Source organism: Euphorbia lathyris, chromosome 4 (assembly GCF_963576675.1).
Source record: "Euphorbia lathyris chromosome 4, ddEupLath1.1, whole genome shotgun sequence".
In the NCBI taxonomy this organism is placed as follows: Eukaryota; Viridiplantae; Streptophyta; class Magnoliopsida; order Malpighiales; family Euphorbiaceae; genus Euphorbia; species Euphorbia lathyris.
The window spans coordinates 78,898,911-78,970,999 of NC_088913.1; the positions used below are offsets into that span (position 1 = coordinate 78,898,911).

Here is a 72,089-nt window from a genome sequence, read left to right on the forward strand (position 1 = left end):
TGGAATGTATGCATGTATGTATGATTTATGTTTTTGGCCTATGCTGCTTTTTATCTGTTCTTTTTTTTCTTTTTCTGTAGAGTGATCTGCATGCCCACGAGCGGAGGCAGAGCGAGTTGGTGAGGGAGGCCGACGCCCGGGTTGGTCAGGTGTATCAGGAGAGAAATGATCACTGGTCAGGGATGATGCGACGGGAGACTGAGGGTCACCTTACCGTCGAGGAGAGGGCGCGTGATGAGTCGATCAGGCGCCTTGCTGCAGAGGAGAGAGAACGAGCTGCTGATGAGAGAGCACGCGCCTCTGATGAGAGAGCGCGAGTTTCTGATGAGAGAGCGCGTGCTGCCGAGGAGGCACTATCTGCGGAGCGGGCATCACACCTGAGAGATTTTGAGGACTATTGGGACTTCCCTCCGTATTAGGCTCGTTATGTATTGCTTTGTAGCTTTCATTATTGCTTTGTAGCTTTTATTAGAGTTTCCCAGATGTATAGCTGATGTATAGGGAGTGGGGTGGATAGTAGGTAGGCTTTCTGTGAAAAGTAGGATAGGAAATGTATAACTCGTGATTCATATTACCATGCATTCAGTAGATTATGATGATTCCAATCATTCTCGTCAAATATATTCATGCCTTTATTTATTTACAAACAACAGAAATACTTAGTCTCTTATACATTGTTTTTGTAATTGCTCAAGTCATAACTATTGTTACCAGGACCCGCCTTTCGGTTTTCGGATCCCGATGATTTTTCTCCTCTCCTTTTACTATCCCGGAATTTTTAAATGAGTGCCCTTTCGGGTTTTCACCCATTGGGATTTCCCTTATTGTTGCATAAGTCGCCCTTTGCGGGTTTTCAACCTATCAGGAATTTTTCTTTATTTTTCTTTTTTTTTTTTACGAAAAGTATTTCTTAAGCCTATCCAGGTTGGTAGGTTCGGAGAATTCCATGCCATCCATTGTGGTTAACTTCACCGCTCCTTTGCTTAGTATCTTCTTCACGACGAATGGTCCTTCCCAGTTAGGCCTGAACTTCCCCCTCGGGTCGGTGTGCGTCACACGGATCTGTTTCAGCACCAAATCTCCTTCTTTGATAGGGCTGGTCTTGACCTTTTTATTGAAAGCTCGAGCCATCCTTCTTTGATATAACTGTACATGGTAAAGTGCTTCCATCCTTTTTTCGTCAACTAGAGCCAACTGCTCACATCGCTTCTTCGCCCATTCCGCCTCGGGAATTTCTGCCTCCACTGCGATTCTTAACGATCGCTTTTCGATCTCAATCGGCAAGACTGCTTCTGTTCCATACACCAAAGAGAATGGCGTTGCCCCAGTTGAGGTTCTAATTGTCGTGCGATAAGCCCATAATACGAGTGGGAGCTGCTCATGCCAATTCCGATGTGATTCCACCGTTTTTACGAGAATCCTCTTAAGGTTCTTATTAGCTGCTTCTACTGCTCCATTAGCCTGTGGACGGTATGGAGAAGACCTGTGATGTTCAATGCCATATTCTCGGAAAAGATTTCTTATTTCCCCCTGAAACTGGACCCCATTATCCGTAATCATGTGATGAGGCACTCCGAACCTGGTGATCAAGTGTTTTTCAATGAACTTTCTCATCTGCTTGGATCCCAGTTTGCTAAACGACTCTGCTTCTACCCACTTGGTGAAATAATCAATGGCGACAGCAATAAACTTATGTCCATTTGAAGCGTTAGGCCTTACTTCGCCGATGATGTCAATGCCCCAAGCAGCGAATGGCCAAATAGGTGCTAGCACATATAGTTCCATGGCCGGAAGATGACTGCAATCGCCGTGGATTTGACAATCATGGCATTTCTTTGCATACTCGTTACAATCTCTTTCCATGGTGAGCCAGTAGAAGCCTTGCCTTATGATTTTCTTTGCTAACACCGCTCCTCCTATATGGGCCCCGCAAATTCCTGAATGCACCGATTCCATCGCCTCGCGGGCTTCTCCCGCATCTAAGCACCTTAGCTGTAACCCATCGATGTGCCTTTTGTAAAGTAAGTCGTCGTGGATGACGAACTGCCGAGCTAACCTTCTAATCACTGCTTGATCCCTCGGTTCTGACTCTGCCGGATATGTTCCATTTTTCATGAAGTTCACGATATCGAAATACCACGATTTTTCATCTGCCCCTAACAGCATTACGTCCTCGTAGCATGGTTTGTGAGATCTCCTTAATACCAACGGTTTCGAGGCAAGGTTCCGGGGGTTGTCCCAAACTGACACCAAAGTGGCCAAAGCATCTGCCGCCTGGTTCTGCGCTCGAGGAATGTGAAAGAAACGACACTCCTTGAATCTTTGTGCCAACCCTTCTAGCTGATCTAGATGTGGACGTAGCCTTTCTTCCCTCACTTCCCAGTTTCCTTGTGCCTGTTCGATGATCAACTTGGAGTCACCCCAAAATTTCGACATATGATGCTCCCAGTGCCGCTAATGACTCTAAACCATAAATGCACGCTTCATATTCGGCCATATTATTAGTGAGAGGGAAGGATAACTTCTTGGCCATCGGGATCCTTTCTCCTTCCGGTGAGGTAAGTAGTACTCCTACTCCGGCTCCATTCGAATTAACTGCTCCATCGAAGAACATTTTCCACGGTATAACTTCGATTGCGTTCAAGTGCTCATCGGGGAAATCATAGCTTACTTCTTCCTCTTCTGCATTCAGGGGTTGGTTAGCCAGAAACTCTGCCACGGCCCTTCCTTTGATAACCTTCTTCGTCACATATTCAATGTCAAACTCGGACAGAAGCAACAACCATCGGGCTAACTTCCCCGTCAAGGATGGAGTTCGGTACAAATACTTCACGGGGTCCATCCGAGAAATAATGATCACTTTATACGATTGAAAATAATGTCGTAGTTTCTTTGTCAACCATACTACTGCCACACATGTCTTTTCGATCATGTTGTACTTGAGCTCGTACTCCAGGAACTTCTTACTCAAATAATACACCGCGTGCTCCACACCGGTGTCTCCCTCTTGAGCCAACATTGCCCCAATAGATCGCTCCTCGATCGCTACATAGAGGAGAAGTGGCTTCCCTAGTTTAGGCGGTCTCAGCACTGGCGGATTAGATAAATAGTTCCGGATGCTCTCCAAAGCTTGTTGACACTTATCATTCCAAATGGTGGGTTGGTCTTTCCTTAACAACTTAAAGATTGGCTCGCAGATTGCGGTGAGTCTCGCTATGAACCGACTGATATATTGAACCTGCCCCAGAAACCCTCTCACTTCTTTCTCATTTTTCGGCGCCGGCATCTCCTGTATAGCCTTCACTTTATCAGGATCCACCTCGATTCCCTTATTTCCGATTACATAGCCTAAGATTTTCCCCGAAGAAACGCCGAAAAAGCACTTCTTCGGGTTTAACCTTAGCTTGAATTCTGCAATTCGGGCCAAAAACTTCTCGAGCGTGGCAAAATGCCCTTCTCTTGTCTCTGATTTGACCATCATATCGTCCACATAGACTTCTACCTCCTTGTGTATCATATCATGGAACAGTGCTGTGGCCATTCTCTGATAAGTTGCCCCGACATTTTTCAACCCAAACGGCATTACTCTGTAACAGTATGTCCCCCACTCAGTTGTGAACGAGGTTTTTGCTTTGTGCTTTTCGGCCATCTGAACTTGCATGTAGCCCATGAAACCATCCACATTCGTGTGTAATACACTTGACGGTGCACTGTCGATCAATACGTCGATATGAGGCAATGCGAACTCATCCTTGGGGCATGCCTTGTTAAGATCTCTGTAATCAACGCACATCCTCACTTTGCCGTCCTTTTTTGCGATTGGCACCACATTTGCGACCCAAGGGGGATAGTCGATCACTTCGATGAATCCTGCTTCTAACTGCTTCTTCACCTCCTCCCTGATCTTATATGCCCATTCGGGTCTCATACGTCGGAGCTTCTGCTTTACGGGCTTTGCTTCGGGATAAGTTGGAATGCGGTGAGTTACGATAGATTGATCAATTCCAGGCATGTCTTTGTATGTCCAAGCGAATACAATTTCGTATTTTTTAATTATTCTCTCAAATTCTTTTCTCTCTTCAATAGTTAATGCTTGAGCAATTTGTATAAGTTTAGGATTTTCATCCGTACCAAGATTGAAAGTTGACATTTCTATTGCATTGATTTCAAATGTAGGCATGTTATATGAATGAGAATGCATGGAATGATCATGATCAACATCAAGCAAGTAAGCAAAATCAGAATTCATTTCATTGATAGCATGGGTGATTACATCATCTGATTCAAACAAAGCAGTAATACAATTTTCATCATCAGGGTTCTCGGGCTCCTCATGAACCTTGGAGGTACTGGGCTCGTCCACCGCTCCCGCAGTTGCTTCAATGGTGATGACTTGCTCCTCGGCATTCAAGTCTAGCACCATAATCTCCTCGACAAAGCAGCTCGCCTTTCCTTTGCCCCAGTCGGCAACATCATTGAAGATTTCGAACCCCGGTAGAATCTTCCCTTCTGTGCTAGTCCATGCCTCGGGGGTTCCTGAATACGCCTTTCCATGCCCCTCATTCATGAAGTACTTCCTTAGGCCCACTTTTCCTTCACCACTTACATTGGGCAGACCTCCCTGCTCATATCCCAAACCCCTCCGGGTTTTCTGACTCTTAAAGTCCGGAAATTCTGGCAACCCCTGATGGTGTGCTCCTAAACCCATTCCTGGGATGAAACCTCCCTTCATCATCTTCACCACATCGGTGGTCATGCTGGACTCATAAATCCCGGAGACTTGGAATCCGGAGAAAAGCTGTGGCTCAATTCCCAATGCTACCACCGAGCTTAATTTCTCAGCTCTGATCGTCACTATCTCCTCCCCGAAGGGGAATTTAATCATTTGATGGAGCGTGGAGGGCACACCTCCCAACTTATGAAACCACGGGCGTCCCAACAGTACAGCAAAGGTTACCGGGATATCCAGCACCGTGAACTCAGTTTCTTCTTCATGTGGCCCTACTTTCAACTTGGCCTTGAAGACTCCCTCAATGTGCCTACGGCTGTCATCATACGCTCTAATCACAGTTTCAGAGGCTGTCAGGTCTCCTCTCTCCACTCCCAACTTCGACAAGAGTTTCAAAGGACAAACATTAATGGCCGATCCATCATCGACCATCACGCAACTAGTCTTCTTTCCGTTAATTTCCGCTCGGATATACAAAGGCTTATTGTGAGCCTTCCCCTCTTCTGGGAGATCCTCGTCAGTAAATGTGATCTCAGTCTTCTTTCGGGCCATAATTGCCCCTACTAGCGCTGCCGGCTCAGTATCGGTGGAAATAACCAGATTCTGCAATTCTTTCATCAAGTTCTCACGATGGTACTTAGAATGGCATAGAACTTCCCAAACTGTAGACTTAGCTTGTGTCTTCTTCAACTGCTCCAGAACTTGGTCATCGGGCTTAGGAGTCGACCCCTCCCCTATCTCAGTCTCAACCATAGGTGCCTTTCCCTCGGCCACTCGTCCTGACCTTGTCATGACGGCGATTTCTGGCTCATCATCCGATTCATCCCAAATATTGATAGGAATCCTCCGATTAGCATCTTCCTCGTCCGAGGAACTTTCCCAAATATCCACAATCATTAAATCCATAACGTGAGGAACGTTCGGATTCAAATAAAAAGGATCCGCTGATCCATACAAAGCCCAACCTATCAGATCATTGTAATCTCGGAGGGACACTCTGCTCATCCTTCTAGCTGCCAACGGAATAGCTCCTCTCTGTATGCACATAAGCTGCACCTTATCACTCATTGTTTCGTGACACTGTTCATACCGGTGCCTCCACCTCCTAGCATAATCCACGAATGGTTCCTCAGGGAATTGCCTGATCCTATCCAGATCTTCCAAGGATCCCATCCATGGAACATACATCTCATATCTCGCCACAAAAGCACACCTAAGCGGTATCCAATGACCCATTTCCTCCTCTGATAGGCCTTGGTGCCACAACAAGGCTTCTCCCATTAAAGTTTCCGAGAAATGTTCATGTAATTCACATTGCGGGAATCCCGCGTCGTACATATGGTTGCGGAATAACCTCGCATGCTCAACAGGATCCTGGTATCCACCATACCTAGGCATTGCCAACACTGCCTCGGGCGTTTCATAAGACGGGGAATCCGGGGTTTGTTCTGCCAGCATCCATACTGTATACTCCTTGATAAATCTTTTCGTCATTGCCGCCCAATCAGTCTTAACATACATCGGCAACGACATGTACCACATTAACGGTTCACCCATCAATGAATTGCAAAACAAGCTAGTGATCTCTTCCTCTTTAAAACCCAAGGGCGCCATAGCCGACAAGTAGAAGTGAAGGTGCTCCATTGGGTCCTTATTACCGTTATACTTGCTAACCCTCGGCAATGGACGCTTGATAGGTCCAATCTGCATCGCAAAGCGCTCCGTAGTTCTGTCTTCAGCTCTTTGGTACTTTTCTAAAAACAAATCCGACAACCGATCCCAATCGTGCTTGCAAGAATCGGGTAATGAGTGGAACCATTCCAAAGGTTCGCCTACCAGCGAGTGGTGGAACCATTGAGCAATTTCATCTACTCCGAAGGATTCAATAAACATGTCGTGCATATATTCACGCAAGTGCACCTCGGGATCTCTTCCTCCACTAAACAAACCCAAATCTGGCACAATAGTCCGAGACGACCCTTCTCCGGTCTCTTCAGCACTATCCTCATCATACGGTGCTCCACCATCCGAGCCTTCCCCCATCGGTTCATCCTCTTGTTCTTCACCAAGGAAGGACACATATAGACCATTTCCTACATTGCTCTTTTCATCGGAGTCCAACAACTCCTCTACATTTTCCTCGAAGGATTCCATCACTACAGTTTCTGTCAAACCAACTCCGATCATACTCACCCTATGATTAGGCAATGGATTACGCCTAATGGAAGGGTTCGCTGATGAAGGATCAGCTATCTTCTTCTCTTCGATTAAATCTTGGATTTCGTGTTTCAACCTCTCGCAATTCTCAATTGTATGCCCATAACTGCTATGGAATTCACAATACCCTCTAGCCTGTATCTGCGGAGTAGGTTGAGCTTTGTTATACGGGGTAAGGGCTTTCAACAATCCCTTTTTTTGCAGACGCTCGAAAACTTTCGCGTAGGTCTGATCGAACTTGGCGAACCGCCTCTTTTCAATAGCATTAAGATCAACCACTTTCACTGCTGCGGATTCCGTACTCGCACTAGGCCCTCCGGCACTATATCCCGACTTCGTCCACTTAGTATAAGCTTTCTTTGGCTCCCCATCCCCTTCAACAGTCAAGGCACAACTATACATCTGATTGAAATCAGTAAATGGCATATACGGCAACTCATTCTTGATATACGGCAACGTGTTGCCAACCACCATTCGGATCTGATCCTGCTCGAGCGGATTTTGTTTCATCACTGCGGCCTTAGCCCTCCATCTTTTCACAAGATCGGAAAAGGATTCACCAGCCTGTTGCTTGGTGCTCTCTAACTCTTTCAAAGTGACCTCAAGCATGGCGTTAAAGCTATACTGAGCGATGAATGACTTCGCTAACTCCTTCCAATCCCTCTTTGTCACCATTGGCAATGCATGGAACCATGTGAGGGCAGCCCCCTCAAGATAAGTGTTAAACAGCCCTAGGACTTGATCCTCAGTCAGGATCGTGTGCTTCATCACAGCAACATACTGATTCATGTGAGCGGTGGGATCTCCCGTTCCATCGAACTTTTTCATGTCAGGGAGGCGGAATTTCAAAGGCAAAGCTGTTACCGACAAACAATTCTTCAAGTTATAGAAGTCCTGACTTCCGAAACTTCCTCCACGCAAGTCCTGCACTTCCTGTGTGATGTGTTGCTTCCACTCCTCTTCCTTAGCTTTCTCTTTCTCTAACTGTTTTCGGATATAGTCCTGATAATCCTCCTCATTCCCAAAGTGAGGACCATCGTTCACCTCATTCTCAGCATGCTTACTACCACCCTTATTGTCCTTCAGTGCTAACTCTACTAGCTGGGCCAAGATCGCGGCCAGCTGATCATTGATATTGTTCACAGAATTCTCCAATTCAGCCACTTTCTCGTCGGTCGCAGACATACTGATGGAAGACTGAGTATACCCAGACGAAGATGATTCAGAAGCCACAACTACTGATTCTGAACTGTCTACTCGTAGCTGATCAAACTGTCTGACAATCCGATTACTCTCGCGAAACCACAACCGCTTAATGATGACGTCTGCGCGAACGGTATCCATTAGTATGTATGCATGATTTTATATGCATGATTCGTGGTGTGTGCGTTTATTTATTTACGATTATAAGATAAGAAAAACAAACGTTAGTTCTATTTACACGTATCACAACATCTCTCTTCCACCCTTATTCCTCCACACACTCGTTGGTCCAGGTCTCTTTCCTAGGATTTTGGTTTTTGGCTCACATTGCGGTCCAGGGGACGTGTGATGCCATCGATTATTGCGGAAAAGTAAATCACCCATCAGACAATATAATTCGTTTTTGACGTATCCACGTTCAGTGACTAAGAAATCGACCAAGTTGGATTGTCCTTTCAGAATAACTCGTCTTTCGTCCTTTCGTGAGACGCATTAGTTCGGGTTTTGACTCCCTTTGAGCGTATCTCAGTTTTTAGACGTGGTACGAGTTATTCTTCTAGTCCAATCGTTCGTTATTGTCAATGACTCGTTCCCTTTTTATTCACGTGGATTCGTGTCTCGATTTTTGGATTATAACGGGATCTTTTTTTGGATCTATCGAGAGACGTAACCATGCGTTTATTTAGTGATGGAATCACTTTTGGATTTTATTTTAGGGAACGGACTCATCGCGTAACGTGTTTGTTCTTAGCGTCGAGGATTCGTTTGCTCATTTTGCTACACGAAAAGACGGCGAGTCTTATTTGAGCGCACGGTAATCTTTCGGCTAACAACAATCTCTTATTCTTTCCGATCTACGGGATATATCACCTTAGTGTGGTTATAGAAAATCAACGTTTCGTTGAATCGCATGCTTATTCGAAGCGAGGATATCACCGTTCTCTTTCCTTTAGGCACGAATTAAGCAAACACGTACATCGGGCCATATTTCTTGCAGTTTTGGTAACGGTCGAAATGATCGAGTCGTTAGTCAAAACCCGCAGTCTCGTCCATATGGCGCAATTATATGGTTTGGCTTAATTCGGCTTCGTGATTTTAAACGGGGTATACACTCGTTCGAGGCACGTATTCAACGGCATTGGTTTATTTTCTTTAACTACTCTCGGTATTGACATATATCGTAGATTTAGAATGATTTTGGTCGTTTAGTTCATTTTTTTACTTTTCTTTTCTTAGTCACTTCTGCGGACACGTCCATTTCTCTTAAGAACGACACGGGGCATAACGTAAAAGCTCGTCTTTTATTCGGAAGGGACGGGCTACTTGTGCGAAACTTTTCACGTTATATCAGGGTCATCTGAAACAGAAATGTTCTTCGTTTTTGTTTCGTTATGATCTCGTCTTATCCCCATTTATTTAAAGAATGTGAGTAACGGCTACTATTAATATAGTCTTTTGAATCGAGATATAACTATCCTTAACACCAAACCAATTTATACTAATACGTGCTTACATCATAACGCATTTTCTGAACATGTGCCTTCGTCGGGACACCGAAAGGGACAAGGCGGGCCGCACATGTTCATTCATATGAGATGACTAAGTCGTCTTTAGTTCAAATCGTTTCGGCGTTTAGGGTAATTAGTACGTCGATTTACAAGTATATATTAACGCATCGTCTCATTTTCTTTACATAATTTAGGATTAGACACGTATCATGGCGATTTGAAAACACGAACCGATTCATTTATCACATCAAAAATAGTAACGGGTAATCCTATGGAAACTTCTAAGGCTACTATATGCTGACACGGCTGACCGCGGGACCTCACAGGACCGCACAGATTCGCCCCTAACGAATGGATGGGGACCCTCTGGCGCCTTACTGTAAGGGGGAACTTACGCTAGCCTCTTTCGAGCGACGAATGGACTCTCGCTAGAGGTTTCGCGGAAATTACCCAAAAGGTTTGCAATAATGCACATAAATGCATACGAAAAGAAGTAATACGATCCGTCCCCGTTAAGGGCTTAATACACGCCTATCGGAATCAAATTTCTCGCTTCCCCAGCAGAGTCGCCACTTGTTAGACGAGGTGCCGCGGCCTAATCTCCCGGGCGGACCGGGGGGTGGATAACCTCATGGCGACGTAAGCGGTGATTGGCGCCGAAAGCAACCAATCGTGGAATAAAGCTGCTCGGCAGGACCGGAGCTCGGAGATATGGAAGAGTCGCCACCCACGAATGGGAAAATGAACACCGATCCCTTGCGGGAGACCGGTGTGGGTTCGGAAAACTTAGGTACGAGCCGAGAAGGCTAGCTCCTTTCCGGAGAAAGGCTACTAGGCACCCCGACATCGTCCGGTTATGAACCACCGGCCTCCTACTCAGCATGTTAGGCGATAACGGACTAATCGTATACTTCTTTAAGTTTAAAATTCATTTGAAACCTTTTCTTTCTCTTTTTAGAAACCGTTTTGAGCATATATTATTGGAAAGCCACATTAGTAAAGAATCACCCATTTATATTATACATACACAGAGAAGGGGGAAGAAAGAAGTGGTTTACGACTTTGTTTAAATGTCATGTTGTGTGTTTACTCTATGCTAACTCATTTCCCCAAAACGAGTTCATTTACATGGTTCGCACCTTAATCGCCGTTGGAACGATTTAGGAGCGTTTTAAAACCCCGCTTGATGAAGTTCACCCGAATCGCCGTTGGAACGAGTCGAGTGTTTGAAAACGTTAGGATAAAAACCTTTTAATAGGAAAACATGATTAAACATACAAGTCAATTTTATTTTGTACAAACCCTTTTAGAAAATAATTCAAAAACTCTATTATTCACAAAGAAAACGATTTTAATTACAATGTTCGCTTAATCCGCCGTTGGAACGGACTAAGGTTTTAAGACGTGGAGTTTTGAGAAATGATTTGAAATGTTAACAAAAACAACTCTATTTGCTTACATTAGGAAACTCTAAAAATTCATTAGTTTAAATAATTATATTGAAAGCTCTCTTTTTGTGATTTATTTTCCTCTCTTATTTAATGGACTCTCTACCTATTATACTTGTAATAATAAACCCATTTAAACCAAGACTCATACTCAAATAAAGCCCATTTGAAACATGGACCCATGAATGGTCCAAAGGAATAAAGAAAGTAATTCTAGCATATATATATACATTTAAATCAAAAAAATAGAATAAGAAAATAAAAGTTTATACAAAAGAAACTATATGTATATAAAAATAGTAGGTGCAATATATCTATGCTTTAAAAATGTGAAAATAGTAAGTAAATCCTATAACTAAGAAAATAATATTCATCCAAAAATAATTTCCTTCAATAACCGCTAAAATAATCCAAATATCCCAAAACTACATATATACATATCTATTATAGTTTTAAATATCAAAAATAACATATACTAATATATATTAATTATTTTCCAAAATACCCAAGTAAATAATCTTCAAAATAGAATCTAATAGAACTCAAATGAATAAAAAGAAAGACATATATATACATATACTTATATTGTAAAATAGAATAATAATAAAAAAAGCATACAAATATTCTAAAATAATTACATATACTAAAGGTCTAAAATAATTTGAAAAGCATATATTACATAACTATACATATATATATTAAGGATTAAAAGCTTAAAAGTTAAGAAAAATGGACTGAAATGGCATCTTTTACGTTTTGGCAGATTTACCGACGGAAAATCCGTCGGTAAACAGCATTTAGTGACAGAAATGACAAATTACAGCAGCACTCCAATATTCTCCAGATTTATTCGAAAGCTTTAAATTAAATCTAATTCAATCGTTTTGGATTTCCGAACTACCAAAAATGGATCATAGTCGAAAACGGAAGTTCCTAAACGACGTTTTTTTATTTCAAATCATTATTTGAAAATTTCTTTTAAATTAAAAACTTGTAATTACAACGTTTTCGATACCCGAACTACCTTTTTATCGGATCACGGTTCGTATTGGGATATCAAAACGAGGTTTTTTACTTTAAAACAAAACCGAATTTTATTCAACATGAAATGGAAATTAAATAAATACGCTAATTAAATAAAATGTGACAACATAAATAAATAACTAAATAAATAAAAACTATAACATAAAAATAAATAGGAGAAGAAGATAAATAAAATAAAATAAAAGAGAGTCTAGTCCTCGGATAATACCTTAAATTCGGTATCTGACAGTCGAAGCCGATTGATTCCACGAACCACGATCTTCCGTTTTTAATGAAAATTTAGTAAAAATTGAACTTTAGGAAATTTGGAATTTTTGAGAAAAAAAAAATATTTTTCTCAAAAAAAATCACTCTCCCTCTCTAAAAATGTTTAGAGTGAGAAAGCTCTCTCCAAAAATCCCCCTCCTCTTGCATTGGGATCCGTGTCCTTATATAGGGAAACGGATCCCGGAACTTTGGGCGACGCCCAAGTAAAATTGGGCGTCGCCCAAAGTCGTTGGGCGGCCGCCCAACACTAAGTTGGGCTACCGCCCAACATTGTTGGGCGGCCGCCCAACAATAGTTGGGCGGCCGCCCAACGTTTGTTGGGCGATCGCCCGACGTGGTTGGGCGCCCGCCCGACGACCCCCGAAGCGTGCCTCACGCTGTCGGGCGCGCGCGCTCCGCGGCCGCCGAGCGCGCGTTCCGCGCCGTCGGACGCTCACACGTTACGGCCGCCGAATGCGCGCTCCGCGCTGCCGGGCGCGCACGCTCAGTGGCCAACGAGAGCGTGTCCCGCGCTATCAGACTCGGACGTTGCTCGGATGTCGAGAACGTGCCACTCGTGGTTGGGCGCGTGCGTCCGACGGACGCCGAGCGCACGTCCTGTGCCGTCGAGCGGGAGTTCGACCATTGTCGACCGCGCGCCGGATGCCGCTAAGCACCCGCGCCATGCCGCTAAGCATACGTGAGCCACCTTACCGGCAACAGCGACCCGCCGTAATTTTCTTTCCTTATTATACGCTTATTATTCTTTATATTATTTTTTTTTTGTTTTTCAAAACTTCCGGAATCAATCGCTTCAACCGTCTTGTTTTCAGGTTTTCGTCACAGGTCCTCCGACTCAGTGTCTACAACGGCGGAAGAGCTATCACTCAGATGCCAAAAGAGGACTTGAATTGGAAGGAAAACTCACGCTTAATGTAGTGCACCTTACCATCTTTGATTAGGTTGTGGTTAAATATTTTATTATGTCATATGGCGTGGAAACATGTAATTAGATATTATATAATTAACCCCGGTGGAAAAAATGATTGGAAAACGTCAAAAGTGATTTTATTAGGATAAAAACAAACCTAAATTATTTTATAGAAACAAATTAAATTTTTGTGACCTTTTAGAAACATTATCCAAACTTTTATGAACATTGATATCATTATTACTCTATCTCCAATCAACCTCGTGAAAAAATTCGAAGTAAATAGATTCGAATTCACTTCTGATATGGTGATCCCCTTCTGATATCCATAAACTCGTCATACAATTGTTCATATCAACAAAATTGATGGAGCGTGACAAAGAGACCTACCATCACGATATCATTGTTTGAAGCATTGTTAACTAAGATCAAAGTTTAAAATTGAGAAATTTACTGCCCACATCATAAATTAAAGAAATGCAAATTTAGCACTAACATATAAAATGATATAAATCAAAAACTAACGTTTCTAAACAAGAATAATTTTACCTTTATTATATCGAAATTTTGATAAAGTTGGTTTGACTGTTATTTAAGTGTCAGACTTTACCAATAAGTTTGCTGATAAACTGAAGTAATTGCGTATAGTTTTGATTGATGATTTGTAACTATATTAGTAACATAATAAATTAAACACTGACAAAAAAAAAAGATTGTGATTGATATGGCAGACTTAGTTGTTAGCTGTTAGCGATATTTTATGAATAACGCTAATTTTCAACCTTGTCACATGTTGTTAGGATGCGGACGTGCCAGAAAAATTATTTCTCAATTAAAATAGTTAAGTTTATGGAATTTGCGTACCAAAACTTAAAATCTAAACAAGATGATTGGCGAGGGACGCGGGGATTGAAAAAGTCCATCTTGGGTCTCTAGTTCCGTTATAAAGACTTTGCCAGATAAATTAATTTTATTTAAGCTAATGCGAGTAAATTAAAAACGGGTAAAATAAAGGAAATAAAAGTGCGAAATTGATACGAGATTTGAAAAAAAATGGATATTGATATAAAGATTGGGTTGAGTATATGTCTTCAAAGTAAAAAATGAAATTGATTACAATTGAAGTATTTCTATATTAAACATATAGATAAATCAATTGAATTGGGGAAAAACAAATCAAAACAAGTAATTGAAATGCAATAACAATAAATTGAAAATTCAACAACAAACTCGGAGCCACAATAGCTATATCGGCTAGACATTGAATTTGGTGTTGGCTTGAGGTTCTCAGAGCACCACGGTCGGTGGTAAGAGAGAAATTGATCTAGCAAATTTCTGATTTGTAGTAGGCAAGTATGGGGCAAATTTGACCTTCAACTTCAGAGGGACCGTATGAGTGCTTACAAACACGGAATCAAGCAAAGTTAAGATTAAATTTAACTTCAGGAAGTCATGAACAAATGTTTAGAATGGATCAAAAGGCTAAAATGGACTTTAAGTGGTCTAAAACAAGTTTGGAAAATCACTGGGCAGATTATACTAAAAGGTGGAAATAGAATGTGTAAAAAGATTTGTGGTCCAAAGCTTGGTTTGTAAATAGAGTTTCTAAACACAGAATTGGACAAATAAAATGCTAAATTTAACTTCAGGAAGTCAAGAACAAATGTTTAAAAGGAATCGAAAGAAAAAACGGACTTTAAACGGATGAAATCGGGCTTGAAAAATAATTGGACGAATTATAACACGAGCTGAAAAAATTAATTTGGAAAATGATTCTAGCTAAAGAATTGAAAACTTTAGGTTTAAGAATGCTAAATTAAATAGAAAGAACTTGAAAATGAGCTATTAAAAACTTGAATTGAAGCTAAAACAAGCTAGAAAAATAAATTAAAACTAAGAACTTGAAAGAACAAAACTAAGAAGAGAGTTTTCTTCCCATTCTGAACAACCCGGCCAATCCCTTTAGCCAAAAGACTTGATCCTATCACAATGTTCCTCCATATATTAGATTGTGAGTTCCTGGCCCTGAACAGATCCAGCCCCTCTTTATTAGCACAATATTTTGCTCTTAGACACCTGACCCACAGCGATTCCTGGTCAGTTAAAACCCGCCAGGAGAGTTTCGCCACCATCATAATATTAGCTTCCTTAGTATTCCTAATGTTGAGGGCCACATTTACCTTTGGGAGACACACTTTACTCCAGTTTACCAGGTGTACCTTCCGATGATCTGAAGAAGAACCCTAGAGGAAATCCAGATTACATTTGTCCAATTTCAAACAAAATCTATGGGGGTAAGATTACCGTTTGCATCGAATAAGTAGGTATAGAGGATGTAAATGATCTGATCAAGGTAATTATGCCAGCTAAAGAGAGACACTTAGCTTTCCATCCAGCCACACGCAGCATGACCTTGCTCACTATGTGTCTGTAGGTCTCCTTATTCACCCTAGAGTGTAGCAAAGGCATACCTAGGTAAGTCCCCAAGTTATTCGTCTTCTCAAACCCCCAACACATCACATATAGCTCGACTGGAGTGAGAAGAGACATTAGATGAAAAGAAGACTCTAGACTTTGCCAAACTAACCTTCTGTCTAGAGCAATCACAGAAGAAATTGATTACATTCTTTACAACAACAGCTTGAGCAGTAGAAGCTTCTGCAAATAAGACTATATCATCTGTAAAGAACACATGTGTCACGTCCGTGTCTAAATTTCTAGAATTTATATCTTGATATTAATATATATTATAATTATTGGGTGTGTGATTTTTATTTGGTGCTATCGGGAAAGTTTGGAGTTAATTTGATGGTTTTATATGTAAATTAAACGTTTAGAGTAATTTTTAAAAAATTATAGAAAAATAGAGGATCAAACATGATATTTACCAAATTTGGGATATAAATCCCAAATGTTCCGGACACATTCGGGCATCTTCTTCCTTTTCTTTTTCTTTTTCTTTCATATTTATCTTCAGTTTCTCTTCGAACTTTTCTCCACCGTTTCTTTGATTTACGGAGTTTTGACCGTCCGAATCACTCGAAATTTAAATCATAGCATCCTTATGCATAGTTCTAAGTCCTAACCAAAGAGTTTTTGAGTTTCGGAAGTGTTTGGAGGGGAAACGTCTTAGACAGAATTTAGAGGAGAATTGAACGGGTGTGTGTTTTCTTCAATTAGTAGCCAAGGTAAGTAACTATCAACTATATTTTGAGTTTTATATATACAGATATATATATAATCAAAGAATTTTCAGAAATTAATATCTTAGGGTTTACATAAGTATTTTGTAAATTGGGGTTTTTCACAATCTTGCTTTTTATTGTGAAATTATAGTTCAAATGAAGCTATTAACTATGATTATATGTGAATTATAGATTTCACTTGGTTATGTTGATTTGAGGTTTCGTTTGGTTGATTGATTTTGGAATTTTTATTGATTAATGATTAATATTTTGGAGAATAGAAAAATTATGAGCTTGATTATGAAATATATACATACATGTTTTGATTTATATATATATATATATATATATATATATATATATATATATATATATATATGGAATAAAATGTTTGGTATCTTAAGAGTAGTCCGGTTGGGTGGTTTCGAATCTAAAGACCATATTTAGTGAGAAATATGGCATGTGTACACAGTCTGAAGACCTATTGTTGAAACACCTTTCCACAAGATTTGGACTTGACAAAATCATTTAAGTTTAAACCATGATTAAGAGACAATTAAATTTAAGTGCTTTGATTTAATTGTACTAATCCGTTTGTTCAATATTGAGTATAAATGCAAAAGGAAATAAAGATTAAGACAGGACAAAGTCAGCATGAAAACACAAGCTGAGTGAAGAGCGACTCAGCATAAGAGAAGATAAGTCATCTTCAAAACAACAGCTCAAGAGGGAAGCTGATCAAAGAAGCTGAGTGGAACGGAACTCAGCATAAAAGAAGTTTGCTTCAGAACTAGATCTTGCAGAACGAAGCTGACCATGGAAGCTGAGTGAAAAAGAACTCAGTATGAGAATTGGTGACAATCAAAGACAATGACTATCGAAGTGAAGCTGAGTGATCTTCAGGACAGCATAAATGATCCGTTAGCTAAAAGACAAATTCGACTACTGTCTGCACCAATAATAGAAGTCTTGGAATTACGCAAAAGCCAAATTCCAAGGTGTATGGGTCAACTGTTCTTTACTATAAGACAAACTGCCGCAAGAAGACAAAGCCTGCAAGAAGAAGACAAAGCCTGCAAGAAGAAGACAAGCCTGACATCTGAGGAAATCAGAAAACATGATAGGCCTGCACATCTGAAACTGACCAGAAGCTTGTCCCCCAAAAGAGCCGTTTTGGATTCAACGGACAAATCAAATTCAAATCATTTGATCCTCAAAGTTCAACTATAAAAGGACAAGCAATTCTCTTGGATCATAGTTGAATTACAGAAAATACAAGAGAGAAAAATACAAGTTAAAAGCACTCAAAAACAAGAAAGAAATCTTACACCACCTTATATTCCTTGTGTAAATGCTAGATTGATTGGTTTGTAATCATCTAAAGTGTTCTTATCCCAAAAAGAGCAAGTTGTATCAATTGTAAATTGAGAGTGTCAAGCTGAGTGTTTAGTTGTAAATACTCAGTGGAAGAGAAATCTAGGTGCTGGGTTGTAGCACTTAGTAGGACTTGAGTAGACGAATAGAGGAAGGTACTCTTGCATATTCAACTGCCTTGTAACCGGTTTGTGCTCTACCCTTAAAGAGCTCAGTATTGGATTCTAAAAGCCCGGACGAGTCTGGGGATTGGACGTAGGCAGAGAAGCCGAACCAGGATAAGTGATACTGAGTAATTTCTAACTCTCTTGATTCTATATATATATATATGTGCATGTGTTGCTTGTTATATTTAATCAGCATATAAACTGTTTAAACCTGACACTGAGTAAATTAGAGTGCTGAGTTGGAAGCTGACCACAAAAGTGTCAATTCACAACCCTCAAGTGAAACAATCTTAGTCAGCATCTGACTAAAGCTGTCTTACATTAAGATCGGCCAAGCTGACCAAAGCTGAGTTAATAAACTCACCAAAATTATCAAGTCAGCAAGATTAATTTAAGAAAAAGTTATATTAGTTCCTAACCCCCCCCCTTTGGAACTAATCACATGGGATCAACAAGTGGTATCAGAGCCTAAGCTCACTACTCAAAGATATAACTATCTTGAGCTGATCCCGATAAATGGCTGAGAACAGCACTCGTTTCCTTCCCGGGAACCAAACAACACAGATAATCCCAGAGGGATTATCAATTAGTCGGCCTCCCCTATTCTTTGGATCCAATTATAAATTCTGGAAGAATAGGATGAAGAACTTTATTCAAGCCACAAACATGAGTGCATGGCTTGCAATAGTTCAAGGCCCATATGTGCCATATAAAACTGTTGACAATGAGAAAGTTGTTAAGAGTGAAACTGAGTGGTCGGAAGATGACCTTAAAAAATTACAAAACAATGCTTCGGCTATCAATATGCTTCACTGTGAGTTAGATGCTGCAGAATACAATAAGATTTCAGGTTGTGAGTCAGCACAAGAGATTTGGAAAAAGCTTGAAGTAACCTACGAAGGTACGAGCAAGGTCAAGGAGTCAAAGGTGAACCAACATATGAGATTATACGAGCTGTTCAAGATGAACGACGATGAGGACATCTCCGGAATGAACGCTAGATTCACCAACATCATAAATGAGCTAAAAAGGCTCGGCAAGAACTTCACTGAAGAAGAGCAGGTGAAGAAAATCCTGAGAAGCTTACCAAAGAGTTGGCAAGCTAAGAAAACTGCCGTGGAGGAAGCTCAAGACTTGACCACATATAAATATGACGAGCTAATCGGATCTCTACTGACTCATGAGATCTCTATGAAAAATTTTGAGGCAAAAGAAAAGTCAGAAGACAAGAAACAAAAATCACTCGTCATGAAAGCTAACTCAACCGAAGCTGATTCATCGGACGATGAGGAAATGGCAATGTTCACAAGGAAGATGAAGAAACTGTTCAGAAAGAATGAAAAGAACAGCAAGAGGCCATTCAGAAGAGGCGACAGGTACAAAGCTGAGTCCAGTGATAAATACAAAAAGGACAGCTCCAAATCTGTCACATGCTTTGAGTGTCACCAAACTGGGCACATCAAGTCAAGCTGCCCTAATCTGAAGAAGGACAAGAAGGGAAGCAAAAAGGCAATGGTGGCCACATGGAGTGATAGTGATGAGACAACCTCATCTGAAGCTGATGCAAATGAAATGGCAAATATATGTTTCATGGCCGATGATGCTGACTGCACTTATTCTGAGCAAGCTGACCTCTCTGATGAAACTGACCAGGAGGAACACAATAATGAGGTAACATCCTTACTTGTGCTTAGAACTGAAATGATAAACGCCCTGCGTGATTTATATGCACTAACAAAAAAGTGCAATGAGAAAGTAAAGGCACTCAGCAGGCGGTGTGATGAGATTGAAGAGGTCAAGCTGAGTGACCTCCGATATCTCCTCTAAGACAACTCAACTTTGCATAGTAACATAGAACTTATGCACAAGTTTGTCTCGAAGGTCCAATCAGATTCAAAGAAACTGAAAAAGGATGTCACTTCCCTACAGAGCCAAATAAGAGGCTCAAATAAAAAAATCTCATGCTGAGTACTCAAGTACTAGTCAGCATAAACAGTTCTCACAGTGTGACTGTTGCGGGAAAAAGGGGCACACAAGAGAAGTGTGTTGGTACAATAAGCGGACAGTCCAATGTGACTTCTGCGGAAAGAAAGGACATACCACTAAGGTATGTTGGCATGCTTAGCACAATAATGCTGACCACACTCAACATCACCCTCAAAGGGTAATTTATTGTGACTTCTGTGGTAAAAGTGGTCACATAATAAAAGTATGTCGTCATAAATTAAAATATGACTTTGCACCTGTTTATGCTAACAAACAAGGACCCAAAAAGAATTGGGTACCTAAAGATGAATAGTCTAAAATGCAGGTGAGCCTGAGATGCGTGGAGAAATCAAAACTATGGTATATAGACAGCGCATGCTCGAGGCACATGACTGGTGATGAAACTCAGTTCATCACACTAGAGCTTAAACGAGGTGGAAGTGTAAGCTTTGGAGACAATAAGAAGGGTAAGATAGTCGGCTCAAGTACTATCGGAGGTAACCCAACTATTGAGTCAGTCTCCTTAGTTAAAGGTCTCAAATACAATCTGTTGAGTGTAGCTCAGCTTTGCAAGAGCGGCGGAAAGGTTGTATTTGATGATACTCAGTGTCAAATACTCGAGGGAAAAACAAACGAAGTGATTTTAACCGCCCCTCGTGTAGACAATGTATACATGTTGAGTCTAGAAAAACAGTTTTCTAAAAATATATGCTTAGTGTCTAAAGAGGATAACTCATGGCTATGGCATAGAAGACTTGGTCATGTAAGCATGGACCTTCTTGCCAAACTAGCTAGAAAGCAACTAGTTGAGGGATTGCCTAAACTTAAATTTGAAAAAGATCAATTGTGTAAAGCTTGTCAGCAAGGCAAACAAACTAAGAAGTCATTTCAAAGTAAAAATATTGTCTCAACCAAAAGACCATTGGAATTACTACACTTGGATCTTTTCGGACCTGTCCAGCCACTCAGCTTGGGAGGTAAGAAATTTTCCTTAGTCATTGTAGATGATTTCTCTCGGTACACTTGGATCATCTTGTTGAGTAGCAAGGATGAAACATTTGAGATGTTCACCACATTGATTAAGAAACTTGAAAATGACAAAGACCTAAGAGTAGCTCATATTAGAAGTGACAATGGTGGAGGATTCAAAAACCAACAGTTTGATGAATTCTGTGAAACCAGTGGTATTGACCACAATTTCTCTACTCTTAGAACACCTCAACAAAATGGGGTTGTTGAAAGGAAGAACAGAACAATTGTCGAAATAGCTAGGACAATGCTGAGTGAAAATAGGCTTCCAAAGTATTTTTGGGGTGAAGCTGTCCACACAGCATGCTACATTCTCAATAGGGCTTTAGTTAGACCTATTCTTAAGAAAACCCCATATGAACTTTGGAAAGGACGAAAGCCCAACATTGGCTACTTTCGTGCCTTTGGGTGTAAATGTTTTATACTCAACACAAAAGACAATCTTGCAAAATTTGATGCCAAAGCTGACGAAGCGATCTTTTTAGGGTACTCAACTAACAGCAAAGCATATAGAGTGTATAATAAACGAACTCAGGTTGTAGAAGAGTCTGTCCATATTGAGTTCGATGAAGTTGACCTTGCAGGAAAGACAACTCAGCTCAATGAAGATGAACCAAGATCAGCTTCCGCTGAACAAAATAGAGCTTCTGAGTCATCAATACAAGAGCTGACCAAAGGTAAGCAAGAAATTGAAATAACCTTTGCTGACCAGTCTATTCCTGCAGAGATTGTAGAAACACTTGTTCCAAACAACTCAGCATTGCCCAAAGAAATAAAAATCCCAAGAGGACATTCGGAGAAGTCCATTCTTGATGCTGCTGACAACAAGCTGATGACAAGAGATCAGCTTAGGAAGTATCTCAGCAATGTTGCCTTCGTCTCAATACATGAGCCAAAGAATTTCGCTGATGCTGAGCGCGATGAATATTGGATCAACGCTATGCAAGAAGAGCTTGATCAATTCACAAGAAATGAGGTATGGGATTTAGTACCTAGACCTAGGAATCAAAAGACCATAGGAACAAAGTGGGTCTTTAGAAATAAATTAGATGAGCTAGGCAATGTAGTCCGAAATAAAGCCCGACTTGTAGCCCAAGGCTATAGTCAGCAAGAGGGCATCGACTACGGTGAGACCTTTGCACCGGTTGCTAGGTTAGAGGCTATACGTATACTGTGTGCATATGCTAGCTATATGAATTTTAAGTTATATCAAATGGATGTTAAAAGTGTTTTTCTTAATGGCTTTATAAATGAAGAGGTATATGTCAGTCAGCCTCTAGGGTTTGAAGATCCAAAATTTCCAAACCACGTTTATAAACTCAAAAAGGCCCTATATGGCCTAAAGCAAGCTCCAAGAGCTTGGTATGAGAGGTTGACCAACTTCATGCTGACCAGGAATTATGTCAGAGGCAAAGCTGACACCACCTTGTTCATTAAGAAAAAGGGTAAACATACCCTGCTGGCACAAATTTACGTAGACGATATAATCTTTGGTGCTACTGACGAATCTTTGTGCAAAGAGTTTAGTAAACAGATGCAAACTAAGTTCGAGATGTCTATGATGGGAGAACTCAACTTCTTCCTTGGACTTCAAATCAAGCAAGGTAAGAATGGCATCTTCATTAGTCAGTCTAAATACGCCAAAGAAATGCTAAAGAAATTCGATATGGAAGATTGTAAACCCATATCAACCCCAATGGGTACTGATACTGTTCTATGCAAAGATGAGAAAGGTAAATCTATAGATAGCAAACTATATCGAGGTATGATTGGCTCTCTACTTTACCTTACCGCTAGTAGACCTGATATCCAGTACTTAGTATGTTATTGTGCAAGATATCAAGCTGACCCCCAGGGAATCTCACTTAGTAACTGTAAAAAGAATTTTCAAATATTTGCAGAGCTCAGTTAATGCAGGTTTATGGTATCCAAATACAAGTGACTTCACACTGATTGGATATACTGATGCTGACTATGGACGAGATAAGCTAGAACGAAAAAGCACCTCAGGAGGATGTCAATTCCTAGGAAGCTGTCTGGTTTCGTGGTTTAGTAAGAAGCAGTCATTAGTAGCTTTGTCTACAACTGAAGCTGAGTACGTTGCAAATGGAAGCTGTGTGGCCGAAGTCCTATGGATTAAGCAACAGCTTGAGGATTATGGTGTCAAAACAGAAACAATAAAAGTCAATTGTGACAACAAGAGTACCATTGACTTATCTAAGAATCCAATCCAACACAGCAGGATGAAGCATGTCAGCATAAGACATCACTTCATCAGAGATCATGTACTCAAGGGTGAGATCAAGCTGACCTACGTACCAACAGATGAACAGCTTGCGGATATCTTTACGAAGCCCTTGGCTCGTGAGCAATTTAACATACTACGGGAAGCTATCGGTATGTCTAATCCTCTTCAATAATTCTATATGCTAAATTGAATGTTGAGTGATTTTCCTAAGCTGAGTTACTAAGTCCACAAACAACTATCCTACATAAAACTGACCACTCGGAATCACAAACGTTTGATATTCTTAATGCTGAGTAAAACCCATTTAAAACATTAAATGCTAGCACACGCATTAATAGCCACCTAGGATAACGTAAGCAATAATGAGAAAACCCATGCGCCGAACGTGTCATAAATGCCAGAATCTCTGTCGGTTGATAATCTCGAGGGTAAACGGCTAGTTCAACGAATAGGATCAATTAGCACCTCTATAAATAGTGGAAGTTTTCCCACTTATCACTCTTTACACTCGAAATCCTTGGCATTCAAATCTTTCTCTCTGAATCTCAAAATCCTCTCAAAGAATTCATAATGATGACGAAATCCCAAAATCCTTCCGGTGGTGGTAACAACGACGACCACACTGACGCAAACCCTAAGTCTCCTCCTCAGCAAGGTCAGCATGACCAAACTCCAAACAAGAACCCCAAAACTGACCTCGCAACCTCTTCAAAGAAGAAGAAGAAGGACAAGCAGTCGAATGAGAAATTCTTCGTTAAGGTGTACCCAAGTGTCAAGAATCATGAGGTGCTCAGATGTCGTTGGTTCTCTCCAAGCTTCATAGCACATGAGCAACCATTCTGTGACTGGATTGTAAAAAACGAATGGGCTGGACTCTTTTCGCTCGCTGGAAGAACCTATCGTAGGTTAGTACGTGAATTTTACTCCAACCTCTGTGTTGATGGAAGTGATGCTGACCATCTAGTAACTCACGTTAAAGGTAAGAAGCTCACCATTACCCCTTCCTATCTCGCAACCTTACTAAACCTTCCAAACACCGGAACAGAATTCAGGACCACTAAAGAAAAGCTTGACCACACGGTATCATTCTGTAAACCAGAAAGTCACAAAGGGGAAATACCCAGTACATGTATGGGTCAAAACCAACAGATGGCTCACTATCTCCTCACTAACTTCATCTTTCCAAAAATCAACTCAGCATCATCAGCTTGAAATTTCGAACAGTGCTTCATTTGGCACATGCTGACCTACAGTCCCCTCAATATGCCCGTATTTCTGGTAGGAGCACTCCAACGAAGTACTATCAAGCTCAGGCTGGGTTCCCTTATAACCAGAATCCTAGAAGATCATCAAATTGACTTGATCAATGAAACAAAAACTGTGGGAACCGAAATCACAGCTGACTTGCTGTTTGGGTTAGTATATGACCAACCTATCAAGCCCAAGAAGGGAAAAGGGGTCATCGAGGAAGCTCAGGGGGAAGCTCAGGAGGAAGCTGATGATGAGCAACCTCAGGAATAAAATATCGCTGTAGCCGAAGCTGCTGTCCAAACTAAGCGAGACAAGAAATGCAAAGCAATCCAAACCAGCTCAAAGGATGTTGATGCTGTCCCCAAGAAAATTCGGGTTGTCTCAAAGGGGAAGAAAGTTAATGCTGATCAAGGTAAGTCAACAGAGAAAAGAAAGAGGCAAGATGAGCCTGATGAACCAGAAAGTGAGGAAACCCCTCTAAAGAAGAAGAAGAGAACTTCTGAACTGAGTCCAGCTGAAGTTGTCCCTCTTGGCTTTGCTGTCCCTGATGATTCTCACTTCATCAGAAGCCTAGAGATTGACCTTGAGCAAATTCCTGCTGATCAAGAAGCAGGAGAACAGAGCGACAATGAAGGCCAGCATGATCATAATGAGGATGTTGAGCAACATCAAGAAGCTTATGCTGAGCAAGAACAAACAGAGAATGTTTAGGAAGTTGAAAGCCCAGCTGTACAGAATGAGACAGTTGATGATGAGCTCTCAGAACAAGAAATGGTCAATGAAGGACTCAACACTGATCTCGGCGTAGAATCATCTCTTGATTCCATTCCTGCTGACCCGTCTCCCCCAAAGACCAAAAAGTTGAAAAGGCTTAAGAAGAAGGCCTACAGATCTCCAGTTATTGACCTCCTGGGAGATTCGCCTCTGATGGATGAAATCACTGGACCTTACAGAGACTCAATTTAAGTTCTTCTCATCGCATCCTAAGCCCTCTACATAGGAAAAACAAGCCTCTGTTACTCATACCGAGCAACATGCCAAGACTCTAGAGAATCCAAACCAAGCCGAGCAAGAGCTCGAAGTCCTAGATGCTCAAGGAGACATGCACACTAAGGAAAATCCTGCTCAACTTGAGGTGCCTCTCCCTGCACCAACTCAAGTCCATGTTGAGCAGGTAACTATCTCTACAGATCCACCTCCTTCCCATCCTATTTCGCAGAACATTGAGCAGTCAGCTCCTACTGCTCATCAACATCAAAGTCCAGTTGTTGACCATACTGGCACTTCTACTCAATGACATCACCAAACACCTCCTCAATCAGGTGCTACTAGAATTCCGGCCTTTGAGATAAATCCTGAGGCACAATTTGCCTATCTTCATGCAACTGAGTCCGGACGTCGCATCATTGACTCGGCTCAACATCTTCTCCAGGACTTAAACAATTCTCATGCCGATGCTGCTGGGTCCGTAAATGCTGAATCACAAGAATTTTCATCTGTCACTCAGCTTCTCAATGAGATCAAGAATCTCAAAGATTTAGTAAGTGTCATGACCTCAGTCCAAACCCAGCAACCCAAGCAAGAATCCTTTATCAAGCTGACTGAGCTGATATTGATGATGGTGAATCACATGAATTCACTTCAAGGACAGATCAATGCTTTACCAACAGTCAACACGGGCTACGCTACCTCTGCTGAGTTAGATCATTGTTTTACCAAGTTGTCTTCTGAGCTGACTGGTACTCGTGACCTTCTCTCTTCATCTTCCCAATGTACGATGGATGAAATTAGTGAAGCTGTCCGTCTTCTGAATCTGAGTAAAGAGGAGATGGAAACTGATATGGTCAAAACCAATACTATCCTCCAAACCACTCAAAGCCTATTTCTCCATGTGTGTCACACAAACGCTCAGCGTGACATTTACGAGAAGGCTATACTTAGAATGTACCATCAATCTTATGCCCAGCTAGCGGAAGCAATGTCATGGCTAGCTAAGTCACAAGAATACATGCTCAGCATGATCAGCTCATCTATTCGCGTCCCAGGTTCAGTTCTTGATGATGGAGTTCCAGTGCTTGATGGGTTATTTGAAAGCACAAAACGTCTCAAGGCATACTCGGTCAAGCTAACTCGTGCTGCTCTCAATGACACCTTCATTGCTCCTCCGCCTGATGGTGGCAAAACGGGGGAGAAAGTACAAGCTGCACAAGCTGATGGAACTCAGCCTAAGGCAGGAAAGGCAGGAGAAACTTCGGGCAGTAAGAAGAAAGACAAAGGCAAAGGGGTAGCTCAGGCTTAGTTATAAGAAATTAACTTATGTATTTTTTGTATGCTGGCCATTTATATTAAGCATTTTTTTTCATTCACATTGTCTTCCATAAGTGATGCTTATCTTTATACTATATGCTGATCTGAACAAACAAATAAATTCAAAATATATACTCAGTACACATCAACTCTGATACATCCACACATAAACTCTAATACGAAAACTATTTATGTATCAGACTGAGTAAACATTGAACTCTTCTGAAAGTTGACCCAGGTTCATCTGAATTAGATCTTAGAAAGTCTAGGATTGAACTAAGTCAGTATAAACATGTCCTCCCTAACTACTCAATTAAATCTTGAGAAGGTTTAGAGTTAAGCTAAGACAATATATGCAACCCTTACGGGGGAGTAATTTCAGAAGAATAAAATGTAACTCAATCATGGGGAATTTCAATACTGAGTTCCATAAATTAAATATTTTGCCAACATCAAAATGGGGGAGTTTGTTGAAACACCTTTCCACAAGATTTTGACTTGACAAAATCATTTAAGTTTAAACCATGATTAAGAGACAATTAAATTTAAGTGCTTTGATTTAATTGTACTAATCCGTTTGTTCAATATTGAGTATAAATGCAAAAGGAAATAAAGATTAAGACAGGACAAAGTCAGCATGAGAACACAAGCTGAGTGAAGAGCGACTCAGCATAAGAGAAGATAAGTCATCTTCAAAACAACAGCTCAAGAGGGAAGCTGATCAAAGAAGCTGAGTGGAACGGAACTCAACATAAAAGAAGTTTGCTTCAAAACTAGATCTTGCAGAACGAAGCTGACCATGGAAGCTGAGTGAAAAAGAACTCAGTATAAGAATTGGTGACAATCAAAGACAATGACTATCGAAGTGAAGCTGAGTGATCTTCAGGACAGCATAAATGATCTGTTAGCTAAAAGACAAATTCGACAACTGTCTGCACCAATAATAGAAGTCTTGGAATTACACAAAAGCCAAATTCCAAGGTGTATGGGTCAACTGTTCTTTACTATAAGACAAACTGCCGCAAGAAGACAAAGCCTGCAAGAAGAAGACAAGCCTGACATCTGAGGAAATCAGAAAACATGATAGGCCTGCACATCTGAAGCTGACCAGAAGCTTGTCCCCCAAAAGAGTCGTTTTGGATTCAACGGACAAATCAAATTCAAATCATTTGATCCTCAAAGTTCAACTATAAAAGGACAAGCAATTCTCTTGGATCATAGTTGAATTACAGAAAATACAAGAGAGAAAAATACAAGTTAAAAGCACTGAAAAACAAGAAAGAAATCTTACACCCACCTTCTATTCCTTGTGTAAATGCTAGATTGATTGGTTTGTAATCATCTAAAGTGTTCTTATCCCAAAAAGAGCAAGTTGTATCAATTGTAAATTGAGAGTGTCAAGCTGAGTGTTTAGTTGTAAATACTCAGTGGAAGAGAAATCTAGGTGCTGGGTTGTAGCACTTAGTAGGAGTTGAGTACACGAATAGAGGAAGGTACTCTTGCATATTCAACTGCCTTGTAACCAGTTTGTGCTCTACCCTTAAAGAGCTCAGTATTGGATTATAAAAGCCCGGACGAGTCTGGGGACTGGACGTAGGCAGAGAAGCCGAACCAGGATAAGTGATACTGAGTAATTTCTAACTCTCTTGATTCTATATATATATATATATATATATATATATGCATGTGTTGCTTGTTATATTTAATCAGCATATAAACTGTTTAAACCTGACACTGAGTAAATTAGAGTGCTGAGTTGGAAGCTGACCACAAAAGTGTCAATTCCCAACCCTCAAGTGAAACAGTCTTAGTCAGCATCTGACTAAAGCTGTCTTACATTAAGATCGGCCAAGCTGACCAAAGCTGAGTTAATAAACTCACCAAAATTATCAAGTCAGCAAGATTAATTTAAGAAACAGTTATATTAGTTCCTAACCCCCCCCCCCCCCTTGGAACTAATCACACGGGACCAACACCTATCGAGTATGACAGAGAAGTGTCGGGTAAGACCATATGGGATAGACAATATTAAAGAGACATCTCGTATATGTTGTGAATTGTGATTGAATTATAAGGGGATGAACTCAAGAATGGATACAAGATTTTATGTTTGTATGTTTCTGGTTTAGTACCTTTACTATATTATGAGCTTAAGTTTTGAGTATATTTAATAAGGTTTTGATTAAATCCTTTATTAATATATATGTGTGTAGCTATGTTAAATAAAGTTGGTTTTTATAGCTGATAGTTTCTTATTGAGATTTTTGTCTTATGTTTTTCCAAATGTTTTTAATGTTTTGTTTTAGGCGAAGTGCAAGGTACCGAGAGGGGTACTCGATCCTAGGGTGAGGTTCGGTTACAGCTACAAGGTTTAAGTCGTCTCTAGGGTATTCCATCCATTTTGTTCATGTACATATATGTGGATAGTATATGTTTAAGGACACTTGTATAACTTGTTTTTGGTAGTGTCCTTTTGTTTGGTATGTATTATCTATATGTATATATATATATATAATTAGCTAAAGTTGAGAACTTGTGGAATGGTGTGATATGAGATATGAGTAAATTATAACTTTGAGCTAGAGATAATAGAGAATTGTCTATATAGGTGATGCGGAAAAATCAGATTCATATATGAACTTTGTGATGCATGTTTCGACCAGATATAGGCCGAATCTATCATGGAGTCTTAAATGAAAGTTCTTTATTTTTGTCTTACGTTTCCAGGGGTTTTTGAATCGCCTTAATCAGACTCCGTATGAAGAAGTTACGCTGGAAACGACATATGTTGGTCATTTTAGCTTTAAACCAGAATTTGGTTTTTGTTTTGATTTTTCTCCTTATTTGAGGGACACTGTTACTGGTTTATATAATAAGTCAGTGATAAAGCCTCACCGTCTTATCTGATCTTATTTTAGGTCGGGTTTGACAACATGGGCGAGCAAAGGTCCCCTCCTTGACAGTTTAACAGGTATCCAATTTTTACAAACAATTGCATCCTCAATTAAATGGTTTAGGCGCTCAAGGCATAACACAAAAAGATAAGGAGAAAGCGGATCCCCCTGGCGGAGTCCTCTCGTTGAACGAAACCCTGGCAGACACTCCTCATTCCATAGTACATGTATGGACGAAGCTGCCACATAGTTTATAATAAGTCACCCAGTGAGCATTCAGGCCTACTAACTCCAGTGTCTCCTTAAGAAATTCCCAACCGATCCGATCATAGGCCTTTTCAAGATCCAGCTTCAGAACCATACATCCCTTTCTCCCTTTCTTACGTTGCAGTGTGTGAATTGCTTCCTGAACCAAAATGATATTGTCTGAAATACTTCTTCCTGGTATAAAAGCTACTTTGCGTTGGGCTAATTAAGCTGCACAAAAGGGCTTTAGACGATTCATAATGCACTTTGTGACTACTTTATAAAGCATATTACACTGACTAATTGGTCGAAATTGAGTAATATATTCCGGGTGCATGACTTTTGGAATGACAAAGATAAAAGTTTCACTCAACCCAGCATCAATAACCCCTGAATTCAAAGCCTGCACAACAAACTCACAAACCTGGTCTCCAAGCTGAGGCCATATTTTTTTGGTAAAAGAGCGCTTGATAACCATCAGGCCCAAGAGCTTTGAGTGGAGCCATGTCAAAAATCGCTCGATGGACCTCTTCAGGCACAAAAATCTTGTTTAGCTTAGATAAATTCTGATTCCCAATGTCAGGAAAATTCATATTGTATGGAGTGAAGCTCGAGGATTCGGGTCCTCTGAATACAACCCTTTAAAGTGATCAACTACAAGACTTTTAACCGCTTACACCTGCCAAACCCAAATACCATTTGCGTCCCTCAACCCTTCAATCTTATTTTTTCGTCTCCAGATCAGAGTAGAAAGATGGAAGAAAGAGGTATTTCGGTCCCCTGCATTAAGCCATGTAACTCGTGACTTTTGCAACCAAAGAGTCTCCTCCTGTAACAGAAGTCCATCCAAATACGCCTGCAATTTCTGCTCTAGTCAGAGTAACCCTCCAGTAGGTCTATCAGCCAATGCCTTTTGCACTCCCTCAATTCTGCCAATCACTCTCTTCTTTCTATGAGCCAAGTTCCTAAAGACTGTCTGGTTCCAACCCTTTACTTGGCGGGATAAAATCAGCCAACCCATCCCTTATTCCTGAGCTTTTTGACCAAACCTCATCAAAAAAAAGCTTGAAAATTACTATGTTGCAGCCATGACGCAATGAAATGAAATGGTCTATTCATGGGCTCAGTCTTCGGGTTCGCCAGACAAAGCATAATCGAGCAGTGGTCTGATCGGTTACGAGGTAGATGACGAATAAAAATATTAAATAAATGTTATTATATTAGTATAACTTTTATGAATATAGTTGGTATTATACTATGTTATAAGATTAAATATGAATAAAAATATAATTTGCACATGATTTTTTAATACCGGTTGGATTCCGGTTAAACCTCAAACCTTTGACCCTTTGTTTTTTCCGATTGTTTGAGCGGTCCGATTTTGACAACAATGGTAGTGACATTAAATATTTTAGATATAATTGATGTTTGGAAAGTCCAATATAATATAACAGTCAGATCAGCATTTTCAAATTTTTTATAACGATTAAAATTGATCTTGTTTAGAAATATTCGGATTAAATTTTTATAATTTCTTACATTATAAAAAACGTTAGGATCAAATTTGACCATTATTGTTTTTTCTTTTCAATTATCACATTCTCACTCAATAAAAATACAAGGTCATAGGTTCAAATACTCATTCTCTATTAAAAAAAAAAAAGCATAATACACATTTAGCTCCCCAAACTAAAGTTTCAAATTCAATTAGGAACCTAAACTATCAAAATCATCAATTAGGTCCTTGAACTAAGCAAAAATCATCAATTGAGTCCTCATTTTAAACAAAAATCATCAATTGAAACCTCAACGAAAATCATTCGGTTGAACAATTCCAAACCATCTTCCTCAAACCTATTTTGAACCAACACAGAGATTATTACAGTCTTTATTAAATAGTTACAGTTTCTAACTTTAAGATAGGATGAAGACTAAATTGATAATTTTTGCTTAGTTTAGGGAACTAATTGATGATTTTGATAGTTTAGGGTGCTAATTGATTTTGAAACTTTAGTTTAGGGACAAAAATGGGTGTAATGCCAAAAAAAAAACTATATTTACCAAATAAGTATATATATATCAAAATAATGATGAATTAGTTTTAGTCAATTATATTATCCTATTATTTGGAAACTTGATGAGTAAAAGTAGCTAAATTTGTATGATTCAAGAATGTAAAATGTAAAAGATTGAACTCTATTCCATATAATTAAAGGTTAAATGAAGTTACTCCAACCACGTGGTTTCTATCTAATTAGTAATTATAGCTTTAATTGTTGTTCTTCTGGGTAAAAATAGCTTCTTCTGTAGCTATATATTTTGATAATATTTACCCTCTTTTGGATCATAAATTCAATCATCATAAAGATCAATCAATTTCCAAATGGCTTCCACCACTACAACCGCTATCCTCCTCCTCTTCGCCACCGTGCTCCTATCCACCACCACTACTTTCGTCAATGTAAGCTTATTTTCTTGTATATCTAATGTGTCTAGACATATCTACTCCTAGCTACATTTCCTTCTTAATTAACAAAAATAAAGAATGAATTAAAGGTCAATTTGTCAGACAGATAGATTCGGTTTAGTCCAAACGGAAGTTTAATTATCAACTTAGCCTTGAAGTTGGCAATATTTGAAAAGTCAAATCAATTTCGATACTTAAATCACTGTCAGCTTTTGATTGCTTGGAGTGCAAGATAATATTTTTTGTCCATACCGAGATCAATGTTGTTTTGGTTTAGACGAACGTAATAGAAATAAAATGCATAGCCTTTCATTTACTAGGAGTGCAATCAGCACCTCCACCGATGAAGATGGAGTGGATATGACATGAACTACCCTTATAAGGGGGTGATCACCGACAATTGAGGTAAGAAATAGTAAAGGGCTATCCTCAACATTTCTAATATGAATCGATTTTGAACAAAAATAGTAATTGAAGTGCAAAAAGTAAACTCAGAGTAAACTATTTTTTGCTCCCACCCAGATCAAAACAATGTCGTTTTGGCCTGAAATGGCACAATAAAAATAAGATGCATAGTCTTTAATCTATTAGGAGTGCAATCGGTACCCCACAGATGAAAATGAAGGGTGGATATAGCATGAACTACGTACCTTTATAGGGTCTAGTTCTGGATGATTGAGGTTGCGTCAGCATTTCCATACCCTCTGTCTCTTCCTCTGCCTCTGTTTTAGGTCCAAGTTAGAGCCTTTTGTTCTATGTCTATAAATTTTTGAATTGTAAATGTTAAGGGCAAAATTCCATCGTTTCTTACATAAAAAGTATATCTTTATTTCGCCCTATTAGTGAATCTTGAATCCATCGATCCTTTTATGATTAGGGGTAAAGCCCCGAGTTATTTTAATCCATTGGATTAAGATCACTATTAAAGTTGTCTCATTTTACTTACTTTAAGATTTTATTGAGACATTACAACATTTTTCTTTATTTATTAATGTGTGTGTATGTGTTTGTAATTAAAAATAGGGGCAAGGAAAGAAATGGTGTGTGGCAAAAAAAGAAGCAACTAAAGAACAAATGCAATCAAGCTTAGACTTTGCTTGTGGAGCAGGCATAGATTGTGTGCCTATTCAAGCAAATGGAGCATGCTTCCATCCAGACAATGTTTGGGCTCATGCTTCTTATGCCATGAACTCCTATTATCAAAGCAAAGGCAAAGTTGACTCCCAGTGTGATTTCAAAGGAAGTGCCGAACTCGTCACTACTGATCCAAGTAATTATCTCCTTTTATCAGATATTAACATAAGATCTATGATTGGATTTTAACTATCAGCTTGAGCTGTTGGTTAAAACTTTTTCCATGACACCCTTTGTAATTACTATTAATTAGGATTAAACATCCACTAATTAATTGATTATTAGTTTGATGATAATTAACATTCCCCTTTTTACCTTTTTTTTTGTGCAGGCACTGGAAAATGCATATATCTTTCTGATTAAGCTACAAGTTCATGATGATTGATCAAGTCCGAATTGAGTTTTTTATTTGTTCATGTTTGAATAAGGATGTGTTTGTACGGTTCATGATATTTGGTGTACAATTTACAGTTTTTTGCATTTCTTGTAATAACAATTTTTGAAATTTTTGTGTAAGTATTTGAACTTAATTAAGTTTTTATAATGTTAATGACACAAAAACTGTTGTCTAATCACTCATATTAAACAGCAAATTCTAGAATGCAATATAGAGGAATAACTAAGGAGTTATGATTTTGGGTTTTAATTTAGGAAATTAGCATTAAATTTATAAAAAAAAATTAAAATGTTTATACTTTTCATGTTGGACACTTTTAATTTTATATTTAACACACCAAAACAAATAAATTTTATCATACAAGAGGCTAAAAAAAAATTTGCTTACCCTCCAACCACAGTACTAAAATTAGCCCCTCCGGTACAAAATCATGGTTTCTCCGCTCTCTGAACTTTTTAATTTTTGTTGATTAAGCCTGTCATTTTTCAATTTGACATATTGCACCCTCTTGATCAATTATAACTTTGGTGTCTTCTATACTTACTTTGTCAAAAACAAAATGAGCATAACTTTTACCTATAACTTTATACAGTAAGTCATTGGTAACCAAGAAAGTCATGTTTAAACGTAAAATTCAGTTAACAAAACGTTAACTACATTTAAAATTCGTATTTTTAACTGTTTGAAAACAATTTTTTATATGTCTGACATGGATATAGAGAAAGAAAAACTGTAAAAAAAAATTATTTCAATGGATATTTATAGGTAATTAATTTGGGTAAGTAAGTATGGTATTTATTGAAAAGAAGATGGAGAGTGCGTAGGTAACATTAAATTATCCGGCTCTCGTGGTCACTTACCATACCAACCAAAGCTCGAAAGTGGTAGGTAGCACTCATGGCTCTCCTTATTTATATTTATTCTTTTTTAGCACACCAGAAAAAGAAATTACAGACATGGCTGATGATCAGATGAAGAAGATGAAGATGAAGATGAAGATTCTGTGTCTTCATGGATTTAGAACGAGTGGTTCTTTTCTTCAGAAGCAAATTAGCAAGTGGGATTCTTCTATTTTTGCTCCATTTCACCTCGTATGTACCCTTTTTCAATTTCTTCTTTTCTTTTCTAATTAATTAATACCCTTAATTTCAGGGGTTAAGATGCAAAAATACGCCTAACATTTTGGGTAAGGAGCAAATAAAATAGTACAATTTTACTCGCCAAGAACAATTTTACTCCTAGCGTTGATAAATTGAGTAAATTTGAGAAATAATTCACATATGCATCATTTTATCAGTAATAAATCACAAACATATGTTGGGATATGAAAAAAATCAAAAATATATACTGTCTTTTTTGTACAAATTAGATAAAAAAAATTCAAAACATTCACCGAATTTATAAATTTAATCTCCAATTCTATTATTAAATTACAAAAAAATATGAAATTCTTTTTTAGAACGAATTGATATGCAATTGGTGCAAAATAAAGAACAAAAATGACTGTGTTTTATAATAGTATCTGAAATTGAGCTAAATTATCAATATAAGGAGTAAAATTGCTTTTCGCTACCAACGTTAGGAATAGAAATCATTGAAATTAATTGAGTATCAAAACAAATGCAGGATTTTCCCAATGGAATATTCCCAGCTGGAGGTAAATCTGAAATAGAGGGAATCTTTCCACCACCCTACTTTGAGTGGTTCCAGTACAATGAGGTAATTATAAATAATAATTCTTTTAAATTTTTCTAATTTATTATTATTAATAATTTCTAAATAAATGCAATTTATGGTTGGTACATAAATAATTAATTGCTTAAAATACCAGGAATTCACAGAATACACAAATCTGGAAGAATGTATCAATTATTTGTGTAATTATATCACCAAAGAAGGACCTTTTGATGGTTTGCTTGGATTCTCTCAGGTACGTATTTATTTACTTTAAAACCGACTAATCAGATAAATTATATATATAAAAAAGGTTAAAATGATAGAAAAAGTTGAAACGGATTCATGATTCCTGATTTTCGTTTCAGGGTGCAACTCTTGCGGCTCTATTAATTGGCTACCAAACTCAAGTAAGATACTAATAAATGTCGTGATTTTGCGTAAATAAATTTTTATAATTTAAAAATCTGCAAGCACGTGTCTAAATTTTTTTTTTCAAAGACAATTTTTCACTAAAATATATATTTATTTTTTTTTTGGAATGGAAACAGGGAAAAATATTGAAGGAACATCCAGCAATGAAATTATTTATATCAATATCAGGAGCAAAATTTAGAGATCCAAGCATATGTGAAATTGCATATAAGGACACCATTAAGGTCAAATCGGTGCATTTCATAGGAGCTAAGGACTGGTTGAAATTGCCCTCTGAAGATCTTGCCACTGCCTTTCATGACCCTCTAATTATAAGGCACCCTCAAGGCCATACTGTCCCAAGGCTTGGTTAGTTCATCTAATCTAATTACAATTTCTTTTTCTTCTTTTTTTCATACAAAATTTTTATAATTAATTTTAAATTATTTATTAGCGGCTTTAATACCCAAAAATCTCAAAGGATAATAATGATGATCATGATTTTATAGGAAGAATAATTAAAAAATATATTGACCATGTAAATGGTTGTTAGTTGTTAGCTGATTAACTTTTTGACTAGTTGATTGTATAAATTTGTTTGGTAAAATTTAGGCTGTTTTTGTAAAATGACAAATAAGGACATATTAAATCCTTTATTTGGGGTTAAATGGTAGTAATTATGGATAAAAATGTTCTTCAAAAGAGATTGAGCAATTAGCTCCTAAAACTAGTTTTTTTTGAACTAAATAAGCTCTTTCAAACATATTTTTACTAAACACCAATATTAGAGGTTTGAGTAGCCAAAATCTTTAAAGTGGCTCAAACTTCTAATTTTACTCAAAAAGCTCTGTAGTAAAAAGGGGTTATTATGTTATTATTATTATTATAGGATAATTTACTTGTGATTCTATAATTAAATTAGGTATAATTAATTTTTTAGTCCCTATATTTTGACAAAACACACTGTTTAGTCCCTGTATTTTCAAAAACACATGATAAAGTCTCTAACCTTTTTTTCGATGAACTATTTAGTCCCTAACCTTAAAGCACTGTTTGGCCCTTGACGTATCCAAAATTTGTGTATTTGGCTCCTGACCTATTATTTGGTCACATTAGGCCTCTGACCTATCCAATTAGATAAAATCTCACCCATATTGGATGGAAAGTTAACTGTGTTGGAATCCGTTAATGACGTGGCAACAGTCACTAATGAGAAAATGACACGTGGCACCCAACAAAAATCTAATTTTCACTTAGATCAAATAATAAGGCACAAAAAAAAAAAAAAATAATAATAATTACTAACTCAGCTCCTCCTCAAAAGAAAAACGCAGCTCCTCCTTCTACGGTCGTCGCCCTTCTCCGTCAGCTTCCTTCTTCTCGACCTCTATCTTCTTCCACAGATTCGGGCGTTCTCCTTCCCTTCGGTGACGGTGACGAGGAGATAGTTGAAGGAATCGTATGCGGAAGATGAATGGAGTTGAAGAAGTCGAAGTAAATTTTCCAGTTTTTAGATTTTTAATGTGTTAGTAATTTATTTAAAAAAAAATATGTTAGTAGATTTACTGTTTCCTTGTTGTTTGATCTAAGTGAAAATTAGATTTTTGTTAGGTGTCATGTGTCATTTTTTCATTGGTGACGGTTGCCACGTCATTAACGGATTCCAACACAGTTAACTCTCCATCTAATATGGGTGAGATTTTATCTAATTGGATAGGTCAGGGGCCTAATGTGACCAAATTATAAGTCAGGAGCCAAATAAACAAATTTTGGATACGTCAAGGGCCAAAAAATGCTTTACGCCAAAGATAAATGAGTCTTTGGCTTTGTTCTTTTTTACTGCACTGAACTGAACCAAATGCTACTGTATTTACCTATTTGATGTTATAAATAGATGAGGAAGCAACTCGACAACTCAAATCTTGGGTGGAAGAAATTGACCAATTTAACAACAGAATTGTGGATGCTAAATTGGATAATGGAGAATCTAAATTGGATGAGAAGAAAGTCAAAGAAAGTCCTAATGAAGTCATTCAAGAGCAGCCTGGTTTCTAATTTAAAGGGAAAAATGTGTAATTTTACAATTAATGAGGTGTTTTCTGTGTTTTATCAATAAATTAATTTCAATTAATAATATTATCAAAAACTCATAATTGATTTTATTTTTGTCAAACTAAACGTTTAATGGAATACTTTAAATTATATAATTGTTTTTAGTATAGAATAAAAACCGAAAACATCTTTCACTATAGTGAAAACTGAATCTAAAATCATCATCCCTCTCTTATCACATTTTTACCATCGTCATCGCCTTCAATATCACTTACATTCGGCACCAGCAGCACCTCTTTATGTTCTTCCTAAATTGACATCTTAATTCTAATTCATTGTGAAGTCTATGGCAATGGAAGAATCTTCAACATCAACTACAAGTACGTACAAGTCACAAGTCGGCTTATAAGGTTCTTTAAGTACAAAAAATCATAAAGAGTGACTCTTAGCTAACGTATCATAGATGAAATTTTTCATTCATCCACACACATTGATACTCTCATATATTATATCTAAAGGATGTGTTCATTTCGTAACACGTACAATATGATTAGTAATCTTTGATAAATTTAGAATCAGTTTTGTAGTAATTATGATTGTCATTTAACTAGTCCTAATTTAAACTCAACTTGTTGTATATTTTGGGGTTGAGAGTATTTTCCTTGTAAGCTCAAATAATAAGGAACATTATTGCTACTACTAGTCAAAAAAATATATATATAAAGGTTGCTTTTTCATTTTATTTTATCTTTTTATATAATTTGTTTTCGGTTCGAAACTTATCAAGTACTTTTTAGATAAATCACTTTCCAATTAAACTTTTTGTGTACATTAAAATAATTTGTTTGTTTTATTATATATGCATCATACCGAGGATCTCAAATATCATTAGTTAAATCATGAATATATCAAGTGTTACTTAGAGTTAATACATTCTTACCTTTTTAAGGAGGAAGAAGGAAGTTCCTTCTTCCTCCTCTCAACGGGTTAGGTTTGTTGTAATTTTTTATTGTATTTCTTTTCGGTAAGTGTATATATTTTATTGAATTTCATTATCCGTTTGAATTGTATCTGTTCTCCATTATTCTACTATTTATACCTTTTTCGGATTTAGCAAGAACGAAAACGATTTATTTTATACGTGGATCAATATATCTACGTGGTTGCAACAAACGAAAGGACTCAGATCCGAATGTTCGGAATGGTCTAAATGATGAAGATTCGATTGCAGTTGCTTTTCTGCGGATTTGGATTTCGATGAAGTATATGTTTTATTGTTTTTTTGTGAATTTTGTACCTTTTATGGCTTTTTATGCTCTTTGTAGTCATTTTCGTCCCATTGTGGATTTTGTAAGGTTTTGTACCTTTCCCGTTTCTTGTTGTACTTGTTCTTTTCGTATTTAATGAAGATATATGCATTCGCATAAAAAAAAACAAGTTAAATTATTTTTTTTATAGTTTTAAAATGTTCTATTTACTTGAAACTTCATTGATAAAAAAAATTAAAACAAAAAAAAAAATCAAACATAAACCATATATAGGAAATTATATTAAAAATCGAGTTTGAATTTTATTTTACATTTAACTAACACCTATATTTGTATTTTATCATCCCATGTTTTTTATTTAAAATATATCAAAATTTTATATATTTATTTTTATTATCACAATATATTGGTATGAAAGAGAAAAGTCTTATAAACAAATATAATTTTTGAGAAATTTATATAAATTCAGATTTAAAAATTTATTTACAATTATATCAAACAATAATTTAAATAATGTCAAACTAAGAAAAATATTATTTTTAATATATTTTAAGAACTAGGTTTTATAAATTATGAATCTATGATATATTTTTTAAGATTTAGAATTGATAAATTATGGTCTAGAATTAATAAATTAGAACATAAAAATCATACTTGTAATATATAAAAAAAATAGTGACATATTGAGAGTTAAATTTTATAATAAGATTTAATTATAAATTATAATTAAATATTATTTTCATATAAAAAGTATGTATTTTTTTATAAAATCTCACAGAACTTTTTATATGAATATCATAATTGATTATAAAATTATAGTTAAATCATATCACTAAAATCAAGGGTAAATTTCATCAATGGTATACAACTTTTGCCTCATTTCACATTTTGGTGTACAATCTTTAATTTGTCTCACTAATATATACGAACTTATAGGTGACCTCCTACTTTGGTGTACAGCAGGTAATAATGACCGGTCAACTCTTGGTCAATGCGCCACCTCAGCATTTTCATCTACCCATTTAAAAAAGTGGACCCCACTTTTTATACAATTGCTAAAATACCCTTCCCCTCATACAATTACTAAAACACCCTCATCCCCTTCTTTACAACCCTTCTCTCTATCTTCCTCATCTCTCTCTCTAAACCCATTCTCTCTCTAACTCCTCCCTCTAAAAAAAAACCTTTCAATTTTTCTCCTTTCAAAAATAATAATGAATTCGTACCCAACAGAAAGGGCAAAAGAAAAAACTCAATAATACTCAAAAGTAGCATCTCCTGTAGTTAAATCAAACTTTTGAGTCGTTGCTTGAACATAATCTATGGCAAACTTGAAAAGTCCACTTCCTCTTTCGCTGGAATTTCTCTGACCTTTGAAAACACTATTTTCCGACCAAGAACAGTAAGAATGCGACCATTATATTTACCTTTAGAAAAGGCAAAATTCATAGCCATTAACAAGCCAATCTCATCCTGTGATACCTGTGTGTAAAATCCTTAAGCCTTTCCGACCAATTTTGAGCTCATTTCCGGCCCTAGATTCAACGGATTGTCGATCATCCTCACCATACCAAAGGCTGTTTTTGATGTGTTCGACGGTGGAACCACCATGACGACGCTGAGATTAGCGCCCGTTACGATGTCATGCTAGTATAATTTGAAATGGCTTAGCTTTTTTTTTTTAGACCCAAGAGTTTCATGTCCATGGTTCTAACAAAGTTATGGTTTTTTCCGGTGAAGGGGAAGAGGAGGCTGAGAGAGTGAAGAACTGGGCATGAAGAAAGGGGATTAATTTAGCCTTCGAGAATATCATACACAACTCTCTCTCTCTAACATTTCCCATTTTATATAACACTTAATAGAGAGGACACCATTCTCCTGGGAACTTTTTTTTTTTTTATCAGAATTTGATTTTAATACTAAGTAATTCTATGAGATTGGAATTTAGTAACTCTAAATGAATTTGGTATTGTTTTTGAAAGGAGGAAGATTAAACGTTTTTTCAGAGAGAATGGGAAGACAGAGAGAGAGGGGTTGCCAGGTAGGGGACAAGGGTTTTTTAGTAATTGTATAAGGGAGAAGGGTATTTTAGTAATTATAGAAAAGTGGGTTCCACTTTTTTAAATGGGTATATGAAAAATGCTGAGGTGTCGCGTTGACTAAAGAGTTGACCGGTTATTTTTACCTGCTATACACCAAATTGGGAAGTCACCTATAAGTTCGTACATATTAGTGAGACAAATTGAAGGTTGTAGACCAAAGTGTGAAATTGGGCAAATGTTGTACACCATAGATGAAATTTACCCCTAAAATCAATTCAAATTATTCCTTCATATAATTATGGAAAATTTACATGGAAGTTCACTTTTAAAAACTTAGCGAATAATTATATCAATTAATAATTTGAATTATGTCAAACTAATAAAATCCTTATTTTTAATATATTTTAAGGATTGAGTATAAATTAGGGGTTTATGATATATTTTTTAGGGTTTACAATTTTTGAATCGAGGTATATAATTTTTAAATTAGAATATAAAAGTATATTTTATTTGTTATATATAAAAAATAGTGAAATGTTGAGAGTTATATTTACTGATATGATTTCATTGTAATATGATTTAATTGTAATTTTGTAACGTGTAAAAAACCCTATAATTAAGTTTTTAAAAGTAAATTTCCCAAATTTGACTTATCAAATCTAATTTAGCCTAAGCCCAATTCTCGGCCCATTAAGACACCAAGGCCGAAGAGAGTTTTCTGGAACTATTATCAACTACAGTTGATCTGGTCATACATTCATATCGCTAACGACCCAGAGACCTTTGCGCGTGTCCGTACAACAACAAAAACACAAATTACAATGTCTACATTTTCCGAGTTTGACGACTCAGTTCCTCAAACCGAGTCAACTCCTCCTCCTTTCGAGGACGACAACAACGGTGAATATACTGGCTACAATCCGCAAGAATTCGAATCGTTCACAGGAGCCGAGGATGTTTATGAATCACACCCAACAGCTTACAGCGCCGATGAACAGTTCGAAGCGGAGGAAAATGGGAGTGGATTCGCCGGAGATTTTGGTGGATCGGACGGTCCGACTCTGCCTCCTCCTTCGGAGATGGCTGAGGAGGGACTTGCTCTCAGAGAATGGAGAAAGTAAGATTTGTTGCTATCGCTGTGTTTGGTTCCAGAGAATTCTTTTTGTTTTTTTTGACCAAATTAATTGAAAGCATAGAAAACTCAAATTGTTTGTCGTTTCCATGAGAATTGATCGTGCTTAGTAATCTTAATGAATGTAATCATCGAGAATTGTTTGAATTGAGGAAAACTTGATTATTTCATCATACAAAGGCTTTGACATGCCTTATTTAAAGCCGGGTGATTATGAATCACATAGTTGTTATGGCTTTAGTTTTCTTTGGTTATAAAGGTACGGTTTTGATGTATTATATGGCCGTTCTGGTGCCCAGGGAAAATGCAATAGTATTGGAAGAGAAGGAGAAGAGGGAAAAAGAGTTACTGAGCCAAATAATCCAGGAAGCTGAGGAATTTAAGGTTGAGTTCTACAAAAAGAGGGAAATCGGCTGTGAGAATAATAAAACCACTAACAGGGAAAAGGAGAAGGTAAGAGAGAATATGAAATTCTTGAAGTTGATGTTGTTGATGCTATTATCTTGCTTAATTACTTATCTCATATCCTGCATTCTTCACAATTTTCTGCTTCGGTCTATATATTGTTCTTCTTGTCATATAGACTTGTTATATTCCATTATCAGAAGTAAATTGTTCCCTTTTTACCATTATGTGTGGTGTGATAATAGGAAAAAGAGGAGTTCAAATTGCATGAGTGTAAGAGTGTGTTATATTGTATCTAGGGCATGTTTTCTTAACTCCTTCCCGGATAGAATGATGACATTAACTCAGAAGTTGATGGGTATTTGGCTTGGTAAACTGCCATTTGTGTTGTACTCCTTCCAGTCTCAAATAGATGTTGTTTTAGAATTATTAATGTGTTCTGTTTTATATTATCAATACACTTTTGACAAATTTTTCTCAAAGTTATCCTTATTTATGGTTAGAGGGAGGATTAGTATTAATGCAAATAATTCTAATTATGCATAATATTTAAGAATGAGAATTTTTTGTGCAGAAAGTAGAGTTTTAGGGGAGAATTATTGAGGGTAAATTAGTCATTTTTATAATCTAATCAATATTTAATTGGTGTTTTGGTGAAAAACGTTAAACAGATAGAGTATTTGCCAATGTTCTTTCAGAAGAATCGGCAAATTTTGAAAAACAGATCATAGTTGTTGAGTACTGTTCCAATATCAGTCATGACCTCATGTAAGAGCTCAATTACTCTAGATCAAGATTAGCTGGCTTTGTGCCTTGGGGTTCTAGAGCAAAACTCAATGAGTTAGGATGTTAGATGTGAATTTTAGGGGGTATCTACCCTGATTTTGTATGAAGTTCAACTGAGCAGCCTCCTACAACAGAATTGGAGTCTTGGATTTATAATGAGAAAATTCCTCCAATTTAGGTTCCTGGAAATAGTAAGCATCAATATTTAAGTTCTAGAAATTGTTTTTTTATATAGTTCAACCATTATATTGATTGATTGTAGTTAATCCTTTAATTTATTTCTATTTTAATCATAATATTCATCTTTAGTAGTGTTGTTAAAGGCGCGCCTCAGGCGCGCCTCGGCTAAGGCTCCAGCCTTAGCGCCTCTGGAGCCCAAAGGCGGGCGCGGTCAGTAAGGCGCGCGCCTTAGTGCGCCTTGGTGCGCCTTAAGCCAGGCGCAAGGCGCGCGCCTTGGCGCGCCTCAGCTACCTTAGGGTATTTTAGGGTGGAGGGTACTTAGGGTTTTGAGGGTATTTTAAGGTTAAGGTATTTTAGGGTCTTTTAAGTTCAGAAAATAAAAGAAAAGCATGGATAGACAAATATCGACAGTTTTTACTTCACATATCGCAACAGTTAACTCATGCCTTAGTAGTTAACTAGAACTTAACTCATGCATTTTATGGTTTTATTGTTGTTATTTGACTATTTGTGATTATTTGTGACTAGTATTATGAATTTATGATATTTTTTTTGTGTGCGCCTCGGGTCGCTCGGGCGCGCGCCTTAAGTTGCGCCTTGCGCCAAGGCTCCAGGACCCCCCTTGCGCCTTAGTGCGCCTTGCGCCTTTAATAACTATGATCTTTAGTATTAATTGTGTGGAACGTAGAACAATGAGTGAATTACAATAAAAAGGATCCAAGTTTTTGTGCACCACTATTTTGGTGTTCTATTGAAGTATAACTTTTAGTAGACTATATTATATATCATGCAAGGTTTCACAAATTATGATATTAGCGGCAAATTTCTTTGTATAGGAACTTAGTGATTGTTAATCTGAAGTCTCTTCATCCTGGTTGTGTATGATTAACTAATTGATCAGACTTTCTATGACAGAATGAGTTTTGGAATAGCTAGAAGAATCAAAACGTAGTTTCAACCATATTAAGCTAAATGTTATAACGCATTCCATTTGTATACATGATCTTTAACATAAGGGATAAGGTGCAAAAATGCCCCTAAAGTTGCCAGTCAGGAGCAATATTACCACTAACGTTAAAAATGGTACAATTAAGGGCCTAACGTTGATAATGTAGTCCAATTTTAGACTTAACTAACAAAAGAATTTCTCAGTTAAGTATTCTGTTATCTCCTGACTAGGTATATGCTATGTCATTAGCTTTGTTGGCCAAAAAAATAAATAAATAAAATTCGATAATCTCATTCTGCTGGAAACGAAGAGACAGTAAATCTAATTTTGCATGTCTTAAGCCATCACAAAAGTAAGAAAGTAATTCAATGGAAAATAGGTAAGGATACCCAAATATCATCTGTGATCTCTACTCATATCTCAAGCAGCTTCAAAGTTCAATCTACAACATAAAGAATCTCTAACTTTAAAACAAAAACTAGAATCAGAGAACAGCAAGAACTTTCAAAACTATTATTTCAGTCTTGTACCTTTGCTATCGTAGTCGACTTTCTCTGGTGAGTGTGCTGCCAAAATCAATTTCAAACTTTGGAAATCCGGCCTCGAAGTGAAATCGACAATTTTGGGGTTCACAATATAAGTGAAATCGAAGCAAAACTGAGGAGATTTGTGTTAGGGATCTCATTTTACTGAAGTTGCAGATGGACATGAGAAGTTAAGGATTAGGGATTAAAGATGAGATTTGAGGATTCTTGACTTAATTGTTTTCTTGTTTTTATGATGGGGAATCCGATTTAGTGCATATTTTTGTTTCCAGCAGAATATTTTTTATATTTTTTGCCGACAAAGGTAATTACATAACATACACCTAGGTAGGATATAACGGAGTATTTAACTGAGAAAATTTTCTGTTAGTAAAGTCTAAAACTGGACTACCTTGTCAACGTTGGGTAATATTGCTCCTGACTGACAACATTAGAGGCATTTTTGCACCTTATCCCTAGTATCAATAATGCCTGAAGAAAGTAAGCAATACTCTATTTCATTGAATTAAAGTCCATGCTAGCTTCAAATCCGTAGCATTTATTTGCAAGATCTGATAAATCTTTAGATATAAGTAACATGATGTCTTAATGTGTTGCTTTTTTTTTTATTCCTTCAGTGCACCAAAAGAGATATTTATTTGAATATGTTTCAATAAGAAGTCTTCTCACAGGTCCTCTCAAGCTTGTTTGTTAATGATATTTGAAACCGATGTAGATATTTTGTATATGATTAATAGTAATGAAGTATCAGTTATATAGCTGAAAGCTGTGCAGAACTCCTGACTATCCTGTCTTTGACCCTCCAATTGTTTTTTCCTTGTGCACCATTTGCTGTCATCAATTAGTTGGTCCGTATACTTTAATTACATAATTTTCAGACGAGAGTACAATTGAGAATAATCTAGGGAGCCAGATTCATGTAGAAATCATTTTGAGCAACCTTTTAGAAAGGGAAAAACATTATGCATTTGTGCAAAAAGCTTTAGGAACCAGTTTATTTTCTCATTTAGACATGGTTCATTCTATTCACCGAAGAGGTCAATCCTCAAATCTTTGTGCCACGTCTCTTGCATTCATAAACTTAATCGTGTAATTTGTTGAGCTGAGCAGGCCTCAAATTTAGAATAATGTGCACTACTTGGTAGTTGATCGTTGTGCACATAATTCCGAGCAACTTTTCTGTAAACAGAAAAGGACTTTTCGTCTTCGCAAAAAGCTTTAGGCATCATGGTTTACATTTCTACAAAATATGCACCATTCATGCAGCATTATCCAATTCCCTACAGTCAAAGGCACACAAGACGCTTGTGTAGGTGCAAATGTGAGATGCAGATTACCTCAAGTGCCTTTCGACTTAGGGTAGCTTTAAGAAGGCAATGACTTTTTGTGCCTAGGGCGTTGCCTTTTTCATAAGGCGATAGGTACAAAAGGCTACAAATCATTGTGGATGCATCTTTTTCCTGATTTAAGTTATATTGGGAAATCTAATTAATTCAGGAAGTCTGGTGGATTTAATAATTTGAGTTATATTTATGACACGGATGAAATGAGTAACGCTCTTTTAACCGAATTAGACCTCTGTATGCTTTTTCCCAATCTTAAACGGACAGTTTTGCTTCTGACCATATGATATATACATAGATTGATTATGCATGTCTTATTCCTGTGGCTCATTTCTTCTGCTGCATTAGGTGGTGATTGCGAACCAGGAAAATTTTCACACTGAAGCTGATAAGCATTACTGGAAGGCCATAGCAGAGCTTATTCCTAATGAAGTTCCAACCATAGAGAAGAAAAGAGGAAAGAAGGATCAGGATAAGAAGCCTGGCATTGTTGTCGTTCAAGGTCCAAAACCCGGAAAACCAACCGAACTTTCAAGGATGCGGCAGATACTTATCAAATTGAAGCACAACACTCCTCCTCACCTGAAGCATTCTCCGCCACCACCCGTAACCCCTAAAAAGGATGCTAAAACCGGTGATGAAGCTGCAGCTGCTGCGAAAACTGCCACTGTGGTAACCACGCCTGAGCCGGTAGCTGTTGCTTGATTGTTTTTCTATTGCGTTCTTATTTTACTATTATCGGAAGACATGATGTATGAGCTTTCTTGGACATTTGTGTAGTGTTAGCCTGTTTATCGGAAGAATGTTTATGTTAGAATTTACTGATCTTTATGCTTAAATTCTTGCTTTTCTAGCCTGCAACAAATATATGGTTATATTAGTTAGATGATTAAGGAAATGAGGGCTGAATTGCACGTTGGTTATTGAAGTTTGAAGCTTGCAAAGGTTATCGAAGATATTATTTCAATAAAAAAAATCACTTGATAGTGATAGTGACGATCACATGGGAAGACAGACTTTTTTATGGGATGATATTTACATCGATGTAATTTTTTTTTTGTTGTCACGTGATTGTCATGTCATAAGTAAAAATAAGACATTTTCAATCTATCTATCATGTTTTTATTCCCACAATTTGTCTGAATTTGTGGGAATGAGTTTATTGAAAGAAAATGAAATTGATATATCATTGGTGCAATTTACTAGTTAAGTGAGATTGATTTTTTATGGTTTCATAAGTCCAATTTTTAAACGGTCTTAGATATTACGTAGCTTTTGTTCAATTTATTAGTTTTTACGGTTTTAAAATGTGTTTATATGTATTGGAACACATGTTACTAATAAGGCTCTATTTGTTTGCCAAAAAATATTTTTTCGTTTGTTTTGGAAAATGAGTCAATAAAAAATTTTAGGTTAGTGAACAGAAAAATATAGTAAGGGAGAAACATTTTCTTTAAACTTTTGAAATTTTATCTATTCATTTTTACCCTTTTAAAAACAGTATTTACCCATCATTATTTCTGTTTTTCAATATTGTACCAAATACCGAAAAATATTTTGTTTTTCAACACATATTTTTCTTACCCGATACTTTCTGGCGAACAGCCGGGATCTAAATCTCAATTATTTTTACTATTTTCGATGTGGGGTTCATTTAATTCTTAATCTCATTATCATTATCGTCTTTAGAATTGTTCCTTATTTAAGCCTTCTAATCCGATTCAAGACCGGGTCATTATGCGGTTGAACAGAGCATTTGTATGATTGTATGAAAAGAGTTAATGATATAGATAGTTAAGTTCTTCAATGGCGGAAACCTAGTTGTGGTCCTGTTAACTTTTGTTGGGAAAGTGGTCCTGTCCTGTCCTGTATAACTAATTGGTTTCATCCGGAAACAGATCAAGTACCAAAACTCACCCATCTCTTTTCAACCAAAAACGGTTTAAACCTCTCTCTCTCTCTCTTGTTTTTAAAAATTGAGCTACTTTCAACGGTCACATTATTGTATTCTATTCTATTTCTACCTAAACAAAACTTCTTCCAACTTTAATTGGATTTCACTAAATTTTAATTTGGGGTAAGGTGCAAAAATACTCCTAACCTATCATCAAGCACATTTCCAAACACATTGCATTGGAGATGATGTAATAAACGTATAAACATTCAATTTGGTGATTTAACTTATGTTTAGGATTCTTTTTTTTTTTTTTGTATTAATTTGAGCTTCACCGAACTTGAATTTTATCAGTTCAAGATCACATAAAAAAAAGTATCAGAAATTAATATATACCAAAACCTCACCAATTATACACCGACACATTTTTTGACTAGTTTGACCAAAAATATCAAATACTCCTTCCGGTCCACAATAGAAGTCTTTCTAGAGAGTTTTTTTGTTCCACAATACATGATATTTTGCTTCAATCTATGCACATTAATTTACTTTTATCAAATATATTCCTATTTAAGTTACTTTTTGCCTTAAAATAAATAAAGTTACTAATGGATGTAATTAATATAAAGGTAACAAAGTCTGAGTAGTCTATTGATACATAAACTTTATTTTAAATTAAAATTAATGACTGTTTATTTCTATTTTTCAAAGCTACTTTTTACCTTTTAATTCTAAACCTGAAATAAAAAAAATGTATGATAAATTTTCAAAACAACTGTGTTTAGAATAAAAAAAAATTCTAATACCTAACAACAACATAACAGATTGAATAAATGTGCATAGATTGAACAGATTGACCCTTTCTACCTTATCAATCATTGGCTTGCAAGAATCAAATTAAATTGATGTACGTAATTGAGGTAAGTAATTTATTTATTTACTTTTTACTAAAACTAGCAGAATACGTTTGCAAAATTTAAATGAAATTTAAGCATTTTTAAGGAATTAAAATTGTATAAATGATAAACTAACTAAATTTAGGTACTACTATAAGCCAACAAAATGGTGAAAAGTATATTATATTATTCTGAGAATGGATAAATGTGACACAAAAGAACAGAATGGTCCAACATATGAAAAATATTCCATTGCATTTGTTATTATTGTAATATAAATATAAATTGTCCCTATATTATAGTGCCATACACAACACACTGCTAAATTAGACTGACTACATCACATCCCCATGTGCTTCCTTTTCCCTTTCCATCTCTTTTTCAACTTTAGGAAACTTCCCACTTCCCAATATTTTCATTTTCATCAACAAATAAAAACTATATGATATTGGATTAAGCTAGTGGATTCTTCACGTATGATGTGTTGGTTTGTGGACGAATCAGATAAAAGCTAGTAGATTTGTAACGATCCAAATTTAAGAGGATAGTATCGGTGTAGAAAGTCTGAGTGGCCTGACGATAGGGATAGAAAAAGATAAGGATCATATTTAACCCTAACATTTTTTGAGGAGTGTAGATTTAACTCTAGCGTATAAAATGGTGCAAATTAAACATGTACATTTCCAAACAAGATCAATTTTGGTTCTATGTTACCGAAGATTTGAAAATGCTGATTTGTCTAATTTTTTTGGTAAAATGTAGATTTAGTTTTAACATGCGATATGATTCTAATTTAACCTTAGCATTTCTAAGCAAGATTAATTTTAGTCATATGTTATCGACAATTTGAAAAAGCTGGTTTAAATGTTAAACCTTTCAAATATTTATTACATCTAAGATATTTAATATATTACTAACACAATTACAAAAAAAAATATGTTAAAATGTTTACAATTAAGGGTCTATTTGGTTACTTGCTGTTTGTTGTTCCTGTTTGCCTTTGGAAAAGACTGTTTTTACAAAAAGCAGAGATTTATATCTAACCAAACACCTAAAACTCTGTTTTTTAAAGTAAAAAAGCAAACATGAGTTAAAAAGTATGTAACCAAACACCCCTAAGTTTGTCATATACAAGTTAATCATAAACATGTCTAAAGTGTTTAGTGTGTAACTATTTTAGTTATAAAAAACCAACAAAAAATGTACAAAACTGCTCCGATTTATCGACAAATTTATTTGGAAGATATGTTATGAACATAGAATTAAAATTGAATGTTAAGGTTAAATTAGAATAATTTCGCACGTTAAACCTAAATCTACACTTTACCGAAAACATTAGGATCAAATTTGACTCTTATCCCGAACAGAAATTAACTAAATCTCTGCGTTAAAATTAGAAAAGAAATGATTGAACTATATATACACATTTTAAAGCCATAGATATAACTTGAATCAAAATGGATAATATCAAACATACATTCAACCAAAACTCTTACACAACAAGAATCAAAGCCATTACTGTAGGCCATCATCCTCTGAATAATTCCACAATTTGCGGCTTCATCAATTAGAAAATGGGGTAGCCAGTATGCAATTATTCCCATCAATCAGAATCAAAAATTTATGGCCTCCCATTATATTCCTGTCTTTTTCTTTTTCATGTTACTCTTCTGCTAAACCCATGTGATTTTACTTTGAAAAATACCTTTCAAACAACACAACAACCAATCTCAGTGCTCTTTGTCTTTCATTCCTACGTCCACTCAGATTCCTTAATTTAACTTAGATAACTGCAGTAAATGTTCTTTTTTCACAGTCAAATGATACAATTAAGGTAAGGATGTCTAAACTTCAAAAAAAAAAAAAAAAAAAAAAAATCAAGGATTCTACTTGGTTCATATAATATCTAACCTTGTAGAAATTGAAGCATGATGAACAACCGTGAGATTTGTCACTAGTTTTTGGTTTTTCTCCAATAATACAAAGACCGTGATTTACAGAACTTAATCCGCCAATCACCATAGTAATAACTTTACATCGAAGGATCAGAATTCTGGTCAGTTATCGTTTTTCATTCGTGTTGTAGGTCTGTTTCTCGATAGTTGAAAACCAAGAATAACACACGAGCTGATTAGAAAAAAGCTGTTGTTTTTACAGACAATGTCACTCCAATTGTCACCTGCCTCGGAGAGGAGACCGGCCACCTCTCTCATTGCCAAGTTCATCTTCTAATTCGATCCCGTCTAGACAAACGCCGTTGTTGTTGACACTCAATTCTGAACTAGCATTACTGCTTGTTGCCAAAGGGGAGTCTGATACACTAACTGTTCTGCTTCTAGTAGACCCAGATCTCACACTATACATTGAAGATGCTGGGATATTCGTCATCAGTGGCCGTAAATTACCAGGAATGCTTCTCCTTATGTCCTGCTCAATACAATCAGATTATAATTAAGAATAAACATAATCAATCTCTCTATAAGGAAACCAAAAGTTTAATACAAAAATGACAACAGACACTTCAACTTCAATTCGGATATGGTATTGTGCAATTAAGAAGCAAGTATGCAGATACGGAATTTTAATTACAATGTATTTTCTACCATGGATATCAAATTCAAGGTGAGATGCTTACCATATGTCTTATAGCCATATCCAAAGATTTCTTTGAAAGAGTTCGTCCAAAGCCTGAGCTTTCTGGCGATGAAGACTTCCCAGATAGGTTACTACGAGGAGAATGCTTATCATCTTGCCTCGGGGGTGCAAGTTTTCTCATATTTATCACTCTCTCAACCATCTTGGTTCCAATTAGGACAGGGCTCACGTTATCGTTAGCTTTAGCGTGTAAACGACTAATTGCAGGAACAGAGCCTCCACTGGCATGTATGACACCATTAGGTGCTCGTCCTCTAGAAGGTGAGCACGATTGCCGTCTTGGTCTCCCACTAGGTGCAGGCTCAACAGAGGAAGATCGAGAACTGGGAGCTCCAGGCCTACCTCTAGCAGCTGAAAGTGGCCTATCATGTAGAGAGGTTCTCAAATTCGGAGGAGCGTCAAGAGAGAAACCAGGCATCTCCGAGGGTTTCCATGGCCTAGATTTGACTGTTGGAGAAGTGCCACGTGATGGTACTGGATTTTTTGTTGCTGTGGGAGCCGTTCTGGTAACCGAGGGAGTTGCCTTAACAGGGGGAGCAGAAATAGTTGGTGCACTCGATGGAGTTGATGGTCGCCGGGTTGGAGTGGAGGCCCTTGATGTGGACTTGGGTGGAGGTATAGACGGCCTGGAAGTTGGTGTTGAAGACCTTGCAGTAGTCCTTGACGGTGTTGAAGATCTTGCAGGAACTGCAGACTTGGGTGCAGAAACAGTAGGCCTTGTTGTAGAAACAGTAGGCCTCGTTGCAGAAACAGAAGGCCTTGTTGCAGAAACAGTTGGCTTGGCGGAAGAAACAGTTGGCTTGGATGAAGACAACGTGGCTCGAGATGTAGGTGTTGAAGATCTAGAAGGCTTAGCTGCAGAGGTCAATGTTGGGCGTCCAGTTGGTGTTGAAGGTCGTGATCCTGGACCACCTGATGATGAAGGCCTTCGCATCCCCGCACCAGGAGAGTTCAACCCAGGGGAGGAAGCTGATTGTTTAGATACTAAGCTGCCCCTTGTAGCAGGTTCTGGCTGAGCATTTGCTAGCTATAACCAAATGAAGAAAATGAACATGGATCATTAATTTAACATAGAATCAATGGACATAAATTCTTGGAATCACTTTAACTTGATTGTGGACATATTTAAAGTAGAATTATGGTTTGGGTGGGACTCATCAATGATTTCCCAACTCATGTGCAGTTATGACATCTTTTCAAGAAGTATCTGATCAAATTGTTGTAGTAGTTAAAAGAACAACGAGTTCTGTTAAATTGTAAGATTATGCTCTTACCCTAGATTTCAGCGCAGTAGCGCGGGCTTTTGGAGTACCAATCTGACTCATAACTGTCTTTTGTGATTCCATCTCCAGAGAAGGAAACAATGGGGTACCAGGAGGAGTGAGAAGCCTGAAAACAGAAGATAGCTACATCAGCTTTTAAGTTGCTAAATGAACGGGAAACATTTTATGCATCATTTCATGACATCCACTAATTGTCCAAAAGTTGCAAACAGAATATAGTACTGGAAGAAACCTAGTATCAACTAGGCATCAAATCGAACATATTCCCAAAATTCTAATTTTCTCATGTCATTGAAAAATATGATCAACCTAAAGGACAAATTTTGATCTGAATTCCAGGGTAAGAAAAAGGTCCATATCATATGCCTAACCTTTCTCCAGCTTGACTCTTTGGCATGGCACAAAGCTTTCAATTATGAAAGTTATAGTAAAGATTTCAAACACATCATGCATAATCTTTTTCCTTGGCGTCAAAATCAAATAAACAAAATCATAGAGAAGACTTGGAATCTTCTTTTTAAGAAAACATAGGGAAACAATGAGGGGATAATTTATAGTATCTCTCTGTGAAAATGCAGCAGCAATATATAAGTGCAGAATAAGGTATTAGATTCAATTCAATCAAACTGAAGAAAGCCAGAACCGAACTTCAATTTCAAAAAATTTGAACTACTGACAGGGCATGAATATAGGGATTCTAATGTTAACTTAAACTAGCAAAAGTAATTCCTCAACAAGAAATTACTGAGTTCCTTGGTTCCAACAACTTATGTGAAACTGAGTGAAGTATTATATCCAGAAAACAATATGCTTGATCTACTTGCTATCTAAATGCGATAGGAACTTCTCCATTGTATAACAGTAAAGTAAAGTTGTCATCAGTCGCATCTGTAACATGTTTCCAGTATCCACCTCCATGACCAAAAATGCTTTACTTTTTTTCTTCCCTCTCCTCGTTCGTTTGAAACGGACCCTCGAATTAACTTTTGAGTACTGCTTCCATGCTAAACAAATACAAGATGTCTATGTAAAGTTAATCACATAGATAAACATCCAGTATCCACCTCCATTAATAACACATAGTATCGATACATATCATAGATACAGCCCTTTTTCCTTCCATCCCCTCCTTTCAGCAGGAAATTGATCTTTCTAACTTTCAAGCTTTTTTATAAAGGACACATGCTAAAGGAGGACCCAATAAAAAGGTACTTTCTAAAGTATGAAAAAAGATTTAAGTCCATAGTTCCAATTGAAATTTCTTCCTGATCCCATAATGAATATCACCCGGAAAAAGATGCGACTATACTTTCTACACCAAGAAGAAAACGAAAAATTACCAGTTGTAGTCATTTTTATCATTTTCTGAATTCAGAAAATCATCAGCAACACTGGCTTTTCGTGTAGTTGTTGTAGTGGATGAAATATTAAATATTGGAGAACTGCCAGGTTTTGAACCTGCAGTTGAAAACACAATACTGATTACAAAAAAGCTGGAATTTGATTAATTGAAGAACGCAAGGAATAATTTAGACAAACAACTAATAACTAAACAAAGCAGATAACTAACTCCTAGCTAATACATCTCCAGATCGAAACTACAAAAACCTAAACTAGAAAGAAAAATACCTAAAGGGGCGTCAAACTCTTCACTGTTATTAAAGAGGAGATTATTCTGCTCCTTCTCGCGCTTCTTCATTTCAAGAAACAAAGAGAGCTCCTCTTCCTTCTCCTTCATCATTGACGCCCTTAACTGTTGCCTTTGCTTCACTGCGGCCGCTGCCATTTGCATTTGGGAATCCTGTGACCTAAAACTACGATTCATTTTAACAAATCTCAACCTCTCGCTCCCTCTCCACAGAAGAAACAATCACACAAACTGACAGATCGAACAAATTGTACAAACAAACAAACAAAACCTAAAACCTAACTTAACTTCCCGCTCACACCTTCAACTACCACAAAACGGCGTCACGATATCACCTCGTTATCTAGAATCTTCCTTCTACACATAAAATTAGCGAAACTTTAGATCTAAAATCGAGCTCCAACGGCAGCATTTCGGCTTCACTTCTCCTCGCAACTTCTCCGGAAGATATCAGAAAATTAGAAAGAGAAACTCAATCGAGCTTGAAAGTGAGTTCATGTTTCCAGAAAGAGAAAATGCAGAGAGAGTTTGAGAAGGAGAGAGGAGAAAATAAGGCGAAAGGGAGAGATCACAGGCTAACAGTGAACAGAGAGAGAGAGGAAGGGGGAAATGGCATTAAGAGTAATTAAGATGAGGGGTAAAGGGTAAAATTGTAAAATGAGGTAGGAGGTTTTGAGTGATGTGGGTATGGTGAGATTTCTTGTTAGAAAAGAGGAAGAAGTGTCAGCGGTGGGTGTTTTCTCTCACTTAAAGCCTACGTTTTACAGGTTTTAGGTGGATGGATAATATTGTCCGAAGTACCATTTTGCCCTTCATTTTGAAAATTCATTTGCTTTTTGGATTTTGGGCTTTTTTTAGTTTCTTGCAATTGTACCCTTGAATTTAATGTTATTCTGATTTATGCCCCTTGTATTTTCCTTTTATTCTGAAATTGGATGGTTTTTCAAATTTAAATTCGATTACCTTTCTGTTCTTATTTAGGAATAGATTGGGTTGGATTGGCCTAATTAGGATTGAAGTTTAAATCTTATCGAATCCGCATTATATTCACATTATACATGGATCGAATTGAGCTAAATTAAGAGAATTAATTTCTGCATTAAAAAAAAAAAGAATTAATTTCTAAATTTAACCCATTTATTTATATTTTTTTTTGAATCAATTAATATATGGGAGAATTACAAAACTAGCACATTTTAGGGGTTAGTTTTATTTTCTAACTCCTTTTGAAAAACTCACCAAAACTAACACATTTCAACAAGTAATTTTCAAGTTTACCCTCATCTTCTTCCTTAACATAACTGTGTCTTTGTCTTTCCTCCTCTATCTCTTTCTCACGCTTTCTCTCTCTAAAGAATAGAATAATCTACAGAACGACTTTAATACTACAACAATCAATCCAACCCACAGTTTATATAACAAAATTTCTACAATCATATAAGTTTTTCATTGGGTTTTAGTTTTATTGAAAAGATTTAAAACTTAGTCCATTCATCGTTATGGTGAACGGCGAACGGAAGAGGAGGAAGAAGCGACCATTTTTTTCCGGCAATCTCGTCCCAATATATATTGTTTCTCTTCCCTTTTCATGTTTTTCCTGGTCGTGCGAATCCAAAAAACAGTGGCATTGTTATCTGAAAATGGATTTGAGTTGGAATATCAATTTCAGATTTTTTCCCCGACAGTGTCGATATCTGTAGATATTTGTCGATATTTGTAGATATTTGTAGATATCTATAGATATTTGTAGATATCTGTAGATATGTGTTGTCGATATCTGCAGATATCGACACATATCGACAAATATCTACAACACATATCTACACATATCTACAGATATCTACACATATCGACAGATATCTACAAATATCTACAGATATCGACAAATATCTATAAATATCTACAAATATCGACACTGTCGGTGAAAAAATCTGAAATTGATATTCCAACTCAAATCCATTTTCAGATAACAATGCCACTGTTTTTTGGATTCGCACGACCAGGAAAAACATGAAAAGGGAAGAGAAATAATATATATTGGGATGAGATTGCCGGAAAAAAATGGTCGCTTCTTCCTCCTCTTCCATTCGCCGTTCACCATAACGATGAATGAACTAAGCTTTAAATCTTTTCAATAAAACTAAAACCCAATGAAAAACTTATATGATTGTAGAAATTTTGTTATATAAACTGTGGGTTGGATTGATTGTTGTAGTATTCAAGTCGTTCTGTAGATTATTCTATTCTTTAGAGAGAGAAAGCGTGAGAAAGAGATAGAGGAGGAAAGACAAAGACACGGTTATGTTAAGGAAGAAGATGAGGGTAAACTTGGAAGTTACTTGTTCAAATGTGTTAGTTTTGGTGAGTTTTTCAAAAGGAGTTAGAAAAGAAAACTAACACCTTAAAAGGTGCTAGTTTTGTAATTGTCCCTTTTAATATATTTATATTAAAAGTAAATTGTATTAGTAATTGTGTTTTATCTATTACACCAGTCACTCGACATGAATTTTACCTTAATAACTCTCTAATTTTTTTTTAAATCTCAAATCCATTCATTTATTTTGTATATAAAAATACAAAACTATCATTTATTATAAAAGTAAAAATTTGTTCTTTTCCAAATTTACTCAACATAATTTGTATAATCTATACATCAATATTTCTATACTTGTATATTAATATAAAAAAAATCTGTTATTTATTAGATTAAAGTTTTATTCTCATTTATTTTATTATTTGATATAATATTTTCAAACTAATATAATATTATTATAAATCTTTTATTCTTTATTAGAAATAAAAATATAATTTTACAATTTTATATAGTTCTATCCGACACAAGGTTCTTAAATTTTATGTTGCTAATCTATGGGAAAATTACAAAACTAGGTCAAATGGAATGTTCATTTACATATTTAACTCATTTACTCAACCTACTACATATCTAGACTGATTTTGTGTGATTTTTCCATAATACCCTTAATATTTACGCGCGTCTGTCTCCCTCCCGTCTGGCTTCACAGATTCGATATTATGCGAAGCCTGCGAAGCTAATGTTTGGGTTTACTTGATGAATTTAATTAGCATATGCGAAGCCTGCGAAGCTAATGTTTGGTTTAGTTGATGAATTTAATTAGCATATGCGAAGTCTGGATGTGTTTTGAAGCTAATTCGCGAAGTGATATATAACAAAAAATGTCAAACAACAACGGATTCTAACATTAAAAACATAACATTATCAAATTTTACAACAAGATTGCCACAATAAACTCCTAACAAATCACTTCATTATACATAGGCTCCTATTCAATACTGATGGATGGATGTTTCTCACGGTACAGAACAAGATTGCCACAATAAACTCCTAATAAATCACTTCATTATATATAGACTCCTATTCACCACCGATGGATGAATGTCTCACGATACATAGGCTACTATTCACCATATGGATGTATGTGTCCCACGGTGTAAGCTCTTATTCACGATCAATGGTTGGAAGTCCATGCGTTTTTTAATGGATGTCTCTCATGGCACCCTAACACGCCGGCTTCCAGGAATGAATATTATGTATTCAACCACCTTCAGAAAAATTTACTCGTGTTAGTCAGAAAAAAAAAAGAAGATTTGGTTTCGCGAAAACGATGATTCGCTAAGTATGCGAACATAAATGTGCAAGGAAGATGGTGATTTTACTTAGCGAAACAATGATTTCGCGACATCTGTGAGGAGGAATGTGACGCTCTGACTTCGCGAAACGATAATTTCGCGGAGTCTGCGAGAGAAATTTATCGAATTACCTTGCAAACTTCGCGTAATCATCGTTTCGCGAAGTGAAATCGATAAATTTCTCCCCACAGACATCGCGAAAACCGCATATGCTAAGTGGATTTATGGGAAAAACGCAGAAAAAACAGTATATACTTACATTTTTCAACGAACCCAATATGATAAACTGGGAAAAACGATGAAAATAACGTAGAATCACCATTTCTTCGAACGAGCAGGAAATGGAAGATAAAGAACCATGGCTTCATTTTCTAGGATTAGGAAGTTGCGGAATCAAAAGATGAAGAGATGAAAAAGAGAAATACATTGTGATTTGGAGAAATGGTGCAGATTTTGTGCAATTTAAAGGAAGATAGGAAGATCAAAAGTCTTGGAATCATTAATGGAGGATCTGCCATTTCGCGCAGCCAAGGAGAAGAGGGGAGAGATCGTTCGCGTTTGGAGAAGTGGGAAGGTTAGGAGTATTATGGGAAAGCCACACAAAATCAGTCTAAATATGTAGTAGGTTGAGTAAATTGGTTAAATATGTAAATGGACCTCCCATTTGACCTAGTTTTGTAATTTTCCCTTAATCTATTTATTTTGTTAGCCATATTTTTTTTACGACGTATTCAACCTTAACACGCATGTGGATTTGATGCAAGCATGTCAGGAAAGTAAGTTCCCAAATGATTTTTTATTATTTTCTCTAATATTTGGGCCTAATACATGACTTTTAAACGATTGACGAATGATTTAAGGATTTAACGGAAAATTCTTATCGAGTTCTTAGCTCCATTATAAAAATGGCACTAAAAGATTAAAAAAAAAGCAACACAAGAGATTTTTAAATTTTTTCTTTTTATTGATTTTTTAATAATATTTTTTATTATGAATGGTGAATTGGGAAGGAATCGTATTTTTTATTAATCAGCATCTCTTATATTACACGCAGAGGAAGTTCGGGATCGATGGCATCGTATTAGGGAATCTCCTTTCCCAATTGACTGGGCATCCAAATCCCTTACTCGGTTCTTCCGTGATTCCTCTCGTAGATGATTAGTAGCTTCGGGCAGTGTGGTGTCCGACCGAGTAGTTGGTATTCCCAGGTTTGTTCACAAACTCGATGGTTTCTTCTATTATCTCGAGTTTTTCTTTTATTCGGCCATTTGAATGGCATGTTCTTGCCTCATGATATTGACAACATCGTGTATAGATCCAAGGTTTTCTATCAAATATCGAGAGATTGCACCCAATAGCCTTTGTTGTTGGGGCTCTAGGGTTTTGTCTTCTTCCACAATTTTCAAAGTTAGGTCATTCCTTAGTTATTTTCTAGACCTCCATTGTGGGGAGTGCACTAGTAGAATGAATTCCAATGGAACTGTTCAAACGAGTTATCATTGTGTCAGTCCATGCTCATCGCACGCGCCAATTTGATGTGGTTGAATCTTGAGAGTCTACTTGTTAACCTGTGATTACACAGTTGTTCAGATAACCCGCTTCGATGTGTAAGTTAGTATCGGACGTGATCATGGTAACGACTAGATTCTTGATTGGGTCTAATGAAACTTTCCGAATCAATGTTCCTAATATACAATTGTATTTCTATATTTCACGAAATTCTCTTTCTTCAAGAGTTGGTTTGGGTCTTTTAAGCATTATGTGGCAGAGTTATATTCGCCCGATATGAGATAATTTGAAATTAAAATAATTAATAATTATAATTTTCTATACTCATTGGAAGGAATTAATTCAATTTGGATTTCATCAATTAAGTATTTGCATTTGATTTTTTCATATTTATTATTTTTCACGTTTTTTCGTTTTTACCATTTTTGTTATTTTGATTGTTTTTCGTGTTTTTACTGTTTTCGTGTTTTTCACATTTTGCCATTTTCACATTTTTACTTTTTCCACGTTTTTCCATTTTTTAAGTTGTTACGTTTTTCACCTTTCACATTTTTATCGTTTTCATGTTTGATAACTTTTCACATTTTACCGTTTTTCATGTTTTCCTACTTTTCCATTTTCACGTTTTTTTTCCATTTGTTTGCATTTTTACCATTTTTTGCATGAAATGTGAACAAATTTATCAATACGTGAGAGGGTTAATTTTAGAATTAAAGAAAACATTAATTATTGAATAGTTATTCCTATGTTTAATTTAGGAATCCATATTCCGCTAATTATAGAATACAAATTCCAAGGAATATGTATTTCATGGAAAAATAATGAACGAAATAGTGAAATAGAGATCCCTAGCCATTCTATTCTTTGTCTATTCCATATAAACATCATGTAAGATTAAAGTATCAGAATCGCGCATCGAAAATGGACCTTCTCCCATATCACCAAGATCAATCTTCTCATACTCAATTAAAACCCTAATTGATTTTGAAGTATCAGAATCGCAAACACGGACAAAATGATTCTCTCCTCAAATATCAAAATCGATCTTCTCCCACTCAATTGGAACCCTAAATTGATTTTGAAACATGAGAAATGCAAACAACATCAAATCGATCTTCTCCTTTTGTCTACTCCTCCCAAATTGATTATGCTTGAAAAAATCAAGTTATCTAAAACATATCAAGAAGGAGAAGCCGACAGCTGGGTGTTTTGCTTAGGGAAAAGATATTAAAAAATTCACAGTAAAAGATCGAAAAAAACTAAAATAATTTAATATGTAACCAAATTGAGGAGAGTTCCTAAAAGCAAATTCATGTGGAAATGAAAAAGCAACATCATATTGTGAACACGTTATTAACGAAACATGTATCACATGATAAGGATTGACCAAGTCCTCCTATCTCTGTAACAATATCTTAGTTGTAGATATACTTGACTCATATTTTATAGCTTACTTATCTTCTGTTACAACCAATTCTTATTTAACCTAGTTGTTATCATTACTTTGTATTCTGTATAAATACTTGGCTTATTCAATAAGAACAAATCATCTTTTGCTCATACTCTTATATGGTATCAGACTTTTGATCCTCCCCTCAACCTAAAACATTCTCCTTCTTGTCAATTTCCATGGCCAACCCAATTCCCTCCACCCAAATTCCTAACAGCAGTGATCCCTTCACCTTTATCAACATTCACAATACCATTAAACTCACTCCAACCACATTTTAGACAAAAGGGCAAGATCCATAATGCATTCAATGATCAAGGTTTTAATGCGGAAGGAACCTGATCCTTAACATACAGAAAGTTCATGGGCTTATAAGTTTTTGCCTTTTAACTAGGTTTTAAACATGGGCTAATTACTAGTCTAGTCCATTCGAAGGGGTCTATTAACATATTTGACCCACTTTATTTCCATCTCACCAAATTAGACACTCCATCCACTTTGAACAAGAATACCCTTATTTTAATTCACATTTTTTTCTCAAACTCTCAATGTCTTTTTCACCATCCCAAACCGACTAAAGCGACATTAACGCCAAGTCTTGAGAGAGAAAAGACGGTGGTTTATAAAAAGAGAAATAAGAGATTATGTTTATAGAGAGAGAAAAGACAGTGGTTTATAGAGAGAAGAGATTATGTTTCGTTCAACCTTTGAAGAATTAGTGTCTGCGGAAGAGGATTGGAATGGAAAGCTCAAAAAATGAGAAAGAAAAAAATCTAACAATTGAACTGTCGTGATGTCGATTTGTGACAAAATTTATCGCATCTGCGATAAAATTACTCATGTCGCAGCTGCGACAACTGTTGTTGCATTTGTGATGAAATGCGACAACAATGGAGGAAAATGGAAGAAAATAAAGGAAATTGAAGTGATACCAAATTAAGAAAGAGGCAAGACAAGCGAGAAAAGCAAACTTATAAGCTAAAAACATATCATTTCTACGAAAAACTGAATAAAATACTTCAATAATCTCAAAAATTGCTAAAGATTGGTATCAGAAGAAGAAGAATGGAACTAGAGGTATATTTGTCCAAAATGGATGAAAGTGACTAATTTGTTGAGATGGAAGCAAAGTGGGTCAAATGTGTTAATAGACTAATTTAGTTGGGTTAGATTTGTAATTTGCCCTTTCTTTAACCCTTCTAGTCAGTTTGTCGTTGAACCAACATGAGGACATGAAATTTTGTTTGCCACGTGGATACTCATTAGTTGGAAACTAATTGATGATTATAAGAGAGATAAAGGGGGTGTTTGGTAGCTGCTTTTTGACCCCCTGTTTGCCTTTTCACTTTGAAAAGGAGAGTTTAAGGTGTTTGGTTAGACACCTCATGTTTGCCTTTTGTAGCCGAAAAGTAGCTTTTTATAAAAGCAGGGAATCCCTGCTTTTTGGAACAGCAGCCTTTTCAAACAGCAAACAGCAAACCGTAACAGGAAACAGCAAACAGCAGATAAAACAAACGGACCCAAAATTACCATTTCATTCATCCACCCCATTTCACAAGCATATTTTTTCAGCCACCCCATCTTCTCTCCTTCCTTAAATTTGACTATAACATTTTTAAAGAGTGGAAATTTTAATGTATGAAATAATGGGCAAATTATATATATGGTATACAATCTTTACCCCCAAATCACACTTTGGTGTACAACTAAAATTTTATCACACTAAACCGTACGAACTTCAGGTGACCTCCCACTAAAGTGTACAGCAAGTTTTTGTGACCGGTCAACGCAGAACAACTATGCCACATCAGCATTTTTCAGTTATAAAATTTAAAAAGTGGGATCCACTCTTTATAGAATTACTAATATAACCTTAAGCCTTATAAAATTGCTAAAATACCCTCTATCTTCTTCCTTCAGCCTCTCTCTCCCATTTCTCTCTCTACATCTTCTCTCTCACTCCTCTCTCTACCATTTTTAAACCCTTATTTTCTACCATTACTAAACCCTTATTTTCTAGCTTTCAGAACATTATAAACCATTACCGCAAACACCAGCAACGTCACAAGGATTCGAAACTGCTGCCCATTCTGAAACCCATTGACAAGATCCATTAACATCATTATCCCATCTGTATAATCTCAAATTCCCATTTGTTTCCAGGATTAAGCTTCGAAGAACTGATAAACGAGCGGTTCGATTAGTAACCAGATATAATCCGCTGTAATCAGCATCGTTTTTGTACACATAAACAGCTCCATTTGATGATTCTCCATACACAATTCCGAAACTTCCTCCTTCATCTAACACCACAACCACATCGCCGGTGACATTTGAAATATCAGGTCCAGACCAATAAGAGTAATTGGTGTAAGAATCATATGATTCCGGCAAATTATATGTTAATGTGAGGTTAAGTGAAGTCGGCTGCTGTAGCATTTTGAGGGAATAATAGCCGCTGCCGTGTGACAGCGATTTTGGGGAGGTTAATTCGAGAGAGATTGCTAAGGGTTGGTTTGAGAGAAGAGTGTCCGAAGGGTGTTGGAAACTTTGCCAGAGAGGGATGTTGGTGATGTTAGTGTAGAGAATGAAGTTGCTTGATTCTGACATGACTGCTGAATCTACATCGGCGCCGGAGGTGTTTGACATCCATACGGTGTGTCTCCACCAATGAGGAGGAGGTTGCCGGCGGTGTCGAGCTGGAGTGATGCGTCTTTGGCGGCGGGATATTATGAGAGTGAGAGTGTGATTTCCACGAAGGCTTGGCGGTGGCGGCAGAGGAGGAGGAAACCATTAGCGGAGGTGCTGCTATGGCTGTTTGGTGAAGGGAGGAGAGATTGTGGGTTGTTTGGTTGAAGGAAGAAGATAGAGGGTATTTTAGTAATTTTATAATGTTTAAGGTTATATTAGTAATTCTATAAAGAGTGGATCCCACTTTTTAAATTTTACAACTGAAAAATGCTGATATGGCATAGTTGACCAGCGTTGACCGGTCACAAAAACCGACTGTACATTTTAGTGGGAGGTCACCTGAAGTTCGTACGGTTTAGTGTGACAAAATTTTGGTTGTACACCAAAGTGTGATTTGGGGTAAAGGTTAATTTACCCATGAAATAATGCAAATTTAACTTTAATATTTTTAAATAAGATCAACTTTAGCACTATATTATCAAAATTTAAAAAAAACTAATTTGATTGTTATTTAACTGTCACATAAGACATACCAAACAAGTTTATCGATAAACTGAATAAGTTTCATGCTTTCTTTTTTGTTGGTTATTTGTAACTATATTAGTAATACAAAAAAACATTTTAAGATATTTTGGCAAAAAAAAAAAAGCTTAATACATCATTAGCTCCTCGAACTTGTCCATAATAGTAGAGGGTTAGACTATGCTTACTTTGTTTTTGAAAAAGTAAGTCTTACTTTGTTTTTTCTACCATTGGATGGTGATGAACTTTGACAAAGTAAGCTCATCCAATGGTAGAAAAAACAAAGTAAAGCTTACTTTGTTTGACAAAGTAAGCATAAAAGGCATCGCAATAGTATATTAGCTCTCTGAACTTTTTCACCAGCTCATGGAACTCTATTATTCTGTATCATCAACTCACTAAACTTGTCCATAAAAGTAGATTAGCTCCTTGAACTTTATAAATGTTTCACCAACTCCCTAAACTTGCTTATTCCGTAACAACTAAATACAAAAACCTATTAAACCCAAATTCTAAAAATATATTTATATCTATCCGAGAGGTCATTTTTTCTCTTTTTATACTTTCAACCTAATATAAGAGTTAGTGTTGCAGGTTTGAGAGATCGAATGGATGACCTTATTTGATAACCCACTTAATTACTTAAATTAAAATGTTAAGTACTTATTTAGTTTAAGTGCGTTTGATAACAGTTGGTCCTCCACTACTTAAATTAGGTGTCGTTTGATAAAACTGAAAATTAAGTACTGAATTTTAAGTGTTAAATATTATAAGTGCTGAAATTATTAAATGATATAAGTGTTTGATAAATATTAAAAATAAGTGCTGAATATTAGAATATTAGTTAATAATGTTTAATTTAAAATTTTAAGTTAAATATTTTGGCTTATCAAAATAAGTGATATGTAGCTTAATTGAATAATTTAAGTGGTTAATAAAAAGCCATTATCAAACACACTTAAACTAAATAAGTGTTTAATTTATTAATTTAAGTGATTTTTATCGTTATCAAACAAGGCCTTAGTTAATTAAGTTAAAAATCACTTATTTTGACAAGTCAAAATATTTAACTTAACATTTTAAGTTAAGTATTGTCAACTAATATTTTACAAAAGTTACATCATTCAATACGTTCAACACTTATAATATTCAGCACTTAAAATTCAGTACTTATTTTTTTAACACTTAATTTTTAGTTTTATCAAATAACACCATAGTATTATAGTTTTTATATCAGTTGTTACCGAAAAAGTAAGTTTATGAAGTTGGTGAGATATTTATAAAGTTAAAAGAGTTAATCTACTTTTATGAACACGTTCGGGGAGTTGGTGATACAAAATAATTAAGTTCAAGGAGTTGGTGAGACACTTATAAAGTTCATGGAGCCAATTTACTATTATGGACAAGTTCATGGAACTGGTGATGTATTATTAGGCAAAAAAAAAGTGTGATTAGCTTACATGTATCTGACAGACTTTAGTTGTTAGCATTTTAATATATTTTTTAACTGTGTTAATAACACAATAAATATCTTAAACATAATTAATGTTTGAAAAGTCTGATATGACAATTAAATAACAAGCAAATCAATCTTTTCAAAAATTTTGTACCACATAACTAAAATTGATAATTCTTGAAAACGTTGGGTTTAAATTTGAATCATTTTATACGTTGGGTTAAATCTACACTTCACCGAAAACAGTTGGGGAAAATTTGGCATTTTTCTCCTTTTACTTTGGCATTATACGTTGGGCTAAATCTTCTCTCCTTCTTATTCTTATTCTTATGTCTCTTTCTCTAAATACAATTCATTAATGGCAATTCTTCTTCTCTTTCCCTTCTTTCATTTTCTTTATATATATATTAATATTTGTCATCTTGCTAGCTTCTAATTCAATCTTCAATTCTATACCTTTATGTGTTGAACCAAATCCTAATCAATCTATTAATCAATCTTAATTCATTGATTAATCTTCAATTCATCTTTCCTCATTTAGAAGAAAGAGAAAAATTCTGAAATAATTGGATGGATTAGTGCTACAGATTCTGATATGTGATATTCATGCTAGAAGGATGTTCTATAAGATTCTTAAACTTACACTTTTTTTCAAACTCATCATGTGCCCTATAATTAGGCTCAAAGTACCTATTTATATCTAGTGACATCTTTAATTTTTTTTTTTAGGGTAAATAACACCATGTTCACTAAACTTTACCAATTTCCGCATGTGATCACTAAACTTTAAAATATAACATAAACTAATTAGCTTTCAATAAAATATTAAAAAATTAAAGTTGCTTAGAAAGATATTTACTATGAAACCACATTTTTTATTTTTCAAAATCACTATTTTTGGAGTTTTTTTCTTTTTAAATTTCTCTTTCTCTTTTAGTGAAACAATACCCAAATGACTTCAAAATGAAAATTTTAAGAATTAAAGTTGATTAGAATATCATCAATTCTTAGAATTTTTTTATTTTGAGACCTTCAGTGGTCATTTTGAGGCGTTGATTAGAGTTTAATGGTTACGAGTGTAACAAAGTGTAAAGTTTAATGACTTTTATGTTAAATTTTGTTTGGTGGTCATACTGTGAAAATAGAAAAAGTTCAATGACCATGGGTGTAATTTATCATTTTTTAGGGAAACTATAAAAATGAAAATAAATCATGTTGTTTTCTCTATTTCTAAATATAGTTTCATGTTTCAAAACTTAATAAATAGAGGTACTAAGTTTTATTCCGTTAGTAAAGATACTCAAAATTGACTAATCGTATTAAAAAAATCAAAACGACTGTTCAAGTCAAAATTCAAAAAACATTTTTATCTTTATATTTATTTCTGTTATAATTTTTTTCATTTAAGGATTCGTTTGTTTTACTTGTTGTTTGTTGTTTCCTGTTACGATTTGTTGTTTGTTGTTTGAAAAGACTGTTTTTCTAAAAAGCAGAGATTTCATGCTTTTACAAAAAAACTACTTTTAAGCTACAAAAAAACAAATAAGAGTTAAAGTGAAAAGGCAAACAGAAAGTAAAAAAGCAGCAGCCAAACACCCGTAAGTAATATCTTATCTTTTCAAACCCCCGTAAGTAATATCTTATCTTTTCTTAAATTCTCCCCTCAAATTCTCTCTTTTAGATGCATTTTTCCTGTTCTTCTTTCAAAATAAAAAATTCGTAATCTCTGCTTATCCTCCCTATTTCTGTATCTCTTCTTATCTAAGATTCTAAAATAAACTTGTAATAATCAGTAGATTCAACAACCATGGAAACTACCCATTTTATTCATGCCAAAATTGGACAGGTTCAGTGTAGAAATATAGAATGAATGGATAGCGGTGGCCGGCACGGAGGAGAACGAACAGAGTTGAGAATTTGTTTTTTTAATAGGGAAAAAGAAATAATTTAATTTTAATTTTGAAAAAAATTAACTGCCACATGTCTTGATTTAATTTAGTTGTGGCATACCACATCAGATTAGGGGTGGCAACGGGAAGGGGGCGGTTTTGCATCCCTCATTCCGTCTCCAATATTTTCGGGAGCGGTTTCGGAGAATCCACAAAAAAGTATTCGGAGATTTTTTGGCACTCACACCCATCCACACGGTTCTTCACGAGTTTCGAAGAATCTCCAATCCCCAAATAAAATTTAAAAATTCCACAAATTTAAAATTCACAACGTGTTACTGGTATAAAATATCAGTTTAGAACAGCAATAAAACGAAATTATAAAATATAACTTTAAAGCAGCAATAAAATAAAATTAAAGTACTTATATAATAAAAAAAATTCAGCATTCAGTACTGATATATCTAAATACATGTGATATACCAAGAGTAGCAATAATCCAAAATTAAAATACTGATATAATAAAAAAAACTCAGTATTAAGTACTGATATATTTAAATACATGTGATATACCAAGAGCAGCAATTAAACTAAATTAAATTGTTGTATGTAGATAATAATATTAGTTACCTTATCACAATACTGATTATTTTTTTAATCACATTTAAATACTAATTAGCTTAGATATATATATATATAATATTTTATTTTATTATGCGGGGATTTTACGGTCGGTTTTTCGGGAGCGGTTTGCGGATCCCCGTGGTTCGGGGATAGTAATACCCACCCCGCCCAATTTTAATGTTCGGGGCTAAAATTTCCCCGCCCCCAGCTCTGTACCCAAAATTTTTGGTTTTTTCCCGACCCTGTCGGTTCGGATCCCCACAGTTTTCGGTTTTTCCCTGTTCCATTGCCACACATACATCAGATTCTGATATGGTATGTCTGACATAGAGTATAAATTCTCTCCAAAGAGAGATTTTTTTTTTATGGATCCAAAGAGAATATGAGAAGAGAAAATAAAGTGTAAAATAGTGAGAACTTTTATTTATTTATTCTTGTGTGATGTGATTAACCCGACTTCTTATCACTCTAGATGAATATTTACAGTGCTGTGATTCACAGTTCGTGTTCTCGTTCCGTTATACATTTAGTTGAGATTCATTTTTACTTCCTAGAGGGATTTATTTGTCAATTTCACATTTTTTGAAAATTCATGTGTTTAAGTGTATAACCCAAGCTCTATAATTTGATTTTGACCCAAGGGAACCTTCGTTTTTTTTTTTTTTTTTTTTTATTATTATAGGATCAATTCATGGTTGACTTAAGTATTTGGGCATGATTTTCAACATTTTCTACTTATCAATTCTTAAATTTTTTTTTTTTTATCTTACCCCCTTATAAACCTTATTTTATTTCATCCACGTACCACTTTTTACAATTAGAACTTTTATTCTTTAGATTGTTTTGCTATTAATTCAAAGCAAGTGATATAAGTGTGTCAAACCATTCTTTCATAAACAATTTAAGGTAATTAATTTATTAGTTCCTATATTTTGACAAAACACATTGTGTAGTCTCTGTATTTTTAAAAACACACGGTAAAATCCCTAACGTTTTTCTCGTTAAACTGTTTAGTCATGAAGATTCTGTTAATCAATTTGGATTTACGTTCTTCTTTTCTTTTATTTTTCTTTCCTTTAAACTCTAATGCATCTGAAATTAACTTTGAATGCCCTTCTTCTTGATTTTCTTTTTAATCGTTCAAATTCGTAAGCATTGGGTCTGTTCATTTTCTTGTTCTCCATACAAATAGCTTCTTCTTCTAAATTGGATTTCCTCTTCTGAAGTTTGAAGGTAAATAGTAAAGGGTAATTTAGTCATTTCCGAAGTTATAAACGATAAAAAAATCTAACAAACAGACGGAATGACTAAACAGTTCACTGAGAAAAAGGTTAGAGACCTTACCATGTGTTTTTGAAAATATAGAAACTAAACAGTATGTTTTGTCAAAATATAGGGACCAATAAATTAATTACCCAATAATTGTACGTTCTAGCAAGACTTGGATTTAAGCTAATCCATATTATCTTCGAACCTTTTCTCGTTAATCGCTTGTTTCTCCTAGCCGTGTTAGCTTGAATAAAAATAAATTATCATATTCAAATGATCATTTCAACATGGAAGACCGAACTACAAATTGAAGCCCAACAAAATCAACACAAAAAGTCTAGATAAAAACGATATCAAATCTCTATCAATTTCAATTCTTAGTTTCCTTTTCAATTTCAAGTCATGCAATTTCAATTCCTAAGTTTGTAAGTTTTTTTTATTTCAGTTTCAATTCCAAATCTATTTTTAAATCGGCATCGTTTTGTTTCATTAAATCATATTCTTTACGATTTTAATTATGAACCTTTAAATTTATCGTACTTTTAAACTTTCATAACCTTATTATTTTTGCAAGTTTTCATAAAACTTTTTGGCACATTCACGTTCAATTCGAAAAGACAAAAAAATAATAAAATTTTACCCATATCTCACCAGAGCTCTCGAATGATATATAGTTTTGGGTTTTATTTTGGAGGCCAACTTAGGCCCTGTTCTTTTTTACTGAAATTAAATTAAATTAACTTAACTGAATGCTACTGAACTGAACTGAACTGAACTGAATGCTACTGAACTGAACTTAACTGAACTGAACTGAACTTAACTTAACTTAACTGAACTGAACTTAACTTAACTTAATTGAACTACACCAAATAATTATAATTATAGTAAATTATATATATAATGATATATTTTATATATAAATAATTATAATTATAATAAAAAATAAAAAAATTATATATAATAAATGATAAATTATATATAATACATTATATATAAATAATGATAAATTATATATAATACATTATATATAAATAATTACAGTTATAATAAAGAATAATACATTATATATAAATAATTATAATAAATAATGATGAATTATATATAAATCACACTAAATTATAAATTATATATAAATAATTATAATTATAATAAATAATGAAGAATATAAATAATATCAAATTATAAATTATAATAAATAATAATAAATTATATATAAATAGTTATAATTATAATAAATAATGACAAATTATATATAAATTATATTAAATTATAAATTATATATAAAATAATATTAAATTATCAATTATATATTAATAATTATAATTATAATTATAATAAATAATAATAAGAATTATTGAAATTAAATTAATTGAACTTAACTTAACTTAACTTAACTTAACTGAATGCTGCTGAACTGAACTTAACTGAACTGAACTTACTTATGCTGAAATTAAGTCAAAAAGAACAGGGCCTTATACGTTATGATCTAATAAATAAAGTTGTGAAGATTTTTTTTTTGTTTGTTTTTTTTTTTAAAGAAGATAAAGTTATGAAGGTTAAAACATGAAATATGACAAGATTTAGGGTTATATGTGAAATTGTGAAACTAAAAGAGGAAAAGAAATTGATAACTCACAACAATAACATTATTGTTGCGGGTAAGATGTGAAATTTTAACCTAAAAGATACATTATTTTAGTGGGTTACTAAACCCAGCCCCATATTCACACTTCCAACCCCGAAAAAAGACCTAACCGCCCTTTGAACAAAAACTGAAAATTTGAATCCCTCCCAAACTCTCTCAAAGTCATTTTCATCCGAATCAAAGACAAC

At 35.8% G+C, this 72,089-nt stretch overlaps 3 protein-coding genes, 1 long non-coding RNA gene and 1 pseudogene across 5 annotated transcripts; 3 read left to right on the plus strand and 2 right to left on the minus strand.

Annotated features, from left to right (window-relative positions):
* Nucleotides 1–32,368: 32,368 nt before the first annotated feature.
* Nucleotides 32,369–34,084, plus strand: LOC136226071 (uncharacterized). The gene is made up of 3 exons (XR_010687564.1): nt 32,369–32,474; nt 33,504–33,750; nt 33,946–34,084. It is a non-coding gene; the product is annotated as an uncharacterized lncRNA (long non-coding RNA).
* An 871-nt stretch (nt 34,085–34,955) lies between these two features.
* LOC136225841 (uncharacterized) lies at nt 34,956–38,775 on the plus strand. Its single transcript, XM_066013963.1, has 6 exons — nt 34,956–35,102; nt 35,638–35,730; nt 35,843–35,941; nt 36,054–36,095; nt 36,237–36,468; nt 37,994–38,775. The coding sequence occupies exons 1-6, from the start codon at nt 34,968–34,970 to the stop codon at nt 38,152–38,154; spliced, it is 762 nt and encodes a 253-aa protein (XP_065870035.1). The 5' UTR covers nt 34,956–34,967; the 3' UTR covers nt 38,155–38,775.
* Nucleotides 38,776–40,671: 1,896 nt separating this feature from the next.
* On the minus strand, nt 40,672–41,647 carry LOC136227260 (dirigent protein 19-like; annotated as a pseudogene).
* Nucleotides 41,648–42,210: 563 nt separating this feature from the next.
* LOC136226263 (clathrin light chain 2-like) lies at nt 42,211–47,640 on the plus strand. Its single transcript, XM_066014643.1, has 3 exons — nt 42,211–42,578; nt 42,893–43,046; nt 47,150–47,640. The coding sequence occupies exons 1-3, from the start codon at nt 42,283–42,285 to the stop codon at nt 47,504–47,506; spliced, it is 807 nt and encodes a 268-aa protein (XP_065870715.1). The 5' UTR covers nt 42,211–42,282; the 3' UTR covers nt 47,507–47,640.
* Nucleotides 47,641–51,049: 3,409 nt separating this feature from the next.
* On the minus strand, nt 51,050–55,882 carry LOC136226282 (uncharacterized). 2 transcript variants are annotated; one of them, XR_010687669.1, is made up of 6 exons: nt 55,159–55,882; nt 54,870–54,987; nt 53,521–53,635; nt 52,227–53,273; nt 51,503–52,018; nt 51,050–51,381 (listed from the first exon to the last, which is right to left on the minus strand). XR_010687669.1 is itself a non-coding variant. In XM_066014668.1 (5 exons), exons 1-5 carry the CDS (start codon nt 55,352–55,354, stop codon nt 51,767–51,769), a joined length of 1,728 nt encoding a protein of 575 aa, XP_065870740.1. In that variant the 5' UTR covers nt 55,355–55,882; the 3' UTR covers nt 51,050–51,766. The 2 variants fall into 2 exon arrangements, 1 of the variants encoding a protein (XP_065870740.1); XM_066014668.1 differs by having other exon boundaries at nt 51,050–52,018.
* Between the last annotated feature and the right edge of the window lie 16,207 nt (nt 55,883–72,089).

Bases quoted from the DNA above. Each gene is read 5' to 3' on its own strand.
- LOC136225841 (XM_066013963.1), top strand. From the start codon at position 34,968: ATGGCTGATGATCAGATGAAGAAGATGAAGATGAAGATGAAGATTCTG. The intron at 35,103-35,637 runs GTATGTACCCTT...AAACAAATGCAG, and splicing joins TTTTTGCTCCATTTCACCTC to GATTTTCCCAATGGAATATT. The intron at 35,731-35,842 runs GTAATTATAAAT...TTAAAATACCAG, and splicing joins AGTGGTTCCAGTACAATGAG to GAATTCACAGAATACACAAA.
- LOC136226263 (XM_066014643.1), top strand. From the start codon at position 42,283: ATGTCTACATTTTCCGAGTTTGACGACTCAGTTCCTCAAACCGAGTCA. The intron at 42,579-42,892 runs GTAAGATTTGTT...TCTGGTGCCCAG, and splicing joins GCTCTCAGAGAATGGAGAAA to GGAAAATGCAATAGTATTGG. The intron at 43,047-47,149 runs GTAAGAGAGAAT...CTGCTGCATTAG, and splicing joins CTAACAGGGAAAAGGAGAAG to GTGGTGATTGCGAACCAGGA.
- LOC136226282 (XM_066014668.1), bottom strand. From the start codon at position 55,354: ATGAATCGTAGTTTTAGGTCACAGGATTCCCAAATGCAAATGGCAGCG. The intron at 54,988-55,158 runs GTATTTTTCTTT...TTTCAACTGCAG, and splicing joins AGAGTTTGACGCCCCTTTAG to GTTCAAAACCTGGCAGTTCT. The intron at 53,636-54,869 runs GTAATTTTTCGT...TTCTGTTTTCAG, and splicing joins GATAAAAATGACTACAACTG to GCTTCTCACTCCTCCTGGTA.